The sequence below is a fragment of the Lotus japonicus genome, chromosome 1 (genome assembly GCF_012489685.1).
Source record: "Lotus japonicus ecotype B-129 chromosome 1, LjGifu_v1.2".
NCBI classification, from domain to species: domain Eukaryota; kingdom Viridiplantae; phylum Streptophyta; class Magnoliopsida; order Fabales; family Fabaceae; genus Lotus; species Lotus japonicus.
The window spans coordinates 101,890,412-101,951,019 of NC_080041.1; the positions used below are offsets into that span (position 1 = coordinate 101,890,412).

The window sequence follows — 60,608 nt, forward strand, 5'->3', positions numbered from 1 at the left end:
TTATAGTTAGTTTGAAATATAGAAATTATCATTTTATTCTTAAATAATGAAAAATGCAATCAATTTAGTTATTTCTTACATTAATGATTTCTTTAATCTTAAAAAAAGACTAATTACTAAAAAATATTTAAAGTTATCTTTCAAAAACCAAACTGCCCACCATAAATACTAGTTTATTTTAAAGTTTCTTCTTTTAAAAATTGGAATAATTTAATACTATATAGCTACACTTCAAAAAAAAAGTTTTTAACAACTAAAATGACATTTTTATTTAAAAAGAAACAATTAAAATGAAATTGTACTCTATATTTAATTATTCATGACAGTGGATACAAAAAAGAGAGTGATTTAAGCAATGATAGTCGCACTCCACTCAAACATGTTGCCCCCAAAAACCTTCCATTCTGAAAACCCCAAAAAGAAAATCCATCACTTTTTTTTCTTTTTTCTTTTTAATTGGTTCTCCAAATAAAATAAAATAAAATAATTTCAGTATTTCATCGTATAAATAAACAGAAATGGCATTGTAGCATCCTTAAATTTTGCAAACTCTTGTTGGTTCCGACTTTGCCATTTTCTCACTCTGAAAATTTCTAGAGAGAGAGAGAGAGCGTGTGGGTTCAGAGACCAGAGTGATCTGCAACACGTTGCTTCATGAAGGGTTTGATTGATCTCTGAGACTCTGAGCCTTTGTCCTTTTGACTTTTCAATTCCATTTCCCTTTTCCTTCTCTTTCTGGGGTTCTTCTTTTTGCCTCCAATTTCACCCTCTTTCTTCGTTTTCACACGGGTGGATTTTTCAATCTTTTGTTTTGTTGCAACTTTGTCATCTTCATCTGTGCCAACCAACATGCTTAATTATGGTTGAATTTGCAAGAATGATGAATTCAGCTACCTTCATTGGTTGGTGACACAACCCCTCCAACAACAGCAATAATCATACATACAAACAGACCCAGGTTGTGGATTTTGTTCAGGATCTTCTTCTTCTTCATTTTACCTTTAGTCCTTCATGATCCATCATATTAATCCTCAAGAAGTTTAGTTTTTTTACATCAATTTAGATTTGTTTATCCAGTAATCTTGATGGGTTGTGCTAGTTCCAAGCAAAAGCGATGCCGGCATTGCAAAACTCCCTGTTCCCCTGTTCCAAGAAGCTACTCAATGCACGTTCATCACCCTGCTCAAACCGAAGGGGAAAGCTACCATGTTGTGGCACTCACCTCAACCACATTAGGCACTCTCAAACAGATTAATTCCCCTGTTTCAAATCACCACCTACCTCAGAAAATTGATGCCAATAGAGGCAGTGATTTCAAGCTTTCCAAGGTTGGAGACAGTGAAATTGAAAGTTTCAGGTTTGATAGTTGCAGCTTAATTCAAAGGTTCAAGGAGAAGGACAAGGAGAGAAATGAAGCATTGTTGGAGGGTGAGAAGAAGGGTGAGAAGGTTAAAGAGTTTTCAGTGGGGTTGGTTGAGGCTAAGACTTGGTCCAACATGATTGAGGAAAAGATGACAAAAATTGTTCCCAGAACCCCAATCAGAACACCCCCTGGTGAACCAGAAACAATCAATACATGGGAATTGATGGAAGGTCTTGAAGATATTAGCCCTTTCAGATCACCAAATCACTTCAGGAGCTTCTCTTTTGATGTCAATGGTGATGTTGTTCATGTTGATGTTGATAATGTTGATCCACCCAAATCAAGTGTCCATGTTTCTTCTCCCAAACCCATGTGGCTTCAAATGACAGAAGAAGAATCAAGACTCACCTCTGCAATCTCAGATTTTGATCCTGAAGTTCTTTCCTCATTCAGGAAATCCTTGCAACACCTTTCTCCAGACAGCCCCTTTCATCTTCAACAAGCACCAACTGATGAAGAGAAACAAGGGATTCAAAAGGGTTTATTATCTGAGGAAGAGAAAATCAAAGGTGAAGGTGTGATGGATGTTAAGGTTGCTTCAAAGGACAAGGTGGTGGTTTATTTCACAAGCCTTCGCGGGGTGCGAAAGACTTATGAGGATTGCTGCCAAGTGAGGATGATTCTGAAGGGATTGGGAGTTAGGATTGATGAGAGAGATGTTTCTATGCATTCAGGGTTCAAGGAGGAGCTGAGAGAACTTTTGGGTGGAGGGTATGGTGGAGGAGGATTGCCAAGAGTGTTTGTTGGACAGAATTACATTGGTGGAGCAGAGGAAATTCAGAGGATGCATGAGGATGGGAAACTTGAGAAATTGTTAGCTGAATGTGAGAAAATTGAGGATTGTGGTGAAGGTGATGGTGATGGAGGAGTGTGTGAGGCATGTGGGGATATAAGGTTTGTTCCTTGTGAAACATGTTATGGAAGCTGCAAACTCTACTATGAAGGTGATGAAGATGAAGATGAAGAAAAAGCAGAAGAATATGATGATGGTGTTGAGGTGGGTGAGTGTGGATTCCAGCGTTGCCCTGATTGCAATGAAAATGGATTAGTTCGTTGCCCCAGTTGCTGCTACTAGTTTCCACTTTCAGGTGATTACACTGAAATTTTTTAGTTTTGTCCTTGAGGGCATTTTGTTGTTTTGTTGTGAGATTTTGTTGTATAGTGAAGTTTTTGATACTCGTAAAGAGTGAAAAACTTGTTCTAATTAGTAATTACACCCTCTGCACATCCAGTGCATTTTGCTGCACAATGTATACTTTGAATTTTCCTTTTACAGAAAAGATAGAAGGCTTGTATACAACCTCTTTTTTGCAAAGTTAAGAGAAATGCAAAAGAGAGTTATAAAGGTAGTTAATAGAATTTGCATTATTACATTTGATAATGTCTTCTTCTCCTTTTCACAATTACAATGCTGTAATGATTGAAAGCTATTCCATTTTTGGGGTTTTAGCATGTTTCACACCTCTTTCATCCGAATGAATTCTAAAACTCAGAAACTGCTCACGTAGACTTCTTCACATAATTGATTCTGACTTTCAAACTTACATTTAATTGAGCACTTTCTATGCCTATATTCGAACCCTAAAGAGTAAGGACAACAAGAGATTGAGTTTAGTACTCCGTGATATAAAATTATTGACCCTATAAATGTAGTAATATGGAGAATTCCAATGTATAAGATCTTGTAGCACTTACTAAACCAATAAGGGGTTTATGAGCTCAATGCAATCACCATGCTTGTCCATCTTTATGCTATTATATGATAGCTCCTACACGAGTTATGATCATTAGTAGTTAGCACACCTTTTCTAGCCTTTATTTTATGCTGGATTACAATTCATTGGTTACTGAAGAATGAATCATGTGAAAGTCTTATAAAATTTCTTGTGATTTGTAAATGAAGTGTGTGATATTTTATGTTATTGATAATTTTATACTACTTGTTTTGAACTATCATTCTTCTTAAACAACTTGCCAAATTTTCTTTGTTATTTATAAACTCAGGTTTAGTGGGACACAAAGTAGCATAGTAGGTGGACATTGTCTAGGGTCAACTTCGGCTAGAGAGTTCTGATTGAGTCAAATCATGTTTCTTTGGATGGAAAAGCACCATTTGTTAATGGATCTCCACTATCCATCCTAAAATAATAACAATCTTTTTCTTCTACGTTTTCAACCTAATGATTTCTTCTAATAAGACCTTTTCAACAGTTCAAAAGTACATAAAAAATGTCTTTGAAGCTAAAGTTTCAAAAAGAAGCAGCCAGAGTTCTTTATTGTTCTCATTTTCTGTAAAGTTTTTTTTGTTTTATAGTTTTATCAACGAAAATGACATAACGACGCACTTCTATGAGGACTAGTAACCTTCTTTTGCTTAACATATATATGTTTGAAGCCTTCCAAAATAAAATGTAACCTAAAGAGTTAAGAGGGTATCTTAATTCATAAACAAAACTGACATGTTAAGCAAACTAAAAGTTGTTTATACCAATAAAAAAAAACTAAATCCTTAAGTCTACCATTAAGTGAAAACTAAGCTAAAACTTAAGTACATTTTGGAACACAAGGAATACATAAATTAACATTCCTAAAATTAATATCATTACGTACACACCAAATAGATCAGATATAATACTTGTTTTGGGCGGCTGCAAAACCGACCACCCCACTACCCAACCAAGCCCGACTATCAACTTGAGACCTGAGACGATCGTGCTTGGCCGACCATACTGGGCACCAGGCATATCGAGCGCGACTGCCGCCAACTGGAGGTAAGATCCGAATCACCTCAACCATCCCATCACTGACCCTGGGGGCTAGGAACGAGACGCGAGGTTTAGTCCATGCTTACTATGAAGTATGAACCCTTGATCATCAGATCTCTGGAGACAACATGAACCTCACAAGGATCCAACGGTGGAGGAGAGCCCAAAACCTCGACACACATGACTTCACCTATGACTATCCTAGCCCCTCGGACAGGTATAAGGCTCACTTACTAAGAGCCTCCCTTAGGTATTCAACATTCTAACACTTAAAGATTTCTCAACTATCTTCCTTGAACTAACTTAGGCATCAGAGTGTCTTCGTAACTGCGGTGCTCCGGCTGAACCTTCCAGCCCTCCCAGCTCCAGGCGTCACCCCTTCTTCTCAGTTTGGTGTTCCTTCGTTCCCTCTTCAATCAACACCTTCCCGAGTGATTTGCTCGGTTTCTCCGATATACCGTCAATACCTTCTTTGGAAACTTACCGACGAAGAATCATGTGAATTGTGAAAAAGTAGTCCGGTAGTGAGTATGAAGTATTGTTACTGTTGTATATATGCAAAAACATTAAAATATTGTTGTGTAACTGATTGAGAAACTGAGTAAGAGACCCGCAAATGAGAATATAATTCATGACCACAATAACATAAAGGACATGAATCATAATTTTTCTCCAAAGCTGAGTATTTTTTTAATTATTTATTCATCTCAAACTTTTTAAGTTACAGGTTTTTTTTCCATCTTTTTTGACATCTCCAAGTTTCAATGATTATTTAAGATTCTATTGTTAATGAGAAATAATTTTTTTTTTATGTATGATTATTGATCAAGTACAAAAGACATAGATCAAGTTTAAATTCCTCTAGAGAATTTGAATCCTTTGCTTTGAATTTCTGATAATCAAAGAAAATGACTCTTAAGGCAGGTGGTCCAAAACTAGGAGACATGAACAATCACCAATTTTGACTTAGGCATCACACCATAGTATAATCTTCCAAAAGACCCTTGAAATTTGAAGGACGTCTTCTAGATTTCTTACTCATTGATCATTATAGGGTTGCCACATTTGAGCCATTTAGGATTTAATATATTCATGGAATTTAAGATAAGAAACCCATGTCGTTCCATATACAAAAGAATGCAAGACTAAGGAATAGCTGAATAATACAAACGATTTGTGCCAAAGAAGTAAACCTGTTTTTCCTCACCTACTTGTGTCCTTTTTTAATCATGTTAATGCGTTTATGTAAGAAATGGACCTTGAGTTAAGAAAACAACTTAATAGGCTACTTCATGACCCTTGCAGTCCAATCAAAATCATAATCCATTTTGGTGGTTGGCAGTAGATGATTATTACAGTTCAAAAATGGTTGAAGTGCCAATTTCTTATTTATGTGGAGGATAGTGGTAGTTGTAAAATACTCAAAATGATTTATTATTTTTGAAATGATTTTTTTAAAAACCAACCAACATTGGCAATGACATCGACAGATATAAACAGTTTTGATTACAGGGGGTTTCAGGCACTATCATAAAGGGGTGTAGAGATTGGTCCAAAAAATAAATACAATTGGTAAATTTATGTTCAAAAGAAAAAAGGTAAAATCCCGGCATGTTGCTGATAAAACCTCATGACGTACCTTTTATAGCATTTTACCATGTAAAATGATCATAACCTTTAGCGAAGGCTTTAAAGGTGAACACATTTTACCATTGAAAATAAGTTATAATGAGAAATCATAAACTTTTATGTCGGGGCCGGGATAAGTGCATATTTAGTTTCACTATTTGCAAAGAATGCAAAGCACATTTGCTCATAAGCACATTTTTTTTTACTTAAAGTGATAGAGAAATTGATTGTGAAACCAAACATGCTAAAAGTCTATGTGCATATTTAGAATTATGGTAAGTCAAAATCACAGCAGAAGCAGCTTCTCAGTTATTGGGGTTGTTCACCATGATTTTTTTTTCACTCTTATTTTTTACCGTGTATCCAAATATGCACTTTAGTGATATGATTCAAGGAAGTCTTCTAAGATGATATTTCATCTCTCACCCTCATTCTCAGTTTCAGCGTCGAGCCACACTGCTCATTACTATGTAAGTTCTTATACATAGACATACAAATTAGGGTCGATACCTTTCCGGAACACATATTAGAGTTGGTTTTAAACCGTGTTGCGGCGGCGGAACTACCACTATTGCGTATGTTGGAAAGATGTTGGTCAATGTGTATGTTCACCACATTTCCGCTGCTTTAAAATCTTCAATGCCAATTGCTCAAATTTTCAATATTACAATAGAAAATTTTTATTGTACTACCTAGGGGTGCACACGTTCCGGATCGATCCGATCAACCCATTTGACCCCACCCAATCCGAAGCTAGAAATTGAATTAGATTAGAGTCATGGATTGGATTGGATTCTGAAAGGTAACTCTGATGAGCTCGGTTCAGATTCCAAATTCAAGAAGAAATCTGAATCGATCCATTAGTCGGAGCATATGAAGTTGAAAAGGGAACTGAGAGCAAACAATTAATTGTTGCAAACCGAATCATCCATCTAATTCTAAATTTTATCTCCTTCCACTCACTTCCATCCAACCGCAACTATCCAGCTGCATCCTTGCAAAGCATTTACACCAAGTTGCTGCAGCGTTCCTCTGCCAGAATTTTGCCAATACCTCAGCCTCTAGAAGTTTCACCATGGGTTGTTAAACCAAAGTCATGGAGTATACTAGATGTTTATATATATATATATATATATATATATATATATATATATAACATTTTTCATTTTTTTATATTCTAGATTTAATGTTATGTTAGTAGAGTCTGATCATCCGAAGCGATTCAACCAGAACTTCATTTGTTTGGTTTGATTTGGGTTCGAAGGTAAAAATTCAAGAAATATAATCCAAATTATTGAACTGTTTTGATTGGTTCAGGTTCTTCTGTTCGGGTAAAAATCAATATTTTAAGTCAACTATATTAGACAAGACCTTGCCATTCATGTTCATAACTAATTAAAGAACTAACGTCCATCCAACCTCAGCTTTGAAGTAAAAAATAAAAAAATAATAAGGGATTGCAAATGACATTGTTTTATGGATACACAGAAGGATCCTCACTACCAATTCAACTAGGCCTACAAAACCCCATGATACTTGTGTGATCAAAGTGACTTTCAATGAAAAGCTTGCAAAAATATGGTTATAGTTTCCTTTTGGCACGATTCATGAGAAAAAGAAATGAGAAGATAATTAAGATCATTCTCTCCATGTAAACTATTTATTATTGCACAAAGTAGGTCGGCTACGGCAAAGTAGTAGTTGGGTTGTAAAGAGAATGATAGATAGATAGTTTGCAATAGGATAAGTTGGCTGGGAATGCCTATAAAATCATAACAATCTGGTTGGCATGGAATCTGTTGCACCATTAAAATATTAGAAAGTAGTTCACATGTTGTTATGTAAACTGTTGAGAGCTTGTGTTTTGAAAGTTACAACTGTGTGTTGGCAGCATCAATGAAGAGAGTATTGATGCAATAATTATAAATCTACTTAAATCAGTTAAGTGATTGTATTATCAGCAATCCAGGGTCTAATTGGGGTGCCATCTTTCATATGTTGCTCAACTTGCTCCAAATTCAGACATTAGTCTAATTTTAGGCACAAAGGGAAGAATGTGTTTGTAAAAATGCCAAATGAACTACTAAGTGTGTGTATAGATACATATGAAGTACAATGTGAACTTTCATCTCGGTACATTAGGGTGATTTTGTATTTTTGCCAAGACACATTGAATGTGCTTTCGACCAATCCATAACTTTGTACAAACACACACACACGAAGAAGAGTTCCATTTACTTTTAGACTTGAAGTGAGTGTTAACATTTGTTGCACTAGTACTAACGAGTATCTAAGATACCCTAAACCAGTGAATTTAAAGGTAGATAACAAAAAAACTTAGTATGTTTGGATTAATTTCTCTTTTCTCACAATTAATTATGATACTCAGATGCTATTCATAGGAGCTTCTGCTCATAATTGATTTTGATTTTAGAATCAATTGTAAATGGAGTCCAAACATGCGCTTAACACTTACAACTGCAAACTCTACCAAGTGCTCTAATTTCTAAAAGGGATAAAAGAAGTGGCTGCTTACCATGGATCCCTCAAAACTAATGATATGAACATTAGCACCAGATGAGTAGCCACATTCCATTACAGTATCAACAAACAATTACTTCTATTTTTTTGTGAACAACAACAGAACATAGTAGAGAGCAGTTGTAAGTTTGGAGTTTCATTTATTTTCATGCTGACCCAAATTAGCTGCCGCTTTGGCTGCGCGAGATAACATATCTGAAGCCATGTGAGCTCCTTTTGCAAAGTAGCTGCTATTGACGATTGCACTACCAGCCGCCGCAGCTGCTCTCCCAGTAACTGTTGCCACAACTATAGCTGCTGTCCCCGTCACCGTCGCAGCGGATTTAGTGATCTGGCTAACATGATACTTCTCATCCACATATTTAAAAGTTTCGATGCTGGAGTTAATGGTATCAGTCAACCCAATTTTGGTACTGAGTTCTGCAACCTTGGCTACTGCTGCAGATGATACATTGCGAGATTCATCAAAAGCTTTTGCCATGACAAATGCATCTTTTCCCAACACGTATCCCTTAGCTACCATTGTTTTGACAACTTCTTGGGCCATAGTTAATGCTTCTCCAGGGGAAGAAACAAACTTATCCATGTGAACATCCTGTCAAGGAAAACAAACTATTTGCAGTTAATGGAAGATAGTTATGCATACATTCAAATATTAGTTGGGCTTTGATATCAGATTACTTCATTACTATTTTTTAAAATGTTTAAAATAATATAATATAAAATTGAAAAATACATACAAAAGAAGTATGATAAGCATCTAGGAGACAAAGTACTGGTAACTTTTAAGAGAGTCCAATTTTCACGAACCCCATTTTGAAATTTGCGGAAAAACACAAGACTATTTTCCCCAAGTTTCAAACAATGTCTAATTTCTTCAGAATATATACCTTCTCATGTCTAGCCCACAGTATCAAAATGATAATCTCAATTTGATAGCTTGGTCAAGGAATCTGTATTTAAAAAAACAAATTTTCGCATTTTGGTCAAACTAAAAGCAAGAGATCTTCCTAAGGATGGATTTCAGGCATACTTGTGAGGTTGTAATACTGTATTCAGGCTGTGATTCATGACTGTTCCAATTATTGCATTCATCTATGTAAGAGCCCCAGCGTGAAATGGATACGCCTTGGTCCAAAATCATGGATCCCTGAAACAGCATTTGACAAAAAATTATCCAGGTTAGCAAACAAAAATACTCAAGGCAGACAATGCAAGGTTACTGAATAGCAAATGTTCAGCAACAGATTCAATTGAAGAGGTACAAATGTTACAAAGTTTAGTGCACTATTTTCTCCCATGCAACAGAATTGAAAATTTGTTAGGAACCTAGATCCTAACAATTGAGAACTGTAAAGAAAGTGTAAGAACTGAATTGATAGATTGCTTATTTGATGATAAAAAGGGATTACAACAGAAAGGGAATGGAATCCGATTCTGACACAGAGCTAGGCTCCTATAGGAAGCTCAAAGCTTCCTACTCATATCTCTATTTAGCTTAGAATCAAGATACCCTCTCAACCTTTCCTTCCTCCCTTTATATTGTTAGATGGTCATTACAATCATAATCCTCTCTCTCTCTATTCTGTTAGGGAGTTACTAGTAATCCCCACTTTGCCCCTTCTAGAATGCACTATCCATATTCCTTGGTTGAATAATGAATCAAAGGCTCCTTAGTGACATTTGGGCCTGCTTGGAAATCCCAGGGCCTAACAAAATTCATATATAATTCATAATTTATCACCCTTTCCTGAACTATATTAGAAAGGACAGGATCAAATATAGGTTTCTCATTATTTTGATACTGAACTTCAATTTAGAGATAAATTTACTCCATAAGAAGTTCAAAAGAAAATAAGGAGATTTCAGATCCATTCTGCATCTCATTAGGATAGCAAATTACCACATGTAACAAACTATGAAGAATGGGCATTGACAAAAACCTGCAATATGACACAACATGGACACAGAAACTCACCTGACATAAAAACTGCACGACATGGACACGGCATGAATAATTCAAATTTTAAGGAAATTATTTATAATATACAATATCATACACACAATTTCTGGAATTAGAAAACTCTTGATGTATGCCATATGTGGCAGTACTTGCTATACCCTCTCCCAAAAAGCATGAACCGTTAAATCTACAGACTTTTTCCCAAAACCATCACAGAAAAACTTCTCCTAATAGAACTAGCCATAACAATTTTCAAGTATATCAGTATATGTATAACCGAATTTTTTTAACTAGAATTAGTATCTGAAGATTAACTTCACTTTGCTCTCCAACAATGTTGTTCTCGCCTTCACCGGAGCAGACACTCTCCAGCTCCAACTGAGGAGAATGAAATGAAAAATGTCGGGAGAAATGAAATGGCATGGGACAAGAGCATCCCCACCTAGTTTCCTTTCTTTTATAACTCAAAATTGCTTAAAAGTTTAAAATGCGCTCAACCTTTGTGTGTGTGTTCAATTTGAATGGTCCTGTCCATATTGTGTCTAAGCTGTGTCTTGCCATATCATCAGAGACGAAAACAATAATTGACAGATCTAACAATAAGAGAGCAAGGAAGCAAGAGGATAAGAACTTTACATTGAGCAATAATGCAGTTTCCAGAGCATAAGCATCCCTAAAAGTCACATATGCGGTAGAATCATCTTCACCAAATCTGTATCATGACAAAAGAGCAACTCTTCCTATTAATTCGGAGAATTCTTCACAGATTATAACTGAGAAGTCAACTGACATTTCAATCATTTAAGTCTTGTAACTTACAAGTATACAATCTTTCTATCCAAGAGCTCTGTGAAATAAAGTGAAGGAACATATTATCAACATCTTTAAAATGTTCTATATCAGCATGCTAATTATTATTATTTTTCGAATCTTCTTGAGATGGATTAGCATGCTAAATTACTAATTGTTACTGATTAAAAAATGTTATGGAAATTATAACTAAGGAGAAATTTTCAGCCTCCTTAATTGGTATCTTAATAATTGATGGAACTGTTGTCAAATCTAGGCAATCCATAATGGACTAATAGCGAAATCCTTTATTGAATAATAGGAAAAAGGCATTGTAGAATGTGCAATCTATTTCTTTTCCAGATAAATAGTAACAAGAACACATTGTATCAACATAGAAATTGAGACAAACCGGAATCAGTCAAAACAAAGTTATTGACATAAAGTAGACAATGCAAACAGCAGTTTAAATACAGAATACACATATTTCTCTTTCAGCATTAAATTTCAAGGAGGCAAAGACAGTGTAAGGATAGTCATCAACCAACATGATTCAGACATCTCTAACTAAAATATCAATTTCTTGCTGTGTCTATCAGCGTTCAACATATTATCTTATCAGACACTATTTCAGCAGCAGCCTGGCAGGAACAGATAGTATCATGGTAGTATTTAGTGATGCACAAAACAACAATCACCAAAAGGAAACTGAAAATTATAATTTTGGTATATCATTATGTTCATTATGCTTGTATTGTGTGTTTAGTTCCCCGTTGGGAACCTCAGAATCGATTTTGATAGGACGACAATATAGATGTTTGCGTGTCATTTTGGAGAATTGATTTCAGCCCCGAAATCATCTCTACTGGAAGCTAGAGAGACTATCTTCTTCATTGAACATAATTAATTCTGAGATTTTACAACTGAATTTCACAACATTACCCTATAAAAATCACATCACTCTCAACTCATGTTTATCATAATCAATTTTAACAAAATAATTCGATCAAAATCAATTTTAGACAACATTGATCCAAGCAAGCACGTAGTCCAACACGCTGATCTGAGAGGGGCTAATGTCATGAGAAATAGCACTACTGGTCTTATAAGGTTGTTTAAGCATGAAATTTCGTTCCATTCTCTAATAGTGTGAAATCATGAAATAGAACTCCATGTAGTTTATCTCTTATTACATGGATAGTCAAGATTAGTCTCTCCCACACTATTACTTGATACACTCCTCTATATATCTTGAAGATGTATAGACTAATTAAAATTATTAGTCCAACATGTAATCATAAATCAAGAAAAAATGCATAAAAATTTATAACATTTGAACATTTAACCCAAACCTATCAAAAGATTCGATTTTGTTGCAGCGGAGTTTTATCAGTAAATAAGGTATAGATTTTAGGGTCTAACATTACCTTATCACATCAACATGCTCAATTACACCACAGTATGCAAAAAAATTGCGCACATCGTTCTCTGTAGCTCTTGGGGATAAGCTTGTAACTTCAGCAGTGTAACCACCATGATCCATAATTGCCAAGTGACTAAAAATCTCGAATTGGAAAAAGGAACCTGATTTAATAAACCTGCAGAAAGCAATGCAAATCAAAACTTTGAGAGCTGAACAGCAGCACAGGTTTGGTTTACCCCTTGATTGCTCTATTAATAAGACCATGCATTGTAAGAACAAACAATGAAGATCAGAAGACAGAAACAGTGTAGTGAAGAATAGAAAATATTATCTATCACTAGGAGCATTCACTTCATCTAACCACAGATATCAAATTCCAAAACATTCAGTGGTCCCCAACACAAATCAACCTCAATTACAGCACAGAGAATGATGCAACAAATCACATAACTTATATCAATTGTTTTATATCTTATTTAAGAAAACATATCTTGATCCTGGCCTGGCATGCCAAGGAACATTATAATTTATATCAAATGAGAACACACCCAACAACCAATGGAAAGACAAACTCCAAAACATGAAACTGGGCTTGAACATCAAGTGTTAAAAACCCCACTTGCAAAATTGATATGATCCTATCAAAATATAAACTGGTGAAAAAGGCCAGATTACCTATCAGTTCTTCTTCTTAGTGAACTGAAGCAGAGGAGCCTCAATTCTCAAAGGAGCAGAGAGAGAGAGAGAGAGAGTGTATGTGTATGTGTGGTGTGAATAAAGATGCCTAACCAATCCAAACTATAATTGGATTATTTGGAGGTAGGAAAAAGTTATGTCGACGTTTCTTCCACCTTCATGAAATAGTAAGTAAAAAAAAAGATAGAGATTAATGGATATGTACGGTCAGTGTAAAGAAGTTTTACACTGACGTCCAATCACATTATGCCACATAAGACTAGGTAGTTACAAATTTTTTTAATTTTAATTAGTAAATTAATAAATTGTTGATGTGGCAGAAATCAATTGGGTGCATGTGTAAAACAAGTTTACACTGTCAGTGCATCTCCTATTTTCAAATGAATAGTATGATAGTGTTTTTTTACATCCGAAAGATGAATTACATCCGTTAAGGATTGATCTATGAATCTCTCACACCTAACCTACATATTTCTTAGTATGATAGTGTGATGTGATAAGAAATGTAAAGAAATATTAAAAATAAAATAAATAAAAATGATGTGAAAAAGAAAATGAAGTGGGAATGTAATAAATCTCTCGGAGTTTCGTGTGGTGGAAAAAGTTGATTCGAAGTTCACGCGCAGGTTCACACTCATTAACCCTCTCCACTCCAATTCCACTATGCCAGATCAACATTTACCTGGTCAGCTAGTTGAGCTGGATGAGAGAGAATGAGGATAGGGGTAAAGTGAGGGATTGGGTGGCAGAGGAAATGGGTTAATGGTAAAAATGGTGGTTGCTGCTGGCTTTGGAGAAGGTTGGTGGGGAAAGTTGGTGAAGGTGTTGAAGGGAGGAAATGGAAAGGAGATAGGGGCTACTCTGGATAAACGGCGAAGGGAATGGTCTTAATGAAGTTACAAGGTTGAGGAATGCAAGCTAATGATGGAAGAAAAATTCTCGAAAATTTTACAATTAATAAGTAATATATAAAAGGCTATTAATTGATTTTTTTTAATATTGTAAAAAAAAAAATATTTGTCAAAATATTGTTTTTTGAAAAATATTTGTCAAAGTATAGTACTTTTGGCCAAGTGGGGTCAGCTTTTGTGAAGACTCCTGATTTGGGGCGTCCAATTCATCATAAAAACGCTCAGAACTAGGAGCTTTCACAGTCAATAATATCATCATTATTACCTTGACTCCGCTTGGTGGGGTAGCTGGGGTTCTGATGAAGACTCCTCATATGAGAAGTTTAGCTTTCAAGTCAAGCTCTTAGTTTGAGACGTCTCTAGTATGAGAGAGACTTCTAGACCTAGGAGTCATCACTGCAGGAAAGACTCCTCACATGAGGAGTTCAGTTTAAACTCGTAAATCGCACCATCATAATGACGTTGGGTGGTTGGGAATGGAATAAAGACTCCCCATGTGAGGAGTCCTCTGGTCAAATCAGTCTCCTCATTCCAGGAGTCTCATGTGTACCATAAACTCCTTAGCTCAGGAGTCTTACGTCGAACGCCTACAGCTGGACGTTTTACACTGTATAACTACCGGACCCCCATATTCGAAAATTTCACACTTCACTAACCATTTTCTTCTCCCTTCTACGATTTTTTACTTCCTTCTTCATTTTTTTTTTCAAGTCGTTGTGATTCTTCATGTCCAACACTATGAATCATATTGTTGCTTTTGTCTACTACAATGGTATTTGAAGGCAATGAAGGTCTGGCGTTCGAAGGTTAGAAGAGAACCATGCACCTCAAACGGAAAATGAGTATGGATAACCTGAAGCAAAGAATTCATAGCAAGTTGAAGCTTGAATGCAATAAGGTAATTTCTGGTGTAACTTGTAGAATTTTGATGTCATACATCTATACTATATATAAAGGAAGAGCTTTGGCAACCCTAAGGGTAAAATTGTCATTCAAGAAATCAATACACATGAATGATAATTTAAGTATGGGTAGTGAAGTAAATTTAGATTTAATTAACTAGGATGAAATCTTGGCCATTCCTTTGTTTCAATCTTGACCTTTTTTTTATCCTTATGTGGCGCTTCAGTGTTCAGAGTTTCATCTAGCGTTAAGTTTTAAAATTGAAATTTAAATTTAATGGTGATTTTTATGTTCACCATTAAACCTGTTGGCCCTTCTTTATTCCCCCCATTCGCAGTTTTAGAACTGGCTGCAATCGTTATATTGAGAACGACTGAAAGAGACAGGAGAGGAACAGACTTAACCGCTAAGTTTTCCTTCTCGACGAAACATATTCCTCTTCCACTCCTGTAAATGCAGACACCTAATTCCACCCCCTTCTTAGTCACAGTATTCCCCGAAGGAGCATGGCAAATGTTCTGCCCCTCATATCTTACGTCGTTGATTCCTCCTCTGCTCTCCAATCTAAGAAGCGCCTCTACCTCTCTCTCCCCCACAATCCCCTCCTCATCGACGATGGTAAATATTTCATTCCCCCTTTTCTTTATCATTCATTTCCTTCTTTGGTTTTGTTTTCTGTTTCACTACAATTGATTGTGAGCCCATAAACATGGAAGCAATTCGAAGCTCATAAGGTTAGCAGTTGGAGAGGAAAGGGTCTTTCCAGTAATGGGGGAAGCACGCGGTTGAGAATCTTGGTGTTGTTGGTGCTGATGAACAATGGAGATGTAAAACACACAAAGAGGGAACGGTAGAACATGACTCTCTTTCTCTGCTGTGATTTTTAGGTACCACTATTATTAAGAAATATTCTGATACATCTATCTGCTTATGATGTTTCTTATCAGTGCTTAAGAAATATTTTTGTATATAAATAGAACTAATGGAATCTATTTATCCCCAGATTTGTCCATCTTTAACGCTAGCCATTTTCATCACTTTTATGTTATGGTTTAGGTTTTTCCCACTAATTCAGTTTAAATATGAAGAAGGGAGAAATGAAATTATGCAATCTATGTTATCAGTCATAACTCATAACACACTGCTCAATCACTTTGGATCTTAGTGTCTACTTTTTATTAAGACTTTGTTATTTCAGGTATTGGGTTCTAAATATTTCACTATGTTGTTTGATGTTATCTATCCAAGTAACATGACTTATGCAAAATTTAGCATGATTCTTTTATGTTACTAAAAACCTGAAACCTAATTGATAAATGTGTCTGTGGGGTTCTTCATTTAAAGAAGCGACTATATTTGATTTTACAGTAATTCTCCAACTTTTCTGGGTTGTGACTGCACATGTCCTGAATATGGAGGTTGCCTCATGAGTGATCGAGGGTTGTAGGAAAATCAAGAATTGTTAGAAATGATTCAGGTTTGCTGTACTGTAAAATAGTACTTTTAAATTCTGATGGTCATGTGGAAATAGTTTTTCTTTTTCATTTCTCTCATTTTTAGTGCTTATAGTTTTTCCTTTTCATGGATCTTATTCTTTAGAAGTAAGGATCAACTCTTCATTTTTAATATATTCCTGAATACTGTAAGGTTTTTTAAAAGTTTAACCTTTTAACATGTTTTGAATGGTGGATCTACAACTTTATTTTATTTTATTAATTAAATGCTGAAACTCATCCTAGAACTGAGTGATCTCAAGGATGAGTCACTGCATCTGTGGTTGTGAAGTAACAGTCTCATTCCGATCAAATGAGCAAATTGTCTTCCGCTTCCTCATTAGTCAAAAAGTAAGTGCTTCATCCTTTTATAACTAAAGACATTAAATCAGTGTTTGATTTGTAGTTTATCACTTGATTTCAGTATTGTTCATTCTTTAATGAGTTTCTGATCCTGATAATTGCCATCTTCATTGGTTACATAATGATCTTCCATTTTTGAACTATTTAATCCAGTGATGAATGCTCCTTCATCTGTTGTCACCCATTTGACTACAAGTATGCATGGCAACTGGCACGTCAAGTAGTAAATCTATAATTCCTGAGTACTACAAGTGCAGGTGTGATAAACTTATTACATAAAAACTTCATGAACTCGGCAAATATTTATTTATTGATTTTTTCATATACAATCTTTGATAGTGTTAAAGGAAGAGATGATGGAAAAGGAAGAAGAGCTGCAATCCAATTTCAAACCCAAAGGTGTCACAAAAAAATCAGCTTTCCAAGTTTCGGGTAAGTACTCTCCTTAATTTGTTTCAATTTTCATAATATTTTAGTTTTTCCACATTCATATCGGTTTGCTTATATCAGATTGTGTCTTAGGTTCTGCTAATTTTTTTCCTTTCTGTTTTTTGGTGAACATGTGTTGTTCATTTGGTTCTTCCATTAACTTGAATGGTTTGTAAACGGTTCAAACCCTCTTTTGAGTGATGTACTAAAATGATGGATTTGTAAAATATTCACCTATACTGAGTAACTCTTTTGTAGAGTGAAGTTGAAGTGAACAATTGACTTCCTTATAGGCTTTAAAAGTTTGGGAGTTTGGGTTCTTCTTCTTCTTCATGGGAGAAAATGATGAATTAAAAACTTCTGTAATGTTTATAAGTCAAATCAGAACTGCTATCTATGAATTAATAACTAAAGATTAATCAGTTTAAGCTTTTCAGCAACTGTTTCAATTGCCTTCTTTGAAGGCTAAACTTCAATGAACTTGCCATATAAATAGGGATCCATTTTCAAGGTATCTATTATGAAATTGTATGATTTATAGTATTTAAAATGTTATCTTAATCTCATACCAAGAACCGCAACCATTTCTGAAACCATGCATGTGTTTCCATTTTTCTCCTTTATTATTGCTAGGTCTGGACTTTTGTTTGAGTCATTTTATGTAATCATCGAAGTGAGGTGTTTTTTTGTGTTTGATGATTGGAGCAGCTTACTTTAATGACTGATACATCAGCTGCACAAGCAATGAAGAGGAAGGACAACCAGGTATTCCATGGGAAGCAAGGGAAAATGGAAGCTATGAGGAAAAGTGTGTCATAAATTTTACTGTTATTTTATTTGGTAATGCATAGGCTGAACTTTTAAAAAAAATTCCATGGATATTTTTAATTTTTTTGTTGTGATTTCAGTTGAGGTTCTGATATGACTTTTGGAATTTTGTATGCTCTATCCTAGATTATGTTATGTGGCAGGCTAAGTGATTAAGTTTCCCTATTGTGCTTTGCATTGCAATGGATGTTCATGTTACAAAACTGTCGAGGGCCCTTAGTGGGAGTGTGAAGTCTACTTTATTTTAGCTTTTTAAGGTTTATGTTCCATTTTTGTGCTTATTTAATAAAATGGCATGTATGAATTGAAGATACCAGGGAAAAATTGGTATGGTCTTTGAATTCATGGACCATGAAGACTCTGCAGGCTCAAAACTTCTCATTGATAATGAAGGCAATTTGCAGCTTGCCATTTTTAGGTTGGTATGATCAAATTTTATGAGCTCTATGTAAATCTGACAAAATGTGTGGATTCTTTAACTGAATCTTATGAATGTTGGCGCTGCTATGATTTACAAAATGAAGCCCTTTGATTATTTTACTAACAAGAAGCTCTGACCGAATTAAGTCTCACCATTTGGAAAATGCAGGAGCAGGAGAGTTCAATGAGACAAAAACAAATAATTTCATCAATGAGACAAACACATTTCTACAATTTCGTTTACATGTACTTAACATGGTTCTTCATTTTCTTGGGAGGTGAGGGAAGGTTTTTGTCAAGTGAGAGAAAATGGTGGGGGTCAGATGGTGGATTGGTGGTGGTTGTGTTGGTGATGGGTACGTGGTTGGTAGTGGAGAGAGAAATAGTGGTCTCATAGAGGTGGAAGAATTTTTTTAAGAGAGTAAAATAGATGTGAAAGATCACGTGGAAGCCTAAGTGGACTGTGTAAAAAATCTGTCACATAAGCTTTATGACGCCATAAGAACAATTTTAAATTACATAAAAAACAAGGACAAAATAAGAGGAAATTGTTTTTCAGTGATCACCTTAGATTCAAGTGTATAAATCATAAATTTAAAACATATTTAACCCATTATTTTTTAATAAACATAACAAAAATAATACATATTTTAACAAAATTACACGATAAACAAAAGCGAATATTCCCCGTGCATCGCACGGGTAAAAAAATACTAGTGTCTCTATAAAACACGATCATGTGACTGTAAAAAACTGAAGCTCCTCCCTTGAGGGACTATACATGTAATTTGTTTCCAAAAATCTTAGAATTCCATGTGATTGAGAAATTTAAAAACAGTCAAAAGAATCACGAGTTATTTAAAACCCCAGTTAAGTGATTAATAAAAGTGATTAAGAAATATTTAATACTCAGTACCTTTATATATTGCTTTCACATTTTCGCACAAGAACTAATTACGAAATATTAGAGCCTGTTTTGTACCTTTTCTATTTTCATTTTTATAAAAAAAAATAAAAAATACAGCTTAAAAAACGTAAACATTTGGTTGATATTTAGAAAATGTTTTCTTTTAGCCACCACCACCACATCGCCATTGTCACCAAGGCCACCATTTTGTCGCCGCCACCACCACCATCATTGTCGCCGCCACCACTGCCACCAATGCCATCGTCGGCTCCACCACCAACTTCACCTCCACAATCAGTATCTTCGCGACCACTACCGCCAACGCCGCTGCCACCATTGCCACTGTCACTGTCATCGTCATCGCCGCCGCCACCACTACCAAAATCACCAGCGCCGCCTCCACCACCACGACCACCAAGTAGTGAGATGAGAATCGGTGATGGTGGAGATTGGTTGTGGTGGCGATGCTGGTGGTAGCGGTGACATCAACGATGGTGGAGGCGACGAAGTTGGTGGTGGTAACATTGATGATGGTGGTAGTGGCGTGATTGTGGTGGCGCAACGATAGCAACAATAAAAATAAAAACAGAAAGTCAAAATAAACATGTTTTCTAAATTTTAAAAATTTGAAAATAAAAACTATTTTCAGAAAATGAAAAATTAAAACAGAAAATGTTTTGTCAAACCAAACATGCCCTTAATGCCATTGCTTTTATCAACAAATTTAAATAAGAGTAAAATACACTCACCCCCCTCAAGGTTTGTAAGAATGACACTTCACCCCATTCTTTTTTAAAATCTACACTCCACCCCATTTTTTATAAAGGCAAAATTTAGTGACGAAAACAAATTTGTCACTAATAAAAAATAATTACTAAAAAAAAATTTAATGCATATACACTATCCTACATTAATTTATGAAAATATTTTTACTGAATTAAATTTCAAAAAATCATTCATTCTGTCTGTTGAGTCCACGTTCCATCTATCTCCAAATCATATTTCTCACCACAAACCGTCACCACCAAGCCTTTACTCCCTTTAACACGGCGGTCACCGTCCTAGAATATGAAACTCCATGGCACCACTATGCTTCAAAGTTTTGTTGCGACCTTAACCCCAGAACGTGGCACATCCCCTAGGCCACTTGTTCAACTACTTCTTGTGAACTTCACCCTTTTAAGTTCTGAGCGAACGCTCTGTTGGTTTAAGATGTTGGATTTTGTCAAAAACGGTGCTCCACCGTATCGTTGGGTTTAATAACCTCCGATCCACTTCATATATCTTAATTTTGTTTCTCTATTTTCTTCACCCATTTGTGTTGCTTTTTGGGCCTGCATTCCAATTTTGAAAGTTGGAGATTTTGAGGTATAAAGAGATTATTTTAATTAAAATTGAATTATTACCGAATATGAAAACACAAGCACGTTTCACTATGTTCGAAATATGGTTTGTAAACTGGTCAGGTGAGCTATTGTAGAATTTGCATTGTAAATTTACGGAGGAAGAACGAGATTGAGAGAATGAGGAGGACTGTGATGTTTTCATGTTTAAATTTATTGGATTATATTGAAAATATTTTTTGAAATTATTGATTAACAATTTAAATAATAACTAATTATTAATGAAGAATATTTTTCGTCACTAAATTTGTCTTTATATAAAATGGGGTGAGTGTAGATTTTAGATAAGAATGAGGTGGAGTGTAATTTTAGCAAACCTTGAGGGGGTGAGTGTAATTTACTCTTTAAATAATATATACATTTTATCTTTTTTTTATTAAATTCACTTCTCAACTTTTCTATCAATATAAAAATTCTTCATTATTTAAAATATTTAACTAATTTTTATCCATTTCTCATCGACACGTATCTAAAACACCACAAACATAATTTGAACATCACTTCGGGTGATGGTCAAGCTACACGTGTTGCATCCGAGTATGCGTTATGGAAAATAACCATAACACTAAAATACCTTTGTATTCCTAACTCTCGGTGCCTATAAAATGGGAAAGAAATCTTTTACGGTGTGTTTGGTAGAAGAGAGGTTGAGAAGAGATTGAGGGAAGAGAGAGATAGGAGAGAGGTTGATAAAGTACCTTTGTTTGGCAAGCATGCACGGTAGATAAGAGAGAGATAGAGGGTGAGATTTTTCACCTTTTTAAGTTCTTCCCATTTTGCGAAGAGAAAGTGGTTGTTGGCTTTTCTTTTCCTATTCTGTTCAGTTCTGACGTTACTTTTTTCTTTTTTTTTTCCTTTCTTGCAGTTTAGTGGCGGTTTTGAACCGCCACTATCTGCAATCTCTCAGTTATTTGTATTTAAAAATGATTTTTTAATCAAAAGTTAACTTTTCACTCTCTTCCACCTCATTATTATTCATCTCTCTCTTCTTTATCTTTACTATACCAAACAACCTATAAATCCACTCTATTTCTCACATATTTCTCTCTACTCAACTTCTCTCTTCTCTACTCTCTCTTCTCTATCTCTCTCTTCTCTACCAAACAGAGCATTAGAGTCACAATCTTCTTCGTCTTCCTTCTTTTTTAGATTTCTAGCGCGCCGGCGATAATTTACCGCGATGGCTCCTCCCTATTTTATATCAAATTCAAGCGTTTTGATACCTTTCTTTCCTTGTTTTATACTTCTCCCACATATATGTAGCGGGTTTTTTTTATGTTATCACCCCTTCTTTAGAGGCGCATTCTTGACTATTCCCTATCCTTTTGTTTTTTCCATTTTTCCACCACCATGAGGATGTGGAGACTATTCCCCTTCTTATTTACAATTTAATTTATCCTATTTTCTAATTCAATAGAATTTTAAGTTGATCCGTAATAGTATGTCAAATTTCAATATTTTTTTTTGAAACGAAATTTCAATATATTAATCTAGTGGATTTTGATTTGGAATTGGTGGATTGCGGACATCCAATGGTATTAATGGACCATCTATTTAATTTTTTTCTCTATATGGATGAATGTGGATGGATTTTATCATGAATGGACTGGATAGATATGAACTCGTGGATTATCTTTCCATGACCAAACCTATTTAGGTAGAGGACACAACTACATAAGGGAGGGCAAAGACGTCGCTACACGAACCTATAAGCTCATCACTTACCATTTTCCTTATGCAGAACAACACGCCACGTGCCATATCTTGAGCAGCTGAGCCCTAGTGATCACACAATTAATGAAGGAAAGCAATGATTGGGGAATTGAATAATGTTGTTTTCACACCTCTCCTTGGGGTGGAAAGAGGTGGAAGGAGGAGAGAGATAAGAAGAAGAAAAAAAGTAAGGCTTAATTGCACTTTTGCTCCCTTAAGTATCATCGTTGTGCGATTTGCCTCCCTTAAGTTTAAAAGGAGCGATTTGCCTCCCTTATGTATCAATTTGTGCCAAATTGATCATTCTGTTAAGTAGGCATCCAACTACTAACGGAGGAAGCTTACATGGCCTTATTAAATGACGTGTCTCTGACATATACCCACTTAGATGCCATGTCACATTTTTTTCACTAAAATATTCTTTTTTTTCTTTTAATTTAATCTTTTTTTTTAATTTTTCATACCACCACAACATCACCACCACCATTCCTTTTCTTCCCCAACCCCAATCCCTCCTCCTCTCCTCATCTTTCCCCAAATCAATTTTCCGAAAAATCACAAGCAAAAAAGAAGAAGGTGAATGAGAGGAGGAAAACAGAGAACAAAACCCAGACCTTCAGATCCAGAACCCACTCCATCTACTTCTCCCTTCCCAGATCAGAAACTCAAAGCTTCCAAATCAGAAACCTCAAAACCCAAACGCCACAATCGTAATCCATTGCTCATCGGCAATCAATTCCCACATTCACCGGAGAGTGGGCATCACCGTCGTCGCCTCTACGTCGTCTTCCGGGAGCTTCGACAAGGTCCACCAGCTCCTACCGGGTAAAGTGGACTCCATGAACTCGAATCATTTTCCGACGACTTTCTGGAACCCAGAAGCATCTTCCTTGCTCTCTGATGCGACGAGTCTGCAATGGGTCTTCGAGCTCGTAACCTAGAAATTCTTTGAACGGGCCGATTTGGTGAAGGAAAAGATAAAGCGGGTTTGCGGGTTGTTGTAGATGGAGGAAAAGACCCAGCGGAAGACCCATAGCAGAACGGGAACGAGAAGCACCAGACACCAGTTGCAGAAGAGAAGCCAAGCAAGATGAATTGAAACAGATAAGGAACGAACGAATGAGCAGGAGGATATGCCGGCCTGGGCAAGAGAGAATTCCATTTTTTTATTTTTTTAATTTACTTATGCATCATTTAAGATGGTGTAATTAGTCAAGTGGTGCAAATAAATGTTAGGGTGGTGTAAATAGCAGTGCCACGTCAGCAAATTCCGTTAGTAATTGGATGTCTACTTAACAGAATGACCAATTTGGTACAAATTGATACATAAGGGAGGCAAATCGGTCCTTTTGAACTTAAGGGAGGCAAATCGCACAACGATGATACTTAAGGGAGTAAAAGTGCAATTAAGCCAAAAAGTAATAAAGAGAAAGTATGAGATGTGATAAATGATAAAAGGAGAGAGATAGAAATAAAAATGAGTGAAAATGATGTGTATAAAAAATGAGCTGTGAACATATCATTGTTGTTGGGGAATTTACATGTTTCTATACTTACCAAGCATCATCATGTGCAGCAACTTGACTCAAGCTAGGGCCTCTTTCCATCTTTTCCTTCTCATTAAATCTTTGGCTCTTGTAAAAAAACTTTATGTGGTATTGGTTAACTTGTTCAAGATACGATGATAGTCTCACACAATAAATAGTTTTTATAGAATTTGATTTTATGACTTCACCCTTACAAGAATCTAACTTATCTACCACTAAACCAACATCTTAATGGAAACAACCGGCTCCAGATAATGCTCGCGTAGTAGTTCTGAATTTACTTTAATGTGAAGGAACTAATCTCCATTGCAAATCCAAACCCATTAGGAGTTGTAATTAACGAATGTCACGCTTAAGTATAGTTTTGATCGTGTTTTATTAATTATAAGTCCTTTTTTTTCTTCTTTGAGAAAAGAGAAAACTATCGGATTGCGAAGTAGTTTGGGATATCCGACAGATTAATTAAATTTCATCTTAACTCATGCGTCAAACATTTCAACCCAAATTAGTGCATAAATCTCGCTTAGCTACCAGTAGTGATGGTTCCCTGCTCCATGAGATTCAATTAAACTTTTGGTTTGAAAGTAAGAAACATGGATATTACATAATAATAACATAGTCATTTTTAATATGGAGAAGCATTTATTAGGAGAGAAATACTTATATATTGTGATTTTAAAATGTTGGAAATTAGTCTCATGGCGGCCGGCCGTGGAATTCCCTGGAGAATTAAAAAAACAATTATCTTCAGTTAATGGGGGTTTAGACCGCCAAAAAATTTGCAGAATACATTTTCAACAAGGATCTATTGTGGACCAAAAAAAATGCTAAGGAACTTTATTTACTTAGGCCTATAAAAACTAGTTTGGTTCCAAATACTATAGATAGTTGGTCCGAATCATCATGGGATATAAATACATATATAATTTAATTTTCAATTAAACTTTTTTCCTATTTTATTTTCACTTGAGAAAGGAAAATAACGATCGATTCCGTTACTCTGTATATATTTAATTATTTACAAATTTAGTCCAACAAATCAAGATGGCCGAGTTGGTCTAAGGCGCCAGTTTCAGGTACTGGTCCGAAAGGGCATGGGTTCGAATCCCATTCTTGACATTATTTTGTTTGCTCTATTGTAGAGTTTAATACATATTTTTATTTTTCCACACCCAGCGAATGTCTCAACTCACTAGCACTGAAGTAAATGGATGTTTTCTATAAGTATATTTTAATTTCTTTAAAAAGATATAATTACCATGAAATATGATTTTCCATAGAGACTTGAAAATAGTACAAATGTTATTTCTATAAAAAAACACCATTATACTCTTCAATTTCTTCACAATATGTGAAGAACAGAAAAGCCACATTCCTCTCCCATATTTTTCTTCTATAAAACATGCATGCAATCCAATGTTTGTACGATTGTTTCTCTCCTTTGAAACTCTACCAATAGGAAATTTGATATTGATATTGTCTATAAAATGAATAAATAAAACTATATATATCAAAATTTTGAATTTAAATAAGTTGAGGCTTTATCTAGGTTGGCGTAACATAGGGTCCTTCATGGGTGAACAACCTCTTTAAGTGATTAGAAATATTATTGATATAATGTAGGGCTATTCAATGGGCGGGTTCGGACCGAAACGTTGGTTTTGGTCGGATTGCTTGGATTCGGGTTGAACAATACACGATTACCTTGGATGGTTTCATTCAGTTTGTACATTCAAAAAAAAATTCAAAATAAATAAATAAAGATGAAAAACAAATTTTTAAAAACATGTTTCGTTGCAATACATTCAAGTAGGCCGAAAATTTTACTGGTAAACATGTCAACAAACTTATAAGCTAATGAGTTTAAATACAATAATATAATTATATGGTCAAAGTCAGTAGTCATTTTCTAAAGAAGTTTATATAATAAAATCATTATATATTCTCACATATTTAAACATATAAATAGTTCAATAAGTATATAGTTTTAAAGATATTATAATTAAAATCTAATGAAGATAATAAAATAAATATATATTTATTTAAATAGGTCGTCCTGTTAGGCTTGTAAGGCTTTTTGTGTAGTCCAAGCCTCACCTTTGTAACTAAATAGGCTTCTAAAAAGCTCTAACCTTATCTATTTAGTAATTTGGGCTAGCCTGACCTATGTTTGACGTAGGCTAGGCCATATACCATTGTTGGTGGCCTGACCTACTTCCATCCCTACTTGTGAAATCCCAACCGAGATCGCAAGACATACTCACCACAGTCGCACCTTTCTCCGCCGACCAAACTCATTTTCTTCGACCCCAAGATCGACGCCCAAATCTACAATCTTGCTTGGGAATCGAAGGTCTCCACAAACCCCTATAACAACCGCCTCCACCCATATTCTGTGATCCAACCTACGAATCGAAGGTTCAGAAGAATTGTAATGACGGAACAGAGAAAAGAGTCATACCTGCGAACAAGATAGGGGGTGGGGTTGAGGCTGACGTCTGCCGGCTAGGGTTGAGGGTTAGTGGGAAAAAATAGTACTTATATGGTTAGACACTAAGATTACTTAAGATTAGAGATATTGGGTCAGGGTGTAAAGGTTTTTTCTTTTCTTTTTCTACAACTTGGTTCGATCGGGCCCGAGCTTGAGCCGAAACCAAAACAAACCGGTCAAACGTGAACCCAAATATAATTAATGGTGTAAATATTTCATAGCTAGCCTATTGATTATCAAGTTTTGTAAGTTAGACCTTTGTCTCTTAAAACTTTAATCAAATTTTTACTGTCGGTGTCAATGATTTTTGTCTTCAAAATTTATTCACTTTAGTTTCAATCCCTCGATTTCTAAAAGAAAAGTGTTATTTAGCACGAACAAAAATGCATACTTTCGACACAAACCATGCTATTGATTTTCTACAAAATAGCATGTGAGAAGTCAATATCATATTTAAGTGAAAGTTATTTGAATCCAATGGTAGAGAAGAGTTCTTTTATTTTCGTCTAGCATTAATCATGTCATCTATCTTTTCATGTCTATCTCTCCTAAGAGATTATGTGGCTAAAATATAAAAGCATTCATTTTTAATATGAGATTAATTTATGAGTTTAATGGATATGCATTGTCAGTGTAAAATAATTTTACACAGACATCCAATCAATGTTTGCCACGTAGGAGAGAGAGAGAGAGTTACATTCATTTTTTATTTTAATTAAAATAAAAACATACTTGCTTATTTGGCGGAATTAAATTGAATGTTGACAATGCATATCCATTAAATTCTTAATTTCTATGCATTGACGATGTAAAAAATTTTACACAATCATTCAATCACATCTATTCATTTTCTATTTTAAATATCATTAAATTCAAAATTAATTATGAGCTAGTAAAATGAAGGGATGTAATTGCATGATTGTGTAAAACTTATTTACACTGTCAGTGCATAAAAATTAACCTCTTTCAATATTGTACATTTTGAAACCATAAATATCTTTAGTCTTGTCTCTATTTTAGTAATTTTATCCCTAAAAGAAGAAGCCACAGTATCATTTTCCGATCCTCCTGTCCATGATCTTCAATTCTTCAACACATACAAGTTGAAGAATACCCCAAGAACTATCACTCCACCTACCACTCCATAACACATCATAGCCCTGCCAAAACAAGGCCCACTACCAAGCCACTATACCCAACTGCATTTTCTATACAATATCGATATACCTACAAGTTGACAGTGAAGCCCGTAAAGATTACTCTACCTCCATAGACACAGTAGCAGGAGGACACTGCCATTGTGTCCAGCCATTCTTTGCTTCCTCTCTCTCTTCACCTCTCATCACTAGAGTCGCTCACTCTGTTCTTCCGAGGAAGCATGATGATGAAAATAGTGGTTTAAAGGTGGAAAGAAGACCTTCCAATGGGAAAAGAGAGGGGTGCAGCCCGTGCAGGGCAAATAACGAGCTTAAAGAATCTCAATATGACATCTCACAACATAAGAAGCTAAAGGATCATAGAAAATTGAGATTCTGCCAGAATCAATTCTCACTCTAACATGAAAAAACTACCATTTATCCAAGCATACAATATATTAATTTTACAACACGCAGGGGATAACATTAGTTTGTGGTAATTCCAACAAGTGATGTATCAAAATTGATGAAAAGGTATCCTTATGCTTTGATAGTTGCAAGTATATGTGCTTTTGAAATAGATAAGGCCTGTCTCAAAAGTATTTGCACACATGTCCTTCAATCAACTTAAGATGCACCCTGCTCTTAGCCCCATTAAAATTCATACGCGAATAGTGGCTATTTCACTTTATAGGAGGTCTTTCCTTTAAGAATATGAACTAGAACAACAGAAACCGATATTGTATAATAAAATCTAAAGTGCAAAAAAGCACAAAATGCATAAATCAAATCTCAAATTAAGTACCACATTCATAATGAACACAATTGGAAGTCAAAACTTCATTAGCACAGATGTTAATCAAAGTATTTTCTTATCCATGATAAACTCAGCTTAACTCTTAGATGTTAGCTTTTCTTTTGCCTTCTGAATCTTCAAAACCTTCTTCACAATTTTCTGCTCTTCAACAAGGAAAGCACGGATAATCCTGTACCAAGATTAAATAGTGATTCAATTTACCTTAATCAACAACAAAATTCAAGAATAACCTTCTGATGACATTATGATTACCATACCTTTCTCTAACAGCTCCTCCTGATAATACACCACCATATGCTCGGTTCACAGTCCTGCGGTTCCTAGACAACCTAGACCTCTTGTATTCAGTAGGTCTCAAATGTGGAATCTGCAGGTTAACTCTGGATTAGAACATCACGAGAGTAGAAGGAAGACAGTGCTCGTCAACACAACTTAGTAACAAGGAAAGAAAGAAAAACAGACAGAGAACACAAAAACTTCAAGTGGGCTAGGTTACTTGGTTAAGTTATAAACAAAGAAGAACAAGACGAGACAAAATATAGACAAAAATTATAAAGGAGAACAAGCAAGAAGAGTAGCAGGCAGTGGAGGGTCAAGGTCCTGCAGAGCATGGACACTAAAAACATAACAGAATTATCGAATCCACCAATATCCTTCCGATAAGCCCCATAAACACCAACACTCATTAAAGTCAGATTATTCATCAAAATGAAGATCTCACACTCACTCTCACAACCCATCTCAATCACCTAAAACAAATTCATATAGTTATAGACATATACCCCTAACGGAAATTAGATTCTAGAATCAGCTTAGCATCCAATTGAATGTGAAGGTAAAATAAAAAACAGCCCTGAAATTTTCAATCTCAAACATTTACCAGGTCGCGTTAAATTATCCACAGCATACAAATCATGATTTTTGGGGCACACAGTTTTTTCATAAATACCTCAGATCCTACCCCCTCACTAAACATTCTTTGTAACTGCACAAATTAGGTTCTGCACAATGAATCACTAATCCTTACTCTACAAAAGCCATATTCTTTATAAAACAAAAACACATGTTTGTAATCAAATTCCACCTCATTTATGTGCCCAAATAACAAAAAACAAGACAATATCATAGATGCATACCCCTTGGATCCTCTTGCCAGTAACAGGGCACTTGGGTCCGCTTGCTCTCTTCTTAGTGGTCTGGTACACCAACTTGCCACCTAAGACATACCCATTTCCAGAAATCAGCAAAAACACCAAACACCCATAACAAAATCGAATCTTGACAACAAACGATGAAACATAACATAGATCGGAACCAAAAAGAAAACCCAATTGCGGGTAAAGAAAAGCTTACCAGGGGTCTTCACAACACGGTGCTGGTTGGACTTGGTGGCATAGCCGTGGCGTCTGCGATACGTGAGCCTCTGCACCATGATGGAAGAAGCTTGGAACTATGGAGGGGCGCGTATGAAGAATGAAATGTGAAGTGGTTGATGTATGTATAAATGAAGGTTTCTCTCAAAACCCTAGATCTGATGGTTCTCCTTGCTTCAATCCATTGGGCCTCATCTTTTTATTATCTTTAGTACAAGCCTAATCATTTCCTTTAAGCCCAAACCAAAAGCAGACTGAGATGGTTTTTTTTGTATTACACATTACTTTTATTTGACCCAAAGTTAAATGAGCTTTGTAGAAAATATTTTTAGGATTTTCTGACTTATATTTACAAAATAATTATTTTGAGAAAATTCCATTGTTTGAGATATTTTTAATGAGTTTAATTTTAATGTATTGTCGGTTAAAACTTCTCTAATGCTCTACTTAATTTCACCATCTAGTCTTCCTGTTGTCAAGCTATGACAATTAGAGTAAGCTCACATAACTTCTCTCAGTGTTGTACGAGGATTATGCTAGCCTAATTCCTTCAAATAGGGTCCTTTACTGGATCACCTCAAAACTCTTAAGCAATCTATTGTTGAGCCTAGGAGGCTTGTGGGGGATTATAACGAAACCTTTTTTTTCCATTGAGGTAGTTCCTTTTGACAATCAGGAGAAAACAAGTTTCCATACATGATAGATAAGAGCAACTTGATGGATATTTATCCATCGGGAAATATATTCACTTGAGCTATAAAATGAGTCGGAGAACTTTAACAGATAGAAGGCATTCAACGAGAGTTTGAGCGATTTTAGTCTGCATCTATCTTGCACACTTTGGGCCAATTACAAAAGGAGTTGGATCACACTTTGGGACAAGAGGAGGTATTGTGGTGGTAAAATCCAAGGAACAATATGTGAAATTCAGTGATCGAAATACACAATTTTTTCTCACTCAAACCCTTTGTGAGAAGGAAAGAAATGAGGTGTATGCTCTGAACCTTCCTTATCGTACTTGGTGTGACGATGAAGAGGTGTTGAAAAATATTGAAACGAGAAGGAGTAAAGTTCTTTAAGAATCTGCTTTGTTCTCTGGAGTCTGAATAATGCTCAACCTCATGTGTTGCATAATCCTGGACTTTCGAGGCTGTTTATGGATGGGGCCTTGAGTAAACATGAATATGAGGAGGAAATTTGATTTGCCTTGTCTGATATGAGTTCTTCTAAAGTGCTAGGGTCGGATTCAGATGGGTTCTAAGCTATACTTTTTAAGCAATATTGGCATATCATGGGTGATGAGGTTTGGTGTGTAGCTAGTGAAGTTTTTGAGTTTGGTTCATTTGATCATTTGCTAGCTCAAACTCTCATTGCTTTAATTCCAAAGGTGGATGTCCCTACGAATTATGTAATTTCATGTACAAGATTATTACTAAGTCATGGCGGCTAAGTTATGTCTTTTTTAGCAAAACCTAAATAGGTCTCTTCATAATAGTTTCATTCCTAAAAGAGGTAAAATGCATAATGCTATTATTTTGCAAGGAATATTGTAAATGGTCCACATGAATCATAAAAGGGGAAGAAACAAAAATAGGGAGAAAGAAACAAAAATATTATTTTCAAGTTGGACTTGGAGAAGACCTATGATCCGAATGCATATTGATTTTATTCCTTTAAGATAAATTGCTATTTTTTCTTTCATTCAAGATAAAATAAAGGAGAATTATATGACACTTGCAATGAATTCAATTCAATTCGTTTTAAATTCATATAATCATCTAAAAAGATACTATGGCTGTATGAAAATTTTCTTTTCTATTTCGATAATGACATTCTAAAGCCTATGTACTAAGCTTGTAATTGACTACTAACTAGGAAAAAGTAAGAATGATGGTTCTACTTGTATCCTTCTGTTTACAAAATTGATCTTGTTTAATTTACTACGACACCATGCTAGTTGATCCGTTGTTATCCTTGACATGTTCAACACTCTCCAAACCAATTTCATATCCACTTGAGAGAAGAAGTAAAGCACTTGATCCGTCCCATCTTCATGGTGCTTTTGGAACTTCTTCAATATGCAGCATCCACTCCTCAGAAGCTCTCTCAGTCTCTTTTCCTTCTGCAAATCAAAACAATATATAACATTATAGAGAATAAAAGTAAGAATGACATGAACACTTAGAAATAGTTGTCGTGTGATGTCGCACTCATATCAAATAACATTTGTGTGGTAGACTTCTAATCATATTACTTACATGTTTTTTCAACTTGAGTTCTTTTAGAAATACAGAATTACAGATATACATATTGCAATATTTAGTCATGCGACAACATTTTATTATGTTTTAAATATCTCATGCTAACCTTTGACAGGTATTATAGCTATTTGTTTATTGTACTTCGAAGTAACCAATTAGATTTACGGCAAAACCTAGAAATTGATCGCGAATCCAAATGTGATTTCTATACTGCGTATGGCCGTGCCTAAGGGCATATTAGTAAGTGTCTATTGAAAATTGTATCAAACTTTTTTAATAAAACTTCTATAAAAACAATCATTGATTCACCTAAGATACGATTGTTTAACTCTCGGGTTAAGTAAGAAAACCTCTTCAAAAATATCAATTTTGTCTAAGATACGATTGTTTAACCCTCGGGTTAAGTAAGAAAACCTCTTCAAAAATATCAATTTTGTCTTCTGATCTAAAATTTATATTAGCATATGAATTATATATTAATTTTACTTGTTGTATCTCCTACAATTTTTAATATTTGCCATATATTGTGCATTTAATTAGTTATACGAAGTTTATGAGATGAGATATCTATGCTTTCTATATTTCAAAACACAACCTTTTCTCAAAAAGCAAAAGAAAGTTGATTCACATTTGACATTTAAAAATATGACTTTTGAAGAGGTTTACCTTTTCAAGCTCTGTTCGAATCTCCACTAGAAGTTCAGAATCTGAAGGGTCTTGTAGCTCTACTTGCTTTTCTCTTGCACCTTTCAAGCTAGATGCATCTTTATCGGCTCTTATAAAACGCCAAATTGTTCTGATTGATTCTTCCAAAACTTCTACTAGCATGCCGCTTGTGATGGCATCCTTATCAGCCTCTCTTTCTCTGTACTTCTTTTTATCCTTGGCGTTGTCTTCTGCAGACAATTATTTAAGTTAACTTCTACAACCATGAGGAACTGTTTTGGCTCATCTATGAAACTTTACATAGTTGGTCCCCCCACATAGTTCAAAAGGACCCTAACAAAGTGGAGTACAATAAAAGTAACCTCTCATTTCCATTTGAAAAAAAAAGACACTAACCAAATTTAATGTGTTTGTTTATATATTAGATTAGGTGTGAATTGCTTTTTCTCAATCCAATAAGTCAAATATCTCATTGAATATGCTTTCAAATGGAAACCAAACACAATCTGTGTACCTTAGTTTAAGAAGTGCTAAATAATTTCATTATGGATAGACCAATATAATTAAAATAAGTATGTTGGGAATTACAAAAAATTCTATGCTTGAATTTTTATAAACAAAATTATTATTCGTCCATCTAGGACAGACACCCTTTGAGAGAAGTTGAAAAACTACAATTAAATTTACTAGCATGTTTGGTTCCAAATTGAAATGTTCAAGAATCACTTCTGATTAGAAGCTAGAAAGTAAACATATCTTAACTTATGTCTAAACTTTAAAACCTAACATCCACTAGTTCCCCCCTCTTTTTTTCAGCACTTTTATTGTTTTAGAAATTTGGGATGATTTATCTATTTTTTGCCAGAGTATTGATTCATTCGCACTCTCCTTACTATCTTTCATCTCATTTTCACTCACTTTCTCTTTCCAACTCTCTTCTTTTCCTATCACATCACTCTATTATATCTCTCAATTCTTTATCATTTCTCATTTTCCTTCTCTAGTGTAGGTGTGAATAAAGTGTGAACCCTAAACTTATTGTTTTTGCCATATATAGAGGTATTAACAATATCTCTCACCTAACACCTCTTATTTTCACTAATTATAATCCTCATAAATTACTCCACCAATTGTATCATTCTCTCTAAGAGTATTTTAGTCCAGCTATATAGATTATCAAAAGATATAAGACTACATTGTTTCTCAATTAAATGTTCTCACCTCTTATTACTGGAACTTGAAGAAGATTCTTCATGGCACAACGATTCCTAGCATAATTTTCAACCCTCGGACACTGGAAAAGTTCATTCTCCATAAATCTTTGTAGAAGCACTTGGAACTGTTGAAACTCTCCAGCTACTTCATTGAACCTTCTCATACCGTACCCGTCAGATTCCCATAATTCCAATGCCTTTCCATATTCCCACTGAAGAAATTCCCAAGAAAGGCACAAGTGTCCCACATAAACCGTTTCCAAGTCACAGTACAATTCTCTCATGAACTTCTTCGTGGGGTCATGAGCTGCTTCAATTTTTCTACGTCTGTAAATGTGAAAGCCGCGTGGAAGAGGGAGAATGCTTGTGATTGGTGGAGAAGGGCTCTTGTGAGTTGAAAAGGATTGGAGTGGGTCCTTTGACTGTAGGAAACCTGCAAGTTTCCAAGAAACTTCAAAGGACAATTTTGTGACTATGATTGGAGACTTAAAAGTTAAGCATAATGTAATAGTCACTTCAACAATAATAAAAATATATTAGAAAATGCTAACGAGTACAATAAACTGCTCTGTGAATTGGAAAAAAACTTGACTACATCAACTGAAAATTGCTAGCAACACTCTTTTTAAAAATAGATTTCAACACAGATATTGGTAGTGAGAAAAAATGTGTTAATTTTTCAAAAAATAAACCAATCACAAAGAGTGTATTGCTAGCATTCCTTGTGTCAAGTTTCACCATTGAACCATTGGTCGTGTGTTTAATAATAAAGAAGTTAAATTAAATTAAATGAATAGTTAGTTGGCGAACCTTAACATGGTCAATTTTATTTTATAATTTAACATGGACAATTTTTTTATAAAGCCAAAATCAAGAGTAGTTTCTAGGTGCTAGAATTGATTATGGATCCTATGCTAGTAGTAATTAGTATCCTCATCACACTAATAGCATCAATAACATAACTTTTGTGGAGATTGCTTTCAAGGGAATATGGTTTTTTTTCCCTGTAAGGGAATCCTAAATTTACTGCAGTCTGAACAGTACACCTTCCTGCAGAGATTTTAGGTTTGAATGTTTTAGATCCCTTCCTGCAGAGATTTGGTGTAGTTTATAGTTCAACTATTTAAGTTTGAATGTTTTAGATCCCTTCCTGCAGAGATTTTAGGTTTCCTCGACTTGAAGTAATTCAGATCCCAAAAGAAACATGTGTTGCATGGTAGGAGTTGTTTAGCTTAAAAAGACAGGAAAAGGTCATATAAAAATTTGGTGGAGCATTACAATAAGTGCTAGGTCATTGTAGGGACTGATTTCTTTGGGAAATTAGGCAAGGCTAGCCACAATAAGAAACTGTGGGTAGCTTTAGTAAAACAATGACTCCTTCCAAGAAAAATGCACAATGAAAGAGTCCTAACACTAACTATGGCAGTCTTTGGGAAAAATGCATACAGATTACAGAATACTACTACTAGCAATCAAGGCTAGCTGGAATCTGGTATGGAGTATTAGCATTTATGTTATGCAATGTGCAGAACCAACATGTGGTGTAAAAAGCTGCTCAATCTCTTAATGCCCAACCCCCAATTCAACTTCACTTTCTTTCAATAACAAAATAGCACTGAAGGTGAGTACCCCCTACCCAAAACAATTCACCTAGAAAAAGAGACAAAAATAAATGTATTAATTGTCTCAAAATTCATTCTTGTGCCTGAAGATATTGGGTAATTCATGCTTTCCCTGTGCCCAAGCTAACCAGATTTAGTGGGTCCCTAATTACCTTTCTAGTTCTAATGGTTTTGCGCATATTCGGAAATACTTTTACAATTGAATTAATCCTAAAGAGAAACTACTGTGAGTAGCTTCTGGGTTAAAGAATTGATTCCAAGGAAACAAACAAATCCAAACATGTTATTAGATGAAGCACACTCACTTTGAACAAGGCAGTAAATCAGAAAATTTTGAAAACAAAGTTGCTTTAGAAATTAAAATAAATTTAAGGTAAAGAGTAGAAAACACACCTAAAGCATACATCTTCTGGTAATTCAAGATATCGAATTTCCGCATTCGTTCTCTGTAACTCTTGTAGAATTTTGGAAGCTCATTTTTGGTACTGCCATGCTGGAATTTTTCATCAATTTTCCATGGCTTCAAATCCTCCATTATCCTTGGAGACTCAGAATCCTCAAGGATGGTAGGTAAACCAGTTGCCCTAACCTTCTTCAGCTCCATCTTGAGCTGTTCTATCAAATCTTGATGCTCCCACAGTGTGTCAAACCGGTTAGAATCCTCAAGATCATTAGCTGTTAAATTCAGTGAATTGGGTTCCACAGAATTTTCAGGTTTGGACTTGATGCTATCTTGAAAACTGTCCCCTGAAGATTTCTCAAGCCTACACTCTTCTTCTATTTTTCCTAATTCTTCCATTATATCTTCATCTTCTTCAGCAAAATCATCAGGTTCATATCCAATATCCAAATTCTCATCCCAAAAGTCCAAATCTTCTTCTGTTAGCCCTGCATTTTCTTCTTCATTGTTTCCCAATGTGTCAATCTCAGTAGTGGTTCCAAAGTCCGTGTCTGATAAAAACCCATCATCCATAGAAGTGACAGAATCTGAATCAGAACTTGAACAAATAAAATCATCTTCTGAAAGAAAATTACGCGTAACAGGTTGCAAAGATTGTTGTTCTACAGATAACACAGTCTTGAGCTTCTCTAATGACACCTCCTCTTTGTGTACACTTTCTGTGACATTGTCATGATTTTCTGCATCAACAACCCCTTCACAATTTTCTGGCATGAGTTTACCCTCAGAATCATTGGTAACCTGATTCTCCAATGGAAACTCATCATTTGAATGAACATGAAACTCTTCAACAGTCAAATTTGCAGTCTCAGGTTCTTCCAAGAAGTGGCTAAAACTCTTGCCAGAGAAAAACTCATACTTGTTGGCACTTGCAGAAACAGTATCCCTCTCCACAAAATCACTACTTTCATGATAATCTCCCTTGAGTTCTTCATTGAAGTTGCAATTCCAACTCTGGTATTGGAACTTGAAAACCAGCTTACTTGTCTCCTCTTCTTCAAGGCCAGGATTCCCGCTACCATCAATAGCAGTTTCAGAACAACAATCTTTCATGGCTTCTGCCATTGGCTGGCACCCATTAGACTCAATTTCATTACTTTCATGTGATAGAGCATCAGAAAATGCCCCAGAATTTTCAGACTCCAATAAGGTATCTCTGGAAGAATCAGAAAATCCAGCTTCATCCTCAGTTTTTGGCTCAGAATGATTCAACTCAATTAGTTGATTTTCATGGGAAAATTTAGAAGAACAAACAGAGTTCATTGCTTCAGGGCTATAGAATCTGAAACAATAAAAAGAAAACAAAAAATAGATGAAGGTAAAGAATAGGTATTGAACAGTGTATTCAAATTTGTAATGGAAGAAAATTCAATACCTCATGAACACTTTGGTGAAAACCCAAAGAAACACCCCAAAATACCCAGAAAAAATTTCCATCTTTCTATGGAAAAAACCTTTCTGAGAACCCATACTCACTAAAAACCAAGAGGGTAATTTACACAAACATCTTGAAGGCACTTTAGAACTGAACCCATTCCTTTTGAAGCAAAACAGAGGAAGAAAAAACAGAGCAGGGTCATGCAAACTCTGATTTGTACTTTGAAAATTTTACAAAAAGGATTGAGACTTTGCACCTTGAAAGACAAGGATATAGGTACAACCCTAGAGTTATCACAGGGTGAATCTGATTCAGCAAGAGGGTGAAGTGTTACCTAATTGATGAGGGAAATTGAATGGAAAATCAAGAAAAGAAAAAACATAAACATGTGTGAGGAAAAGAACATGTCAGCAACTTGTGTTTGAGCTAATCTTTCGGTTGCGTAGAACCATGGGATTCTGTTGTGTTCTGTGTACCGTTATGAGATAGACTCGTGGGGATTTTGCAATTTTTCCATCAGGAGAATGAATCAATGGGAATGTTGTTGTGCCTTCTCTTTTATATCATTCATTGGTGTCGACTGACAAAACGATAACAAAATTGGGCTAGGTTGAATGTTTACGTCTCTCTATTTCTGTCTCATATATTAAACTTTCTCAATTTCAACTTGGGTCTGATGAAAGTTAAAAATCTCATAAAAATCTTTAAGACCGTTAGTTCAGTTGGCAATACAGCTGAGTGTGTGAGAAAAGCTCTCGAGTTCGAACTCCACACTATACACTCTGAGTGAGAGAGTCTTAATTGTGACTAATTTCCTAATATAAGAGCATGCAAAAATTAATCGGGTACTGGAAAAATAAACTCCTAAAAATGTGATTTTGAAGTTTTGACATAGGTTTCAAATAATTATTTTTTTTATCACTGCGGTTGACACTTGTTTGTATTTTATATTTTAATCTTCTGCAAATAAAACAAAAATATATTAGTATATTGTTTCCTAGATTTGTAAGGTAGGGGGAAGTGGATGTAGGGTGAAAGTTCATATTTCACACCTCTTGTTTTTCTGGTCAATGTGAAATTGATGGGTTAGAAGAACAATTCAACCAATTGGGCTTGGAAAAAGACCACAATCTTAATTTTTTTTTTATTACTAGTAATTAATAAATAATATTAAAGAACATTTTTTTTTGAAAAGTTCATGTGTACATAAACCGGAGGATATACCAACATGTGATTGGTTCAAGTCGTACATGATTGATTTTCCGAGTTTAAGTCTAGTGAATGAAAAAAAAACATTATTTTGAGAGTTAGCCCTATTATAATGTGAATTTTCTCGATTCAAACAAGATTGCGCCTCTGAAAGAGGACACATGTCTTAAAAAAATTGGAGTGGAGGACATAATTTTCCTTTGTAGCCAAAAAACTGGAGGACATAGTGTTGATCATTATTAACCAATCGGAACTAAGAAATATTGTTTCTTTTATTGCTATCTTAATTACCAAAATATTGAAATTTGATTTAATTTTAATTTAATTTAAATGTAGCTTAAAAAAGGAGCAGAGTCTTAATTTAATTTTATTAAAAAAAATTATTCATTTAGAATTTAAAGATTTTTTACAAGATCAGGTTTTAAAGATTTGAGAAAGTTGTACTTTTATTTCATTGAAATGTTAATTTTATTTAAAATTTGATTGTTTGGTAGTGTAAAAAATCTTAAAATGCCCATACATTAAAATTAAAATCTTCTTTAAAAAAATTAAAATCTAAAATTACTATGTAACAAATAATATAAAAATCATATCAACGAATAGTTTATTTTTTTGAAATTCATACCAACGAAGAATAGGAACTAAGGAATATTGATAGTTTATTGCTAATAAAAAATATTAAATGCTTTTGACTTCTTTGACCTGGCTAATAGTTGAGCTAAAACTATGTAACACATTTGGCGGTTGAGGTACCTCTGAAATGTATGATCCTCATTTGGCTGGCCTACCTAGAAGCCTTTCCCACGAATGCGTGTAGGTTCCGGCAAGGCATGGCTTCTACTGCATCATGTGAGGTATGTGATGGTGGAGAGGAGACGACGCTGCATTTGTCTTCGTGACTGTCCGCAGGCAAAGAGGATTTGGCGTCGCATGGGGTTCGATGTTACGGGGCATATGCTCGCGGTGGGGGATGCTAGAGTGTGGTTGAGAGAGCTTCTGCGTGACTCCAGTCCTCGTGCGACGACGATGATCTGGTGGGTGGGATAGCAAGGAACGCTTGGTTTATGGAGTAGGTGAATATTCCGATGTAGTTCCTGGAGATTAATATCGCAGCGATGACGTCTTATTTGTCCAAGAGCTATGCATCCCCTCTCGATGCGCCTCAAGAAACTCCAAAGCTAGTGGAGTGGACATCGGGCTTAGCTAATTGTGTGGTATTGAACGTGGGCAGCGTCAAGGGCAACCCTAATCGCGAGGGATTCAGGGGATGCTTTAGGAGTGATCTTGGTCAGTGGATGGTGGGTTCTTTGATGACTCCAGAATCCTGCATTTGGAATTTCTTGCTCTTTACTATGGTCTCTCTTTGGCTTAGGAGCGTGGATATCGGGCTGTAAGTGCCAATCTGACTCGATGGATGTCGTGCACCTGGTGGAGTCTAACCCGTCATCACGTCACCTGTTTGCTTCACTTGTGTGGGATATTAAGGACCTCTTGAACAGACCATAGACAGTGGTGCTTCAACACACTCTTAGAGAAGGTAACGCTTATGCAGACTTTCTAGCAAAGAATGAGGGGAATCAGAGTGAAGATATTGTGGTGACAGAGGACCCGCTTGAGGGGTTAGGCTTGTTTTTGCTGGCGGATGTTTTGGGGGTCTCTTCGTTGAGGCCGTAGTAGGGGCTTGCCATGTTTTTCCTTTTTCCTTTTACGAAATGTACCCAAAATATACTTTTAGTTTCTACATATTCATAAATGAGTGATTTTAGCGTATAAGTTTAATATGTCAAATCAATTCCGGATACTTTCAAAATTGATTAAGGTCGTGTTTGGGAAAACTAATTATTTAAGCGCTTATACAATGAGCGCTTATTGTATATAAGAGCTAATGGCATAAGCGCTTAAATTTCATAAGTTATTCGCTTTTGGTAACACAAATTAAAAATAGACTATACAAAATCAAAGCATTTGAATTCGTTTTTCCATAAGCACTCATCAGTGGCTGAGAATAAAAAATTAGAATTAGAAATTCAAAACAAAAGAACTTCAATAAGTAAAATCAACATTTAAAAAATTAAATTTCAATTGTTCACCTTATGAGGAGGAATCAATGGGATTAAAAAATTGCAATAGTTAACCTTATGAAATTGCATCATTCATTCGTTAGAATATCCCCAATTGATTTCCAAAATCTCAATCCATGACAATCACTTAAACAAGCTTAAGCTTCTAACAAATTTGGGCCCTATTGGTTGTTCCAGATCGTCTGGGTGACTCCACCTCGATGATTGTGTTGTTGTTTTTGGCACTTTTTCTTCCTAGGTTTGGTGCGTTGGGTGAACAAGAATGTCTTGGTGGGAGACAGAGAATGAGGAATGTCTTTGGTTCGAGTGGTTCTTCACTGGGGAAGCAGTGTTGTTAGAGAGTGAAGCAAGGACGATAGAGCAACATTTGCGGCGGAAGCTTGTTGAAAGGTTTTTACCACACGTACTCTTAAATCCCTTTTAAGATTCAATTATAGTACAACAAAGGGTTATATCGTATCCACAGAGAATTGGAAATACAACGTCGTTCTCTAGCTAAATAACTTTAGCAATGAGTTTAACAAAATGTTTGGTAGTTTGTTTTGATTCTAAGAAGTCACAAGAGCATGTAAAGGTAGGGTAAGCGGAAATATAACAGATTTAAATCAAGAGGAGAAAATTGTTGGAATTGGTGTTCACCGATTGACTCAAATGCATTCTAAGATTTCATACATAAACCATGTCCTATGATTGGTTTCATCATATCATATCTTATCTTACTACACGGTCTCCCAATGCGAAGATTATCGTCTCACTAGATCAACCCCCAATCTCTTGATTTATTAACAAAGCAAAAAGCTTTAAGCATGGATATTGGTTTGACTAATGATCTAATCCTATCTCTAGATCTTAGATTCATTAGATGATATCTACCTAGGTCAGATTCAATTAGCTAGATCTCACTATACTCGTCAAATCCATGTACATGTTCTAGGTGATTAAGACAAAACAAGCATTAAGAACGAGGTAAAATCATTGAAACCATTCATAGAAACAAGATTTGTATATAGAAATCAAAGTTGATACATCAAAGCCCAAAGGCTACAACCAATCCCAACAAAAAAGAACTTAGTTATCCATTTTCATGGATGCTCAAAAGCTTACAAAGAAAAACGATGAAGAAGACGTTGATCGGCGGTGGTGCGGCGTCCTCAGCATGTCTCCAGCTCAACGGACGATCAACCAGCCTCAAAGCTCCTTTCTTTCCTCCTTGGGTCGAGCTCTCTCTGTTTTCCTCTGTTCTCTCTTTCTAAAAAACGAGTTCTCTTTATTTTAAAACTGAAGATATCCTTTTATAGTGTGATTCAGCATCTGCGCTGGGCGCTGGACGACATTTTTGGGCTTTGGGCGCCCAATTACTTCACTGATGGGTTTCTATAACCGCCACAGTTGCTGGGCGGCCACTGACAAGCGCTGGGCGCCCTGCTGATTCTAAAAATCTTCAAGTTTCATGAAAATATGCATTTTTCCTTGAGAACTTCAATCCTACATCTTAATTTGAGAATATAATCAATCATTAAACACATTGAGCTTAATCTTCAATCAATTAACAAGTTTCAATCTAAAATAAGGAGAACTAATAAGGATTTCTCATGAATTACTTAAGGTAAGTGTCTAAATTGTGTATGAAAACTAGGAAAATATGACACTTATCAAAACTAAACAAGCAAGTCTGAAGTAGAGAAAGAAAAAAATTTGATCTGTACACCTGAGCTTACTCAAATACTGAAAAGCAACTCCTCTACAGGTTACAGATCTTCAATCCAGACCATTAAAATTTAAGTGACATTTCCTATTGTCAAAAACCAATAATTCATACCTACCCACCGTTGAGTCATTTTTTTAGCTACCCACATTAAATGAACTCATAATTTATTTCTCAAAACTTACTTTTTCGGCTCCTTGTAAAATCATGAAGCATAACAAAATAAGTTTGAACTTTGAACTTTTTTTTGGGACAAAGTTTTTGAACTAATTATTTTGGGCTAGCTTCGTATAAATGGGTATTTGGCCCAGTCCAGCGGGCTGATGTACTTGTTTGCACCGCTTGATTAAATTTTTTTGAAAGAAAATATTTAAAAAAAGGGTTAAGAATCGCTTGATTATTGGTTCTGAGTAAATTCAGTGTTTGAGATTTTTTTTAGACCAAAAAGGTTACTTGAGTGGGCTTATGGTTCATTCTGTTCCAAGATTTATTTATTCGAGTGCTACTAAATTTGATTTAATTACTAACACCATTAATAATTTGGTATATTTGAATTTATTTAGTATCATATTTTAAGGGAGTATAACTAAAAATCATTATTTTTTTGGAAAGCAAAAATTATATTGAATTCATATAGGGTCGAGATGTAAACCCTCTCGACAAAGGAAAAGTACAAACCCAACAAAGAAAGGAAAACAAAATACAACCCTACAGTATAACAATAACGATCATGCCAACGAAAATCAACAATAACTATTTTTTTTTTGTTCTATCTTCGATAATTTTCTTTTGAATTGGTGAGTGCACTACGAACTAAATGAGTTGACGTAATGATTTAGCACTTCGTCCCTTAAGTAAGTAGTTAAGGGTTTGATTCTTAACTCTTGTAAATGGAAGAAACTCATTGGCCGCTCCTTGCTGCTTAGTACTGGTCGTGGAGTGAGAAATTAGTCTCATAACTATCCCGACTGTGACTCTATTAGGATACTTTTGTTCATATAAGAAAATAAGTGAGTTCACTACAAAAAAAAAAAACCAATTTTAGTGGCGATTATTGATCATCACCTTGCTAAGGTGCCAAACTTGTTTGTGAAAGTTTTTAACCAACCATGGGCCTTGAGATACTAGAGGCAATTACTAACAGTTTTAAACCGCCTAACATTTCATACATGTGATTTGTTTAAAGCCGTCCCAAACAAGCATGTGTGCCACTTAATAAGGTAGCAGTCATGGTGAGGGTTAGTGAAATATTTCGTGGTAGTGATGAAACCACCATTAATTGTAAAAATAGCCGCCACTAAATTTCATTTTTGTTTTTTTTTCTCAGTGTTGCGTATAATTATAAACCAAATTTAATTTTTTGATATTGACATGGTATAGTCTACTTAGTCTTTTACTTCATATATTTTTTTAGTGTTAATTAATTTCTACATGTTATTACAGTTGATATTGGTAGATAGCTGACTTCATTAAGCATTTGATTGAAAGTTTAATTTTTATAAGCAGTGTATATGAAGAAGAATTATTTCCTCGCTGAGGAATTAACACTTCGGGATGGGTTGATTATGACTTAGAACCATGGCCACCGGCAGGTTTTGTGTGAAGTGGATTGTGCATGTCTGATTACGGTGTTGAGAGGTGGCGATCGTTGGCGGCTGCATGACCATGCTGATGTTTTGGGAGCGATCCGCGAGCTTCTTAACAGGAATTGGCAGTGTACGCTGAATTGGATTAATAGGGACGGTAATGGTCCTGCTGATTGACTTGCTCGTCATGGTGCTTTCTCTCAAGTCGCGGGTGTCAAGGACATTGCTGCTGCTCCTCCGTACACTACAAGAAAACAGGGTTTTGGCGGCGGTTAAAAGTAGGACCGACGGCGGTTAAAACCGCCGTTAAAAATCACTCCCGGCGGTTGGTCATCCGCCGCCAAGTTGAGCGTCGCGGACATATTTACCGGCGGTTGGGTTAACCGCCACGCAATCTGCCGTTAAATATTTTGCGGCGGTTATAACCGTCGCCAAAAGAACTGGTTTAATGCTATTAACTGGTAGGATTAACGGCGGTTTGAACCGCCGCAAAAGAACTTGAATATTTAGGGGCGCTTGTAACCGCCGCCAAGTACCTTCCTTCAACAGATGTAAACTTGGATGTTGCGGCGGTTCCAACCGCCGGTAACATAAAATAAGTTATCTATTCTTTGTAGACCTAGCGGCAGTTGTAACCGCCGGTAAAACTCCAGAAAATTAACATTGTTTTTCCTTTTTTTTCCTATTTTATTTTTTAACCTGCTTTATAATTTTCGTTGCATATTAAATTAATTAACAAAGGGAAAATGTTGTGGCAAAGAAAATTCATTCAACCGCCAAATACTTGCATAAATATATATATCCATCTATTTTTCACAATGAAGCTAAGAGTGCTTAACACAAATCCAAAATATAAGTTATATATGTTCCACAAAATGCACATAACATATATGTTCCACCAAAAGGAAATAAACACAATGGTATTTTCCACACATGGTCTACGAAGTTCATAACATGAAAATTTCTAAATCTAAATAGTCTTTTGTGATGATGTTCCTTGATCTTCAAACATGACTAGAGGAGGAAGACGGCCTCGTTTCTCTCGGTGATTCCAAGTTAACAACCTGAAATTAAAAAGAAATTATAGAGTAAGTGAAAGCTATACTAGTTTTGGTGTTTAAGTTTTATGCCTTGTAACTCATTAAAATCATGTTCTATGGTGTTAAAGCCACTTAAAATAAAGCCTACATATTCTGAAAGTGGTGAGGATTGAGGAGAATTCATAGACAAAGACTAAAGGATTTCAATAGAATAGAACATATTTATCATACTTGAAGGGTCTGCTCATTGATACCGCAACAAAATCAATCAAACAATCATTTACAAAAACTGCATGTCCAGAAAAACTTTTGCCAAAATATATCCACCAACTTCATAGCTCATATGTTCAAGTGGGGATGCAAAGACCACATATTCTATTTCAGTAACTATGTGCATATATGATGCATGTGCAATTAAGAAACTAAGTACTATTATATTGCTCAGCAGAGACATAGTGACCACTTCAGATTTATTTCCTAAGCAAGTTTATACACATATGACATAAAAATAAAAATGTTTAGCAAATTTAGTATAAAATTCTTTACCCCATTTTTTTTATGAACTTGCATAAGAAAAGCAAGTTGTTCCTTCAAAACATCCATCTCAGCAACTTGTGCTTTTAAAGCATCAACTTCAACAACTTTTTCCTTTAGAGATTCAATTTCAGATTGCATTTTTTCAATCAAACCATCATTTTGAAGGGTTGACCTGTTGAAGCTAGGTATAGTGAGCTGACTTGGAGTTACTCCAAGTCCCATGCCACGTACATATCCAGGACGTTCCTTCCCAAAAGTATCAACAAAGGCTTCATTCTCAGAAGAACAATTTTCAATTGCGGTACGCAATTGGTCCTGCATATAATGTTGAACAGACACATATGAAGTGTACCAATCAGCCATAGTGATTAAGTTTCCAATGACAATTCGAAATGACTAATAATAAACTATACGTACACATTTGAGTCTAGCCTCATCATTAACATAAGTTCCATCATTCTTTTGATGAGAAACAAGATACATGTCTGCTCTACTATATGGTCGTCCATCTTGCAACTCCTAAGTTTTTGCACCATATAAACAATATCCATACATTTAATTCATGTTTCTGAAAATTTCAAATACCAACAAATTGAGTAAGGATCAGAATTTCATACCAGCTCATCTCTCTTTCTTGCTAGTGACTTTGATCCCAGTGTATGAGGGATCACTTGTTTAGCTCGATTTGCTGCATTTTTTTCAGATATTTCCTACATTATTAACAAATACAATGATCAACCAATCATAAAATAAGAAAGAATAAGTTCAAAAAAATGAATGGATTCTTCTTACCCTTTGTTTATCACTTAGCTTGTGCTGCACAAAAAGTATCCAATGATCTGGCTCAATCCCTACTGGGGGATTCTGAATATTTTGTGCCATAGAAACTTCCCAATCATAATTCTCAAGGAACAGTTCAGATTTGTTGTCTCTCCATTTCTTCCCCAAACTAGTTAAGATAAATTTTCTATGATCATCATCATTTACCACGAATTTTTCCTTCAACAAAACATTATGAAATATGTTAGAACTTCAAACCATAATACATCAAATGCATTCGATTAATTAAAATTAGTACCTTGATGGTGGCATAAACACTATCCTTGTAGTGATCAGGTACTATTTTCCAGTTCTCATACACTATTGGAAAATGGGAAAAATTGCTCGCCAGAAGCCCTAAAGCTTGACCCAATAAGCCACCAGACTCTCCTACTGGTTGGCTACGTGAATTCCACTGGGTTAGTATCCTATTGGGAGTTCTTGTAGACAAGACATCAGCTGCTCTTAACTTTGATGGAATAATATGACCATCGGGATCTAACACGACATGTGAGCGAATATGAGATTGCAATAGAAGTATAAGATCAATAAAAAACTGAAGTTGTATAAAAAAAGTGACATACCTATGACATTCACATTCCAACTAGCATTTTTAGGCTTTCTTTGAGTTGAGGATGAAGCTGCAACTTGTGGCCCATCCTGAGCATTTGCATGTACCTCATTTGGACTGGTTGGGTTAGTTTGAACACCTTCCTGAGATGATGATCCAGTATTTGTTATCGACGCACTATGATTGCTGCCAACTTGTGCACTTGGCAGATTCATTTGTGAAGAGCCAGATTGATCATTAGGTGTTGATAGACACCTACGACCACGAGTATTGGGTCTACGAGTCATACCTGCAGAAAATTCAAAGTAGTTGCACAACTATACAATCAAAGATTGAATACAATATGATCAAAGAGACAAGTTTTGAATAATACAAGGTCATGGATGCATTTAAACAGTCATTGAATTAAAGTAAAAATTTAAACAGTCATTGAATCAAAACAAGTACGCAACTTTCAAAATTACACCCATAGTTATCATGAAATTAGACATCATCCTCATTATCAGAGCTTAAATCATAATCAATGATGGGTATGTCTTCAGGATCATCATCTGTAGTCATTCTTGCCAATGGTATGTGATTTGTAGCATCAGAGAAAACTTGTTCCAAATTTTGTGATGGGTATGTCTCATCGGATGCCATAATTTCTTCATCTTCTCCCATCTCATACAAGTCTCTTGGCTTCAGATGAACTGGTATGCTCCAACCTTGATCATTTTCATCGTCCACATAATATACCAACTGAGCTTCAGAGGCCTTAATATACGGTTCGTCATCTTCATGTGCTCCAGTATGTATTAGTCTTCCAAAGTTGATAGACACAAAACCCAATTTATCTGTCTTTAAGCCTGTTTGGTTTGTAGTATTAGCCCATTCACATTTGAACATGGGTACAGTGAAACCATTATAGAAAATTTCAATGATTTCTACCAATCTTCCATAATAAGGCACCCCTCCAAACCTCATTTGAGAATCACTACTGCTTGAGTAACTTCTTGTTCCAAACATGCCATAAACTCCACTATTCTGAGTTTTTAATAACTTGTCTCGTGCTAAGGTTCGAAATTTGTATCCATTGACATTAAATGCAGTGAACTTTCTAGCTTGGTTAAAAGGACCTTGTGAGAGACTAATAAGAATATCTTTATCTGGTCCGGAAATAGTGTCGAGATTATTTCGGATCTACAAGTCACACCACACAATGTTAGTCACATTCCAATTAAAATATAAACGTTAAATACGTACACACAAACACCTACACGATTAGAGAACCAACGAACAAACTCTCTGTGAACCTTCTTGTCAACCTCAGGAGTATTCCTTGTACCACTCCTTAACTGCCTTCGTACAATAGCTCTAAATTGCCTATTCATTTATATCATGTTAAATACATGAAGGAAAAATTTAGTGATCAATCCAAATGAAAGATCAACTTACTGAAGATAGGAATCAACTGCTGGGCAGTTTGTCAACACGTGCCTGTGAGCTTGTAACTTTTCCATGTGTGTAAGAGTGTAATTAGAAGAGCTACCAACTGGCCTCCCAACATTAGGAAATAATTCAGCTGCACGTGATTGAGATTGTATATGATTAGGCTCATCATCAACACGGTGAGGTCGATTCCATCTTGTCTCAATGTTATCTAAATATCTTGAACAAAATGTAAGAATCTCTTCCATCAGGTAGCCTTCTGCTATGGAGCCCTCTGGCCTTGCTTGATTACGTACATAGGATTTTAGATGTCCTAAGTACCTATAAGTTAACCCAAAGAAACGTGATTTAATAACCATATATGTTAGCAAATGAAAAACAAAAAAATATTGTAACACCCTTTTACCTTTCTATCGGATACATCCATCGATAATGGACAGGACCTCCAAGCTTAATTTCCTCAACAAGATGAACAACTAAGTGAAATAGATAGATTAACTAGAACAGGACTCAACGATGTCAAATCTACAATTGTTACTTGCAAACTCAACAAGTTTATGAGCTCAGGAGAGCTTCTTTACTACTTTACATTCTCAGTTGACAAAGCATTGTACTTCAGTAGCACCATATTTGAAAACCTAAAGCTTCCTACTCACTTCAGTGAGCTAACCTTCATCATTTTCCCAGAATTGAAAAATTCATAATCAAGTCATTACTACCCTAACCCATTTCATATATGCATATTCATATATCAGACATTGCCTATGAATTTGTAAAAGAGAAATAGGAAAAAAAACTACAAGAGAGATTGGAGAAACCCTTACCTTCTCAAGAGGAACAATCAAGCCAGGGGAGAATGTGCCTTTCCTCCTTCGTGTGAGAAACCAGAATCACTATAGTGGGTCTTGTTCCCCAAATTCAAAGAGAGGAGAGTTAGGGATATATGTTGTGAGAGAAATCTAAGAAAATTTGAGAGAAAGAGATGCAAGACATGTGAGAAAGAGAACACACATACCAGAACCGTGAGCAAGAACTGAGAAAGAGAAGCAATTCGTGGAACTGAAAATCGTTGAGCTTGAAGATGAGCCCTCACGATGACAGAACCGTGAGCAAGAACTGAGAAAGGAGCGTGAAGGTGACAATCGATTCGCGGAAGAATGAAATTTAGGGCCACATTGAGCGGAAGAAGGAGCGTGAAGGTGACATTGAGCGGAAGAATGAAATTTAGGGCCACATTGAACTGAGAAAGTGAGGAAGAATGAAATTTAGGGAGGGAACTGAAAATCATTCGCGGGTTTAGATTGGAAAATCGATTGAGGGAAATTAGGGCCGGCCCTTGGCAACCGTCGATAACAAGGAGTAATTTTAGCAGTAATGTTAGCGGCGGTTGTAACCGCCGCCAATAGTACATTTTTAAAAAAGGATCGACGGCGGTTGGCTATCCGCCGCGAAATAGTGAGTTTTAAAAGGGACCGACGGCGGTTTGCCCAACCGCCGCGAAATTTTGGCCACTAAGTTGCTATTTTGGTGTAGTGGTAGTTGGAGTATTTCCTGTTGAAGGATAGACTAGTCATGCGCTAGTCCCCTGCTTTCTTTCTTTTGTTGTTTCGCTTTTGTTAATTTTCCGATGTACAAAAAATAGGAATTATTTATTAAGACAAATAAACTCACTTAATGTAATTTCATAGACGTGAATGGATTAATCTCATGCTACCGAGGCATACATTGATGAAAAAGAAAACAATTTTAAACCCTAAAGTTAAACCGTGTGCTCAGTTACGCATGAAAATTAACTGCTGCTTGATTTCTTTGATCAATTAAAGTTCAATAGATCTTATAAAAAAAAAATTAAAGTTCAATAGACGAATCTAGAGAGATTGACACTTAGAGGTACTTTGAACCTCTAGTACGCTCACATTTATATAAATGAACAGCACCTGGGGCACATACTTAGTCTAGTGGACCAGTGTATGGGTGCCTACTCTTCTATATGTCATTTATGAAATTTAATATGAATAATGCGTTTCCAACGTACTAATAGTTATTGGGTGTTTTGTTTTCCATTACTGATTGCATGACCCGTAATTGTTCACCAGTCGACATCCATGCATTGCATTCATGGTCGCTAAGCAAGATAGTGAAGTCAACTCATTAATTAATTAAGGACAAAAGTTACTTAGGCACCGTTTGTTTGTTGTCAAATGAAAACCTAATTTTTTTAGACAATCATGCTTGAGCCGAATAAAATCACCATGACTGACAAAACTCTTCCTACCAAGTATCTAAAGCAGTTGCGTTCTCAAAGTCTCGAACTAAAAACATTTTCCAATTAAGTTAGAACAATCTTATGCTAGTTGATCATCTACACATGCATTTGATGGTAGTGAATAACAACCACTTTAATATTGTAGGAGTATTAGTTTTATTAATGTGATAATTTTCCTCAATTTTGTCCTTTTTATAACACATGCATATATGTCAGGTATGGGAGATCAGAGTATCTACTGTCAACAACAGTGATTAACCCTCTTAATTACCATAAATGCTTGTACTAAACGATAAATAGTTAATCACAAAATATGTTCAACTTCCATTTGTAAGGATCAAATTTCTGAAATCATGGTAATGAGATAATGCGAGTAACCACCATTAACACACCTCGTTCATGTCAGATTATAATTAAACAATGGTAAAATTAGCATATATTGAAGTGTATCTAAGGGGGTGTTTGTTTCAAGGTTTGAGATCACATTTCCGGGAATGTTATTCCCAGGAATATGATTACCGGGTATGTTATTTCTAGGTAAATTTTATAAATGTGTTTGGTAAGTATTTTGTATTCTCAGGAACATTTTAAAATTTTCTTAATTTAAAAATTAAAAAAACTTAAAAATAGAGGTAAAAATGATAAATTGTGGAAGAAGTGGGAAGTTACATTCATCTTTCCCATGGGAATGTAAGATTCCCAACCTTTTTCATGGGAATCAATATGAAGGAAATCATGGGAATTGTAGAAGTTATTTTATTCCCGGGAATGATTGATACCCAGGAATCATAGTTTCCAATCTTGTAACAAACGCAGGAATGTTCATTCCCAACCTTTATATTCCCGAGAATCTCTTTCCAAATCTTGAAACAAACGCCTCCTAAGTTTTGTCCATTAATTAACTATGCCCTAATTAACAAGTGTACGTTTACCTTGTTTGAGTAATTAATTTTGAGTGCCCTAAACCCTAAATCCTTAGAAGTAATTTTGATTGCCCTTAATCTACTCTTTTTATAAACTTAGAGAATCCTACATATATGCAAAGAGATAATTGAATCAATTGAACTCAACCCCCTTCTAGAAGAAGAAGAAGAAGCAAAAGGATTAATTGTGAGCTATGGTCGCTGTCAAAAATGTCAATAGTAGTATAATGTGGAAGTATAAATGCAATTGAATTATATATAGAGATAAATTAAAAGAGAAAGGGGTGGTTCATTGAGATCACCAGCAGGGTGCAATAGAAAGACATAAATGGCGATAGCTTATTAGGCTTTTCAAAAGTCAGCTTTATCTCATTTACATTTAATGTCTGATTGGGTTAAGAGACTTTAAAAGCTGCATGAGATAATTGAACTTTCCCAGAGCAGCTACATTCAATGCCACGCGGTTTTGAGAGGTACAACAACATGCTAGTGGTATTGCTTGCACCATCTATGGTGAATAATTTGCCCTTGCTGCTTCAGTTAATGCTCTTGCTGTCAAATTTTGACTCTTGCCTTCCTCAAGTGGCTTCCTCACGGATTAGGATTCGCTGCGGATAGAGAAATCACTCATCTACTCATTCAAGCATTTTGAGCTGACTGATCTAGATCAGACGTCTCACATTCAAAATTTACTATTCCAGAAGGTTACCAATAAGATTCATATAGAACTTTTTAAGCATTATGTCCAAGTTTGATCACTCGACCATGTGTGTGAAAAATGATTTGTTATGAGAGACCTACCTACATAATGTGATCTCAAGGTGATCAGTCTCATGATTGCCAATTGTGAACATAGCTTGGTGCAATAAAAAAATCCCAAATTAAACGGTAAATCACACGTTCAATTATTTTGAGCCGTTAGATCAAAGACGAGACGACTCACATTTTGAGTTACTAGCCAGAGTTAGCTTTACGACTTAAAATGTGAATGGTCAAATCTTAATAGTACGACTAAAAATGCTTGAATGCATAAATGCGAGATTTTCTGAATGCAAATCATCTAAGCCTAACCTTCACACACCCCACCATACCCTTACCCTTCTTTTTTTGCTATATATGTACACCAAACAAAGGTTAGTCTTGGACACTTGCCTTGCCTTAGAACCTATTAAGTCAAGAGAGATAGAGATAAAGAAAAAGAGAAGAGTTCACTCACTGAGAGGAGAGGAAGACCTATTTTTCCTTGAGAGAAAGGGCTAAGCTAGAAAGTTAGAAAACAAGTGTATATAGTCGGTGACATAAAGCAAAAGGAACAAGGGGACATGGGAAGACCACCTTGTTGTGACAAAGAAGGTGTCAAGAAAGGGCCTTGGACTCCTGAAGAAGATATCATTCTGGTCACTTATATTCAGGAACATGGTCCTGGCAATTGGAGGTCTGTTCCTACCAAAACAGGTTAACCCTCCACTCTTTTTGTTGTTACTTATTCTTTGTTCTTCTGTCTCATGGATCTTAAATTCTAATCCAAAAGCACTGTGATCTGAATTAATTGATTTATTCATTTTGTGGTTTTCAGGGTTGTCAAGATGCAGCAAGAGTTGCAGGCTTAGATGGACAAATTACCTGAGGCCAGGAATCAAAAGGGGTAACTTCACAGAACAAGAGGAGAAGATGATAATCCACCTTCAAGATCTTCTAGGAAACAGGTATATAGTAAATCAATCTTCGAGCACCTTACATGTTGAAATGAGTTTTGAAGTTTCAGTACATGTTTACAATTGATTTTAAAGTTAAAATCAATTATGGGAAAATTATGTACGGCTGTGAGTAGCTTCTAGGCATCATATAAAAGTGATAATGAAGAAAAATAAGCTAATTCAAACATGATTTGATTGTTAAATGGTTTGATTAGTTAATTTGTGTAGTTCTACTGTGAGTATCTTTTAGGCACCAGATCGTTAAGAAAAATAAATTGATCCAACACTATCATTGTTAACTATTTTGCTTAGTTAATTTGGGAAGTTCTTTTATTAGATTCACATATCTTAATTAATTAACACTGGATCACATTGACTATGCTACAGATGGGCTGCAATAGCTTCATACCTTCCACAAAGAACAGATAATGACATAAAAAACTATTGGAACACCCATTTGAAAAAGAAGCTGAAAAAATTGCAAGCAGGTTCTGAAGGAAACTTGGGAGAAGGGTTTTCAGCATCATCACCACAAAGGATTTCAAGAGGCCAGTGGGAAAGGAGGCTCCAAACTGACATCCAAATGGCCAAGATAGCTCTCAGTGAAGCTCTTTCACCACAGAAACCATCTTCATCTAATAATAACAACAACCCTTCAAATAGTAGCAGCACTTTGTCCTCCACAAAACCCACCCAATCTCCATCATGCTACGCTTCAAGCGCCGACAACATAGCGCGTTTGTTGAAAGGGTGGATGAAGAATCCACCAAAGAAAAGGTCCTCAAGGACTAACTCAGTTGCCACACAAAACTCCTTCAATTACAACTTGAATGCTGCAGGGACTGACACTGCTTCTTCTAGTGGAGCAAAAGGAATTAGCAGTACTAGTGCTGAATTGTCTGAAACATTTGAGTCCTTGTTTGGTTTTGAGTCTTTGGAGTCTCCAAATTCTGATCAGTTTTCTCCATCTAATTTGTCACCTGAAAGAAAGCCAGATGTTAATGTTATTGGTCCAGAAATGCCCTTGTCTTTGCTAGAGAAGTGGCTTCTTGATGAGTGCAGTGTTAATCCAGAGAAAATCTTAGGCTTTGGTGATGATGATAAGATTTTTTAGATTGGAACTTTTGCAATTTTTCTTTCATAAGTTCAAGGAAAAGGTTCATAGACAAGTTTTCAAATGTATTGGTGCTAGTATAGGTGTGTATATTTTTCACTATTAATCAACATAATTATCACACTATTAGAGATATATACTGAGTACCTTGCTGCAGGAAAAGCTTGCTTATGTAAATTTCCTACGATGAGATCTTTCGTTTTGAATTGATTTTTTCATTCTTCTTCCTAGTATAGTGATTGATGTTCCGGTTGCTTAACAAATTTGTTTGTTATTAAGTTTTGTAATATTGATCTGAATAAATAATTTGGTTCGTTTTCATTTAAGGCTTTGTCCAAAGCGTGTTCGGTAGTCTACCGACACATTAATATTTGTAACTTGTTGTAACTTAACCATAAGTTAAAAAAAAAACAAAAAAACTTAACCATGCGAAATAAAATTTGTAACTTAAAAATTACTACTACTAAATAACAGTAGTTATTCGAAAATTAGCTGTACATGTAAATTTGTTATTCTTGCTCACAATAATTCAATTGCAGTATTTATATCCACACCTACAAACTCTTCATTTAATTAAGTCTTGAATGAACACAACTATAATGACTAAAAAATTCAGTGTAATCTATGTATTAATAGTGTGTTTGGACATGCTTTACGTAGGCAAGTATTCCTATATATGCTTATATATAAAAATATTCCTATATGGTCATATTCATATTAAATATATGTATTAAATATATGAATATAATTTTACTTTAAAAAAATATATAAACTATGGTCATCACTCGCAGAATGTTTGTAATAGGCCAAAATGAGTTTTTATTTCATCAGAAAACATCATATTATTTAGGTAATTAATCTTAATATTTTCTAAATAGTATTCTAAAGATGTATACGGACAGGGTAAACATATTTTATACAATAATTTAATCAGAATATATCGATTTGCTATGTCATAGTTAAAATTAAATTTAAAAATATTTTAAATGAAAAATGAAGAAATGTGACTAATTGCATTATAAAACTCTTTGCATTGTTAGTGCATACAAATTAAATCTTAATAATACATTGAACGTTAAATATATTTAATATTTTTTTACTTTTTTTGTCATTTGACCATCAGTCTCCACGGGGTAAAAAGACCCCACGTGACTAATATGACTCGAAATACGGTAGTGATGTCTCTGGCCACAAAGATATTATTTTTTACCTTAGAGGGGATCGAACCCGGGTCAAAAACCTAAGTGAAATCCCTTAAAGAAATACACATTCACCACTCTTAGAAAGCTAATTTACTAATTAAAGGGATCACTACTAAAAAATTTGCTATTCCATGCTTTTTTACATATTTTTGCTAAATATCTGCAGGAGACCCATTTTCTTTGATATATATTTTTTTTTCAGATTTGAAAATATCTTCGTGGATAACTTATTGCGTAGGTAAATCATTAGGAAAAAAGACAGGTAAATCGATTTGAACAATCCAGAGTAGGGATGGCAGAGAAGCCCGAACCCATGGGCACCCGACCCGATTTCTTGGGTGAAAACCCGAGTTAAATGGGTTCGGGTTTGGGTTCGGGTTTTACCCGATCACTTTCGGGTTCGGGTTTGGGTTTGGCCAAACCCGCACCCGAACTCGGATCTGTATAAGTGAAACCTAAGTATTCTGCTTGTGCAGTACAATATATGCAGCATCTTGCTTATTAATTTAACAGTAACATGGCAATTACAATGTTACATTACATAATATAGCTCTCTTCACAGTCTTTTTCAGGTCGGGTTTCCGGGTTCAACTGTTTGTTTGAGGTTGTGTGCGGGTGTGGGTACGGGTCGGGTGAACCCGAAACCCAATGGGTTCGGGTGTGGGTTTAAGTTCACCACCCATTTCGGGTTCGGGTGCGGGTGCGGGTGTGGGTTTTTGATTTCGGGTTTGGGTTTGGGTTTGGCAAAACCCGCACCCTACCCGACCCATTGCCATCCCTAATCCAGAGCAAATATAATTTTGCAAGAAATATTTATAGGAAAATCTGCAGGAACCATTAATTGCAACATTTATAGGAAAAGTTCATAGCTAATTTTGTAGGAAATATATGAAAGGGACTAAATCCAATCAATATAAGAGGTTAAACTTGACGCTTGGAGGAAAGTGAATCTTGGCTGACCCACATCTAAGTGTAAATTTGAGTTGTAGTTTTCTTGCTACTTGCTCTTCTTTCTTGAAGTACCCTTGTACTCCATTTCAATATATTTCTTGGCTTATAAAAAAAATCTTAAAAAAGTTTGACTTTTAGTTTGAGGTTTCTACCATAGTTATGGCTTGAACAAAATACAAGTATTTGAGAATGCATATAACATGTCCTTTGACATTATAAAGAAGATTTGCGTAGTGTTAGTGAATAGTCAACACAACCTTCTCCTAAGGGTTGGGTTGCTGAGCAGCAGCTATGGAAAGGGACCAACACAACTAGCATGTTACCAACTGAGCCAGTCCCAGCTGCCAACATGGCTTCCTCTCTTCTTAACCCCTGCAGGTTGCACTGGCTTCTCCAAAGAAGAAAAAGCAGACACTCTTGATTGGACCCAATTATTGATATGGACCATTTAGTTACCACCTGCAGTTCCCTTACTTCGAATGTGTGGACTTGAAGAAGATTTTAAACCAAGTTTACGATTTTCCAAATAATGACATGTTGATCCTATCAGATGTTGGAAACCACATCTTACCGACCAAAGAGAACATCATGACAGAGGTGGATGACATGATAATAAAATAACATTTGGAGACACTCTACATTCATCTCGCTGGGCATGGAAAACTCAATGAAAACCATACTGATGTTGCATTCATAACTTCAGATATAGATGCCCTTGATAGACAATATTGGGCATCCATAATTCAAAATCTGCCTAATGGAGTATCCTTTACCGCAATTGTACACGCCTGTCATTCGGGGTTCCTGTTCAGGGATGCGGCAAATAGGCAAGGCACAATAGCATACACTTCTTGTGGGCCATTCGCAATGACTGGAGATGGAGACTTTTACTTTAATCTGGAGGTTTCAAACTATCATGGGTTATTAAAGTGGCGGAGCCAGGATTGTTGTGGAGCCTGGGTAAAATTCATATTCTCAATACTTGCTCTATCAAGCAAAAGCTTCCCCATTTCTGAAATTTAATGATCTAAAGTTAATATTCAACGATCTATAATGAAAAATAACCAATAAGTCAAAATAAAGTAAATTTCAATGTATTTAGAAAGAAAAAAAAAACTAATAAATCTAGACACAATAAATTGAAATTGGTAATGAGGAAGAGAATATTGTACCATCATAAAACTAAGTATATGCACAAAAACTTTTAAATTTTGCCACCTTAATTAAACCATTCAAGGAGCAGGTTTTACTATCTAAGAATATGGTTGCAACCACAAGTAACATTCACATGTCCCAGTCCTACTCTTTCTCTTCTCCGGAGGCTAAAGAATTCACTACACTTTTCTTGAATTCACTACTCTTTCTTTGGTGTTACTATACCACAAAGACATATACTTGAATTCGGTCTGGTTTCTATATCCTTTTCTTCATCACTAAATCATCAAAGAAATCAGGAAACATTACAATGAATTCTCCATTCAGCCATTGGTTCTTTTCACAAGCTAAAGGGAAAATATAAAGTTTAATATATTAGATAAACCAATTCAACCATCAAGTTGAAGGGAAAATACCCAACATTCAGACTCAAAACCAGAAACGAAACTAATAACCTTTGCCCACATAAAACCACACCAAACGAAACAAATGTTGTTCCTCTAACCCACAGAAAACACTACCTCAGACCTTAGTGCTAAAATTCCAATTTTCAGCCATCAAGTTAAAGGGAAAATACCCAAAACTCACACACTCATAACCAACAACGAAACCATTAATCCACTTATCTGTGCCCACATAAAACCACGCCAAAACACTTTCATAACCGAAGCAAGCCATTACAACAGCAAAAGGGAAAGAAAACACAACTATGCAAAATAATGGGAGACAGTGACAAACAAATCATGGAGAGATGAAAGAATCGAACTCACTCTGAAGATTCTTGTCCATGTACCTATCAGTACCACATCTAAAAAAAATAGTGATTACGTGAATAAAGATTTGAAAAACAGAACGAAAAAGACTGGGTGGCTGTGATCAAGCCTCAAGCTCGGAGTCGGAGGGAAAGAGAACGAGGGAGAAAGGAAGAAGGCGTGCGAGTGCTTCACTCTGATTGATTTTTTTTTTGCCCATTTTAGAATTTTTTTCCCATAAAAGGGTCTGATGCCCAAGTCAAAAAAAAAAATTCGTCCAAGGAGCCGGCGCAAGTGCCCAGCCTTGTCGAGCCTTGGCTCCGCCCCCTGGGGTCATTAGTTTCATTTCCTAATTCATGGGTACGTAAGTTGTTAACACTTAGTGGACTGGGCGAATCCCCTCGTCGCAATAGGGGACCTGTCCATCACTTTATCTTGACGAACCTGACTGCGAGAGTGATGTAGTTCGTGGCAGGAAGGTGGGGTTGTCGTATTTATGCAGATTGGTGGTCTTCTTGTCTTCTATTCTCGGTTGGCTCCTGTTCTTGATGGTGGTGTTGGACCGTTGGGGTTTATATCATGTGGAGGATCTTTCTGTCATGCGTTGGGGAACTCTGTTGGTTTATTTACTGTTTTTTCATTAATTTCTTGATGTTAGGTTGTCATGTTTTTCTTATTTTTATTTTCTTCTAGCTGGTTCTAGTCATTCTTGACTGGTCCTACTCTCATTGTATTCGGATTAGCACCATTTGTATTGTTTGAATGCAATGTCTTTACTTAAAAAAAACATAGGAACTAGCCAAAGACCACCAAAGGGCTAGCGTAACGTTTGTATGGACTCTTGAGCCGAAAATTATAAGGCCCAATATGCACCCCTATAGAAGGAGCACTTGTACTTTGGAAAATGACTTTTTAGCTTTTCATGCATAGGCGGTTACGGTTATTACATTCTACCTCTGCTTGGGGTTTGGACCTATCACTGTCACTATTGTTTTTATACCAAAACACTTAGGGCCTGTTTGTTTGCTGTTTCCGAAAACTGAAAACGTGTTTGGTACGACCTGTTTTAAAAAAAACTCTTTTGGAAAACAGTTCTCATTTTCAATTTTTAAAACTAAAAAACCAAAACAGTTAAAATATGTTTTCAGTTTCTGTTTTTAGTTTTCAGATACTCCTTTAGTGCTTTTCTCTATAGGATTCAAGGAGCGAAGTGACCGGGAGGTTGCTTGCATGAGATCTAGGAATGATTCTATTAGAAGCTAGGGGATATAGAGTTTCAAAAATGTTACTACAAAGAGCCAAGAGAGTACGGAGTTCGGGCAAATTAGTAGGGATGTACTTTGAGCAGCTAGAGTAAGTTGTTACCAAAGGTTTAGAAAAGAAATTCTTGGAGCAGTAGCGATGATGGGCAAGTACCGGTAGTTATTGAGAGACTAAGTGATTATTCAGTCAAAGTTTTCTTATATCAAAATAGGATGGGGGTATCAAACTATCATGGGTCATTAGTTTCATTTCAATTCTTTGTGGGTCAGTTATTAACACTTAATAAAAAAGGCTCAGTGTTTTTCCCTACAGGGTTTGAGGAGCGAAGCCATGAGGAGGTTTCCTGTTGAAAAAATGTGAGATATTTCAAAAGTTCTAAGTCCCACATTGCTTGTGTCTTGAACTTTCAAAGACTTTATATACCAAACCTTACTTGTGGATGTCAAAGAGCCTAACAAGGGATGGGCCTCGCGCACATGAGAGTTGGGCCAAGTTGGTCCAACGTAGTGCAAATCCTCCGATGTGCCCCTCGTGCGCGCACGTACATGGGCCGGACTTGGTTTTTGCAAACTAAGGTGCAGTTTGTTCTCAGCGGCCTATGCGCACACGTGACTGATTGTGAATTTGCGTGGATGATTCTCTTCATTGTTTACGTAACTTCCTTCATTCTATCGAGGTTTTGCAGCGCCTAAATGCTCTTGCTTAACCTCGTTTCCAAGAGCCTGACTGCCGCACTTGGATC

General features: G+C 35.7%; 6 protein-coding genes, 1 long non-coding RNA gene and 1 other non-coding gene across 13 annotated transcripts; 4 read left to right on the forward strand and 4 right to left on the reverse strand.

The window, feature by feature from the left end:
- The first annotated feature begins 526 nt into the window (after window positions 1–526).
- LOC130728507 (uncharacterized protein At3g28850-like) lies at window positions 527–2,796 on the forward strand. Its single transcript, XM_057580004.1, has 2 exons — window positions 527–958; window positions 1,078–2,796. Exon 2 carries the CDS (start codon window positions 1,086–1,088, stop codon window positions 2,496–2,498), a length of 1,413 nt encoding a protein of 470 aa, XP_057435987.1. The 5' UTR covers window positions 527–958; window positions 1,078–1,085; the 3' UTR covers window positions 2,499–2,796.
- A 5,414-nt stretch (window positions 2,797–8,210) lies between these two features.
- LOC130728509 (binding partner of ACD11 1) lies at window positions 8,211–13,363 on the reverse strand. The gene is made up of 5 exons (XM_057580007.1): window positions 13,209–13,363; window positions 12,538–12,708; window positions 10,958–11,033; window positions 9,392–9,508; window positions 8,211–8,953 (listed from the first exon to the last, which is right to left on the reverse strand). The coding sequence occupies exons 2-5, from the start codon at window positions 12,651–12,653 to the stop codon at window positions 8,495–8,497; spliced, it is 768 nt and encodes a 255-aa protein (XP_057435990.1). The 5' UTR covers window positions 12,654–12,708; window positions 13,209–13,363; the 3' UTR covers window positions 8,211–8,494.
- Window positions 13,364–15,375: 2,012 nt separating this feature from the next.
- Window positions 15,376–18,360, forward strand: LOC130728511 (uncharacterized). 5 transcript variants are annotated; one of them, XR_009015699.1, is made up of 6 exons: window positions 15,376–15,661; window positions 15,760–15,930; window positions 16,412–16,887; window positions 17,053–17,156; window positions 17,239–17,331; window positions 18,037–18,360. It is a non-coding gene; the product is annotated as an uncharacterized LOC130728511 (long non-coding RNA). The 5 variants fall into 5 exon arrangements; XR_009015701.1 differs by having other exon boundaries at window positions 15,383–15,893; window positions 16,412–16,520; window positions 16,783–16,887; XR_009015698.1 differs by having other exon boundaries at window positions 15,384–15,930; window positions 16,412–16,520; window positions 16,783–16,887.
- Window positions 18,361–25,184: 6,824 nt separating this feature from the next.
- On the forward strand, window positions 25,185–25,265 carry TRNAL-CAG (transfer RNA leucine (anticodon CAG)). The gene has a single exon. It is a non-coding gene; the product is annotated as a tRNA-Leu (tRNA).
- A 3,228-nt stretch (window positions 25,266–28,493) lies between these two features.
- LOC130728510 (60S ribosomal protein L34-like) lies at window positions 28,494–30,101 on the reverse strand. Its single transcript, XM_057580008.1, has 4 exons — window positions 29,944–30,101; window positions 29,727–29,806; window positions 28,848–28,957; window positions 28,494–28,759 (listed from the first exon to the last, which is right to left on the reverse strand). The coding sequence occupies exons 1-4, from the start codon at window positions 30,020–30,022 to the stop codon at window positions 28,666–28,668; spliced, it is 363 nt and encodes a 120-aa protein (XP_057435991.1). The 5' UTR covers window positions 30,023–30,101; the 3' UTR covers window positions 28,494–28,665.
- Window positions 30,102–31,707: 1,606 nt separating this feature from the next.
- On the reverse strand, window positions 31,708–38,147 carry LOC130728508 (uncharacterized). 2 transcript variants are annotated; one of them, XM_057580005.1, is made up of 5 exons: window positions 37,562–38,147; window positions 36,120–37,468; window positions 34,112–34,555; window positions 32,891–33,120; window positions 31,708–32,085 (listed from the first exon to the last, which is right to left on the reverse strand). In XM_057580005.1, the coding sequence occupies exons 1-5, from the start codon at window positions 37,654–37,656 to the stop codon at window positions 31,831–31,833; spliced, it is 2,373 nt and encodes a 790-aa protein (XP_057435988.1). In that variant the 5' UTR covers window positions 37,657–38,147; the 3' UTR covers window positions 31,708–31,830. The 2 variants fall into 2 exon arrangements, with proteins under 2 accessions (XP_057435988.1, XP_057435989.1); XM_057580006.1 differs by having other exon boundaries at window positions 34,112–34,537; window positions 37,562–38,146.
- Window positions 38,148–45,149: 7,002 nt separating this feature from the next.
- LOC130715413 (uncharacterized) lies at window positions 45,150–47,399 on the reverse strand. Its single transcript, XM_057565512.1, has 7 exons — window positions 47,126–47,399; window positions 46,801–47,039; window positions 46,515–46,721; window positions 46,340–46,432; window positions 46,140–46,241; window positions 45,750–46,037; window positions 45,150–45,209 (listed from the first exon to the last, which is right to left on the reverse strand). Exons 1-7 carry the CDS (start codon window positions 47,397–47,399, stop codon window positions 45,150–45,152), a joined length of 1,263 nt encoding a protein of 420 aa, XP_057421495.1.
- Window positions 47,400–52,861: 5,462 nt separating this feature from the next.
- Window positions 52,862–54,816, forward strand: LOC130728512 (myb-related protein 306-like). Its single transcript, XM_057580009.1, has 3 exons — window positions 52,862–53,187; window positions 53,309–53,438; window positions 53,817–54,816. Exons 1-3 carry the CDS (start codon window positions 53,055–53,057, stop codon window positions 54,541–54,543), a joined length of 990 nt encoding a protein of 329 aa, XP_057435992.1. The 5' UTR covers window positions 52,862–53,054; the 3' UTR covers window positions 54,544–54,816.
- The last annotated feature ends 5,792 nt before the right edge of the window (window positions 54,817–60,608 follow it).

Excerpts from the sequence above, each read along its gene's own strand:
- LOC130728507 (XM_057580004.1), top strand. The coding sequence starts at position 1,086 with ATGGGTTGTGCTAGTTCCAAGCAAAAGCGATGCCGGCATTGCAAAACT.
- LOC130728509 (XM_057580007.1), bottom strand. The coding sequence starts at position 12,653 with ATGGATCATGGTGGTTACACTGCTGAAGTTACAAGCTTATCCCCAAGA. Across the intron at positions 9,509-10,957 it reads AAACTGCATTATTGCTCAAT|GGATCCATGATTTTGGACCA; the intron begins GTAAAGTTCTTA and ends ATGCTGTTTCAG. Across the intron at positions 8,954-9,391 it reads ACAGTATTACAACCTCACAA|GATGTTCACATGGATAAGTT; the intron begins GTATGCCTGAAA and ends TTTCCTTGACAG.
- LOC130728510 (XM_057580008.1), bottom strand. The coding sequence starts at position 30,022 with ATGGTGCAGAGGCTCACGTATCGCAGACGCCACGGCTATGCCACCAAG. Across the intron at positions 29,807-29,943 it reads CCGTGTTGTGAAGACCCCTG|GTGGCAAGTTGGTGTACCAG; the intron begins GTAAGCTTTTCT and ends GGTATGTCTTAG. Across the intron at positions 28,760-28,847 it reads GGAGGAGCTGTTAGAGAAAG|GATTATCCGTGCTTTCCTTG; the intron begins GTATGGTAATCA and ends ATCTTGGTACAG.
- LOC130728508 (XM_057580005.1), bottom strand. The coding sequence starts at position 37,656 with ATGGGTTCTCAGAAAGGTTTTTTCCATAGAAAGATGGAAATTTTTTCT. Across the intron at positions 34,556-36,119 it reads CCAGAAGATGTATGCTTTAG|TTTCTTGGAAACTTGCAGGT; the intron begins GTGTGTTTTCTA and ends TGTCCTTTGAAG. Across the intron at positions 32,086-32,890 it reads TTCGAACAGAGCTTGAAAAG|AAGGAAAAGAGACTGAGAGA; the intron begins GTAAACCTCTTC and ends TTTGATTTGCAG.
- LOC130715413 (XM_057565512.1), bottom strand. The coding sequence starts at position 47,399 with ATGACTCGTAGACCCAATACTCGTGGTCGTAGGTGTCTATCAACACCT. Across the intron at positions 46,242-46,339 it reads CAAGAAAGAGAGATGAGCTG|GAGTTGCAAGATGGACGACC; the intron begins GTATGAAATTCT and ends GCAAAAACTTAG. Across the intron at positions 46,038-46,139 it reads ATGAGGCTAGACTCAAATGT|GACCAATTGCGTACCGCAAT; the intron begins GTACGTATAGTT and ends CATTATATGCAG.
- LOC130728512 (XM_057580009.1), top strand. The coding sequence starts at position 53,055 with ATGGGAAGACCACCTTGTTGTGACAAAGAAGGTGTCAAGAAAGGGCCT. Across the intron at positions 53,188-53,308 it reads GTCTGTTCCTACCAAAACAG|GGTTGTCAAGATGCAGCAAG; the intron begins GTTAACCCTCCA and ends TGTGGTTTTCAG. Across the intron at positions 53,439-53,816 it reads CAAGATCTTCTAGGAAACAG|ATGGGCTGCAATAGCTTCAT; the intron begins GTATATAGTAAA and ends ACTATGCTACAG.